The following is a 60,948-nucleotide window of genomic DNA, read 5'->3' as shown; positions in this document are numbered from 1 at the left end:
ACAGTCATTGGATATCAATTTTACAGCAGGCCAGCGGACTACAGGCCCCAGAAATTCTGCATTCAGCGTACATAAAAGAACAAGTAAGTATGTGGCTAGAGGTCTATTAGACAGTCAATGGATATCAATTTTACTCAAGACCAGTACAAAAAGAGGTCAAATACATATGTTTAAAAGAACTAAAAATATAAAATTGTATTAAAAGCATGGCTAACGAAATCCCCCCTCTTGAAAAAAAAACCCTAATGATAATAGTGGTCGTCACAGGTGTTGAATTCTTCCGAGGCCCAAAAAATTAGGCATTCAACGGACAAAAAAGGCCTTTTATGCCGCTGTATTTACCTAAGACAGGGACCAATATTTGTTCTGGGTGGTGGCGGATATTTGTGGGCTGGCATGAGTAAATTCAATTAAACGTGGTCGTCACAGGTGTTGAATTCCTCCGAGATCCGTGCGCTTATCAGTCACGATTCCCCCTGCTGCGCTGAACGTGGCAAGCCAACAGTTACATGGCAATTTGTGCCAGCTCTGGCCACAGGTCAAGTCTGCACACCCCTGTGCCAAGGTGCCCCCACAGTAATAGTGCTCCCAAAAGTCCCACCAATAGGAATAATTCTCTGCTAGAGCACACATGGTAGTAATAGTGCTCCTACAGTGCCCCCAACATGTCCCCACTTTGCCTAATTGGCGGTGCGGCCCTGCTAGCGCCCCCTGGAATTTTGCGCCCGGGGAAACGCCCCCCCAACGCTACGCCACTGGCCAGCGGGCTCAAGGGGCAGCTGCCTTGGGCCCTCCAGGAGCAACTAGGCCCGGGGCAGCTGCCTCTTTTGCCCTGCGTAAAGACTTATTCACACAGTCAGTTTTTGTTCAGTGATTTCTGTCATTGATTGTGAGCCAAAATTAGGTTCGGCTTTAAACACAGAACAGGTGCATATTTTTCCCTTAGGGCTCATGCACACGAACATGTGCTGTCCGTTGCCGTATTGCTGACCGCATTTGCGGTTCCGCAATACATGGGCACCGTTCTGCAATACATGGGCACCGTTACAGATGCGGACCCATTCACTTCAATAGGTCCACAAATCCAGAGATGCGGAACGGAATCACGGAACGGCACACTATGGAAGCACTACGGAGTGCTTCTGTGGTATTCTGTTCCGTACTTCCGTTCCGCAAAAAGATAGAACTTGCTCTATCTTTTTGCGGAACGGACGAATGCAGACCCATTCAAGTTAAATGGGTCTGGATTCATTCAGAGGCCGTACAAAGGTTGCCCATGCATTGGGGACCGCAAATTGCCGTCCCAAATGCACGGAACGGCCCACCTACGGCCGTGTCAATGAGCCCTTATACCTTATCTCTGTGAAGGCTCCAATCCAGAGTTTTGGCTCACAATCACTGATGGAAATCACTGACCAAACACTGACGTGTGGATAAGGCCTTAGGCCCCTTTCACACGGGCGAGTATTCCAAGCGCTTGCGATGCGTGAGTTGAACGCATTGCACCCGCACTGAATCCAGACCCATTTATTTCTATGGGGCTGTGCACACGAGAGGTGATTTTCACGCATCACTTGTGCGTTGCGTGAAAATCGCAGCATGCTCCTCTTTGTGAGTTTTTCACGTAACGCAGGCCCCATAGAAATGAATAGGGTTGCGTGAAAATCGCAAGCATCCGCAAGCAAGTGCGGATGCGGTGCGATTTTGACACACGGTTGCTAGGTGACGATCGGGATGGGGACCCGATCATTATTATTTCCCCTTATAACATGGTTATAAGGGAAAATAATAGCATTCTGAATACAGAATGCATAGTACAATAGGGCTGGAGGGGTTAAAAAAAATAAAAAAATAATTTAACTCACCTTAATCCACTTGTTCGTGCAGCGCGGCATCTCTTCTGTCTGAATCTGCGAGCAATAGGACTTTTGATGACGTCACTACGCTCATCATATGATCCATCACCATGGTGATGGATCATGTGATGGACCATGTGATGAACGCAGTGACATCATCAAAGGTCTTATTGCTCACAGATGAAGACAGAAGAGAAGCCGGGCTGCGCGAACAAGTGGATTAAGGTGAGTTAAATAATTTTTATTTATTTTTTTAACCCCTCCAGCCCTATTGTACTATGCATTCTGTATTCAGAATGCTATTATTTTCCTTTATAACCATGTTATGAGGGGAAATAATACAATCTACACTACAACTAACCCAAACCTGAACTTCTGTAAAGAAGTTCGGGTCTGGGTACCACAGTTGGTTTTTTATCACGTGCGTGCAAAACACATTGCACCCGCGCGATAAAAACTGAACATCGGAACGCAATCGCAGTCAAAACTGACTGCAATTGCGTTCCTACTCGCGCGGGTTTGCCGCAATGCACCGGGACGCATCCGGACCTAAGGGGCCTTAGGGTGGGTTCACATACAGGATCGTAATGATGTTTTTCTGCACTTTTACAGTTTTAGTGGTGTTTTTTGTACCAGTAATTTTTAGTGCATCTGTTCCAGATGTTTTTTGAGAGTCTTTGGGAAATATGAAGCACAAGTGTTTTTTTGCTACTGGTGTATTTGTTAATTAGCTATTTTCCTTCCACAAATACCAGATAGGAACGGCCATGGTAGCTAAAGACGGCCAACATACCTTGACACCCGGTGTTAGTCCTGTGTGTCTCCGCAATATGCATAATGGCAGTAGGTATTACTACAGACAGAAGCTGCTTTCATCACTGAACACTATTGTTTTCCATTGATGGTCACATCAGAGCTTGCAGGAAGAATGGAGTGTGCCTACCGCCATCATGCATAGTGTGGAGACATACAGGGCCAACATCAGGTGTCCTGGTCATTAGCTACCATGCCTGTTCCTAAATGTTATTCGTAGAGGAAAGATTGACCAGTCTTTTGTATATCTAGGACATCGTGGAACCAGTCCTACTGCCCTTTTTGACTCATGAGATGTGTTCCAAGAAGATAACACCCACCCACACACTGCCCATGCTACACAGCATGCTCTTCAGGGTATCCAGCAGCTTCCCCGAAGAGCTCAATCACCAGATCTCTCCACCATCGAGAATGTCTGGGACTGGATGAACAGACAGATCTCCCATGCAGAGCAACCAACAACCGCCTTGGATGAACTGAAGGTCCTGGTTGATAGAGCTTGGAATGACCTACCACAGGAAGAGACCCAGAGTCCTTAAAGGATGTGGTCCGGGACCTGTGGACAGAATTGAGAGAACTTCGGCTGAAAGTGTCCCAGATGAAGGAAAAATCTCCCCGGCCTCCGTAAAAGACCCCAGCACCCTGCGCAACTCCACCCAGGATAACAATCTGCAGTTACCCCCTGCTCTGGGGTACATCATAGGAAGATCTTTTCTTAGAATGTTTTTGTTATGTTCCTCTTTTATTCATCCTTAAAATGTATAAATAAATGCAGAACTAGATTTTATCATTCCCTTTGACAATAGGGTGTGTCCTCAATGGCTAGCACTAACTGAATAGTGTCAGTTGTTATTGTAGGTAATGGAGGAATTACACTTGTACCATCAGTTTTTGGAAGCTTCTTCAAATGGTCACAACAAAAAAGCCAAGCCAGTAACTGACATGGCAGATCCACCTATCTACCTAACGTGCTGCTGTAAAGCAAAGGGATCTCTTTGGCTCTTTTCAGATGGAAGATATTTCCATGCAGCTGCCATCTGAGTTTAGAACTGTAGTCCGCCCCCCTCGGCAAAAACAAAAGATTAAGCCCTAATTAATAAGGCCAAGCTAGGCGATAACCAAATCCAGATTCAGATGCATGGCAGTTCGCCTAATCAAACGGAACAGGGCATTACGGTTTTTATTTTTTTTATTTCTTTATATGATACCAAATAATACAATTTCCAAATATACATATATTTAGAATTTTGCTTACATACCTTTCTTATATCAGGTTGTTGACCCCTATCTGCACAGCAGAATAGTATAGCCCTTTAATCCATGGCCTAATGGAAACATGGCATTGGTCATGTGACACTCTTCACATCATACAATCTCTGACATTCTGTAAGCAACAGTGTTAAATGACATGCATGTGCCGGGTCAGCACACAGGACACTTCCACGGGATATCTAAAAAGGCTAGTACAACTACTACACTGTGTGTGTATTTACATGGCTGCCTGTCTCTAGGTGATGTTGTCATACTTTTAATAAAGTTAAAGGGGTTATCCAACCCCTATAATGCCCCCCCCAATGCCCGGGCCCCTCACACAGATTGTATTTACCTTGCGCCCAGCACCCGTATCGCTTCTGATGCCTGCGCGGCCACCACAGTGGGTATTTTTTTGGGGTTAGCCAACAGCAGGCCACGATGGGGAAGAGTGAATGCACGGTCGTGTGAATGCACCCTTGAAGAGAGGCCATTGTGCAGATATTTGATATCTTAACCGCTTCCTGATGAAGTCATTTTCCATTTTTGCATTTTCATTTTTTTTCCTCCCTCCCATCCTAGAGCCATAACTTTTGTTTTCTCGTTCATATAGCCATATGAGGGCATGTTTTTTGCAGGACAAGTTGCAATGGCACCATTTAATATTACATAGTGGGGAAAAAATTCCAAATGGGGTGGAATTGGAAAAAAAAACGTAATATCGTCACAGTTTTATGAGTTTTGTTTTTACTTGTTCACTATATGGTAAAACTGACTTGTGCTCTTCATTCTCCAGGTCAATACGATTACTGCCATACCACATATGTATAGTTTTTCTTGTGTTTTAATACAAAAAAAATGTACGGTAAACATTTATAAAAAAAATAACTTTTCATCTTCATATTCTGACCCCCATCACTTTGTTTTTTATAGTTATTCCTATGGAGATAATGTATGAGGGCTCTTTTTTGTGGGACAATCTGTAGTTTTAAGTAGTGTTAATACCATTTTGGGATGTGTATAACTTTTTGATCACATTTTATTCAATTTCTTTTGGGAGGTAAAGTGATGAAAAAACTGCGAATCGTTCATTTTTATTTTTTCCGTTATGCTAATCACCATATGGGATCTGTTTAAAAAGAAATTTGATTAAAGGGGTTCTGCACTTTGTTTAAACTGATGATCTATCCTCTGGATAGATCATCAGCATCTGATCGGCACGGGTCCGACACCCTGGAACCCCGCCGATCAGCTGTTTGAGAAGGCAGCGGCGCGGCCTTCTCACTGTTTACCGCAGGCCCAGTGACGTCACGACTAATGTTGATCACGAATATTCGCGAATCGCGAATATCGGCAATTCGAGAATATTTAGAATATCGGAAAATACATTCGTAATCGCGAATATTCGATTTTTTTTTATATAATACCAGTTCATGCGAATTCTTTAGGCAAATTTTATGCGAATTTTCGCAAACAAGAAAATAATGCCTAGAGATCATGAATTCGCGAATTCTCGAATATATGGCGAATATTCGCCCAAATATTCACGAAATATCGCGAATTCGAATATTGCCTCTGCCGCCCATCACTAGTCACGACTAGTCCCGGGCGTCTGCTGTATGAAACGGCAGGCACCTAGTAGTTATGGTACTTGCTCCACACTGGAGTAGGTGCCATCTTTAAAGGTCTGCAAGCAAAATTTTAAATACAAGTATATTAGAAAATTGTATACCTGCCTATTCTCTGAGCAAATAAATGTAATCGATAAAACCGGAATTTCTCTTTATTAACTAGGTGAACATGATGCAACAGGGAAATCATTGTTCCTCATAACACTTTTCACCAAAACAGCATGGCCTAGATGACTCTTGAGGGCTCCATAGCATATAACGCATGCACTATAAGTGGACACTAATTTGGAGGAGTTAAATAGTACGTAGTAATGTCATGATGGAAGAAGATGTGTGTGAGAGGTGCAGCATCCAACCTTCTACTGTTGGATGCTGCACGTCTTTCATCCAAGGTTGGAGCACTCAATTCCTATTAGGGAAAGGGAAGTAGCACCAGACCCATTGTCACTTTTATAACCTTCAAGCTTTTATTAATTTTTTTTATTCTAATCTTACAAATATTTTTTGGTGGTGTTGCTATTTCAGAAGGGGCTTTTCATTTGCTTGGTCTTTAGACTCCGTGAAATGTAGAAAACCAAGTATCATCTATTACTCTCGCCTTAATCGGAAATAAATCTTTTCTACGTACATTGAAGTTGTTGTAAGCATAGTAGTATTGATTTTCTAGCAGTAGCAGGAAAGAGAAAAATGAAGCATGCAGAGAAATCTTATGTTATAAAGCAAGCTACTAAATTGAGTGTTATTTTCTAATTCCATCACTAGGGGGCAGCATTTTATTAAATATCCAGAATCTGCTTGTCTCATTATTATCCCAGATTTCAAGGTGTCATTTTAAAACGGCTCAAAAAAATCACCGGCTTGCAGTGCAGATTTATCCCCACGCGTGAACCCATTATTTTGATGAATATATCTGATCGTTGTCGAATTTATTCTTTTACTTCGTGTTGTGACTATAGCCCATGTAAGAGTTAAGTCACTGAGACCGATCTGTCTGGAGAATGTGAGCTTGTGAACGATGCAGTCCTTTTGAAGACAGATTACTGCCGGCTTGCATAAGTAAGCGCAGGACATTAAATTGTGTAGGTTGTAGTGAGTGCAATGATTGTATGGATCTGTCAATGGATTCTTCATGTCTAAGAAGACTCGCTAATTATATTTCAGCTATGCGGGCGGCAAGGAGGCAAATAATTACAAAATCAGAGATAGAAAGCGAGAAAATAAAATGGTCGTTATGAACATAGCCTTGTTATGGGTGTCACTGACCAAGGCGCCCATGCCAGGCAAGCAGAAGGTGAGGGCAGTAACTGACGAGAGGTTTTATATTTACTTAATCAATGGTTTCTTCAGTGTAAATCGGGAAGAGATGACTCGGAGACGTAGGCTGGAGTCATACAAGCTGCATTATATGGATTCTTAATACAGTCCTGATCAAAAGTTTAAGACCACTTGAAAAATGGCAAAAAATCCTATTTAGCATGGCTGGATCTTAACAAGGTTCCAAGTAGAGCTTCAACATGCAACAAGAAGAAATGAGTGACACAAAACATTTTTTGAGCATTCAATTTAATGAAAACAACGAATAAACTGAAACAGGCTGTTTTTCAGCTGATCAAAAGTTTAGGACCACACCTCCAAAAAAAACGAAACCCCCCAATACAGAAATCCAACTTCCAAACATGAACTCAGTAATGAGTAGCTCCGCCGTTATTGTTTATCACTTCCAAAATTTGTTTCGGCATGCTTGATGCAAGCGTTTCCATGAGGTGAGTGGGAACATTTCTCCAAGTGGTGAAGACGGCCGCACGAAGGCCATCTACTGTCTGGAACTGTTGTCCATTTTTGTAAACTTCCCTTGCCATCCATCCCCAAAGGTTCTCAATTGGATTTAGATCAGTGGAACACGCAGGATGGGCCAAAAGAGTGATGTTATTCTCCTGGAAGAAGTCCCTTGTCCTGCGGGCATTGTGTACTGTAGCGTCGTCCTGTTGAAAAACCCAGTCGTTACCACACAGACGAGGGCCCTCAGTCATGAGGAATGCTCTCTGCCACATCTGGACATAGCCAGCGGCCGTTTGACGCCCCTGCACTTCCTGAAGCTCCATTGTTCCACTGAAGGAAAAAGCACCCCAGACCATTATGGCGCCCCCTCCACTGTGGCGCGTAGAAAACATCTCAGGTGGGATCTGCTGGTCATGCCAGTAACGTTGGAAACCATTAGGACCATCAAGGTTACATTTTTTCTCATCAGAGAATAAAACTTTCTTCCACCTTTGAATGTCCCATGTTTGGTGCTCTCTTGCAAGTCCAAACGAGCAGTTCTGTGGCGTTCAAGGAGACGAGGTCTTTGAAGAGGTTTTTTGTTTTTGAAGCCCTTCAGTCTCAGATGCCGTCTGATGGTTATGGGGCTGCAGTCAGCACCAGTAAGGGCCTTAATTTGGGTCGAGGATCGTCCAGGGTCTTGACGGACAGCCAATTGAATCCTCCGGCTCAGTGCTGATGAAATTTTTTTGGGGTCTTTTACTTGACTTTTTTGTTCCATAATCCTCAGGATCATTTAAGAATTTCCAAATGACTGTCTTACTGCGTCCCACCTCAGCAGCGATGGCGCGCTGTGAGAGACCCTGCTTATGCAGTTCAACAACCCGACCACGTTCAAAAAGGGAGAGTTTTTTTGCCTTTGCCATCACAACGTGTGACTACCTGACAGAAAATGACAATGAATCCACATCTTTGCACAGATTTGGCCTTTTAAAGGCATGTGGTCCTAAAATTTGGATCAGCTGAAAAACAGCCTTTTTCAGTTTATTCGTTGTTTTCATTAAATTGAATGCTCAAAAAATGTTTTGTCTCACTCCCATTTCTTCTTGTTGCATGTTGAAGCTCTACTTGTAACCTTGTTAAGATCCAGCCATGCTAAATAGGATTTTCTGCCATTTTTCAAGTGGTCTTAATCTTTTGATCAGGACTGTATGTCAGCAGGAAATGTCAAGCGGCAGAGCCGTCTTTAATATTTATTGCACCCTGGGCAAGAATTTACTTGGGCCCCCTGGATCCCGCCTTCCCACACCCTAGCATTAGGGTTGAGAGAATCCGAACTGTAAAGTTCCAGTTCGTACCGAACTTTAGGATTTTTGGACCCCGAGTTCGGTGTTCGGCGATTTAATGGCACTTTTTGAAAGGCAGCAGGGCAGCTAATCAACAAGCGTTTAACTCGTGTGCCACATAGAAGCCATCACAGCCATGCCTACTAATGGCATGGCTGTGATTGGCCAGTGCAGCATGTGACCCAGCCTCTATATAAGCTGGAGTCACGTAGCGCTCTTACAAGTGTAGGGATAGGATGCTGCTGCTGTGAGGGAGAAAATAGGAAAGAATCTATTTGTTATCAGAAGTTGTTGTTAACTCTGCGATCTACAGCGATTTTGTTTTGTGGGTGCAGTGCAACATTTTTTTACCCTGCCCTGAGCCCAGTGACACAGAAAAATAAGTTTTATCTGTCTGTTAGTTAGGTGGCCATTTTTTGCAAGTTCAGTGCCAGGGACAATAATTTAACCCAGTTCTTTTAGTTCAGTGGGCAACATACAGGGAGTGCAGAATTATTAGGCAATTTGTATTTTTGAGGATTAATTTTATTATTGAACAACAACCATGTTCTCAATGAACCCAAAAAACTCATTAATATCAAAGCTGAATATTTTTGGAAGTAGTTTTTAGTTTGTTTTTAGTTTTAGCTATTTTAGGGGGATATCTGTGTGTGCAGGTAACTATTACTGTGCATAATTATTAGGCAACTTAACAAAAAACAAATATATACCCATTTCAATTATTTATTTTTACCAGTGAAACCAATATAACATCTCAACATTCACAAATATACATTTCTGACATTCAAAAACAAAACAAAAACAAATCAGTGACCAATATAGCCACCTTTCTTTGCAAGGACACTCAAAAGCCTGCCATCCATGGATTCTGTCAGTGTTTTGATCTGTTCACCATCAACATTGCGTGCAGCAGCAACCACAGCCTCCCAGACACTGTTCAGAGAGGTGTACTGTTTTCCCTCCTTGTAAATCTCACATTTGATGATGGACCACAGGTTCTCAATGGGGTTCAGATCAGGTGAACAAGGAGGCCATGTCATTAGATTTTCTTCTTTTATACCCTTTCTTGCCAGCCACGCTGTGGAGTACTTGGACGCGTGTGATGGAGCATTGTCCTGCATGAAAATCATGTTTTTCTTGAAGGATGCAGACTTCTTCCTGTACTACTGCTTGAAGAAGGTGTCTTCCAGAAACTGGCAGTAGGACTGGGAGTTGAGCTTGACTCCATCCTCAACCCGAAAAGGCCCCACAAGCTCATCTTTGATGATACCAGCCCAAGTCGGACTGGAGCTCTCTGCCCTTTACCAATCCAGCCACGGGCCCATCCATCTGGCCCATCAAGACTCACTCTCATTTTATCAGTCCATAAAACCTTAGAAAAATCAGTCTTGAGATATTTCTTGGCCCAGTCTTGACGTTTCAGCTTGTGTGTCTTGTTCAGTGGTGGTCGTCTTTCAGCCTTTCTTACCTTGGCCATGTCTCTGAGTATTGCACACCTTGTGCTTTTGGGCACTCCAGTGATGTTGCAGCTCTGAAATATGGCCAAACTGGTGGCAAGTGGCATCTTGGCAGCTGCACGCTTGACTTTTCTCAGTTCATGGGCAGTTATTTTGCGCCTTGGTTTTTCCACACGCTTCTTGCGACCCTGTTGACTATTTTGAATGAAACGCTTGATTGTTCGATGATCACGCTTCAGAAGCTTTGCAATTTTAAGAGTGCTGCATCCCTCTGCAAGATATCTCACTATTTTTGACTTTATTGAGCCTGTCAAGTCCTTCTTTTGACCCATTTTGCCAAAGGAAAGGAAGTTGCCTAATAATTATGCACACCTAATATAGGGTGTTGATGTCATTAGACCACACCCCTTCTCATTACAGAGATGCACATCACCTAATATGCTTAATTGGTAGTAGGCTTTCGAGCCTATACAGCTTGGAGTAAGACAACATGCATAAAGAGGATGATGTGGTCAAAATACTCATTTGCCTAATAATTCTGCACGCAGTGTATACCCATTTTTTAAGTGCACCTGCACTGCATATGTGCCAGGGGAAGGCAAAATAATATAGGGAATCGGTCTGTGAGTTCAGGGACCCAGGGGTGACATATTCACATTTTTTTCTGCAAAGTACAATCCAAGTAAATCCATCTGTTAGATTCTGTGGGGACAAATTATAATTTTTTTGCTAAAAAGTACATTTGCGCCCTGTACTGCATTTGTGACAGTCCAATACAAGTGTTAAATACTGCTGTTATATTCTGGTTTAAAAAAAAATACCCATTTTGTGTAAGACACTACATTTGGGGCCTTTGCTGCATTTGTGACAGTCCAATACAAGCTTTAACCCCTTAAGGACCCATAACTTTAAAACTAAATTGTGGCGAGGGTTAATAGGAACAGGATGTCCGCTGAAATCATTCAGCGGGCATCCTGTCACAACGCCGGGGGGGGGGGGGTCCCGTGACTCCCCCGTGTCGGCGATCGCCACAAACCGCAGGTCAATTTAGACCTGCGGTTTGCGGCTTTACCTGCGGTTTGCGGCGGCGTGTGGCGGTGCCATCAGGTGCCTATGCGGCTGTAGGGGGGACCCCTATCGACCGGCTCTATAAACATTTTACATGACCTAACCCCTCAGATGAACACCGTAAAAAATAAAAAATAAAAACTGTGCTAAATAAACCATTTTTTTGTCACCTTACATCACAAAAAGTACAACAGCAAGCGATCAAAAAGGCGTTTGCCCACCAAAATAGTACTAATCTAACCGTCACCTCATCCCGCAAAAATCATACCCTACCCAAGATAATGGCCCAAAAACTGAAAACACTATGGCTCTAAGAATATGGAGACACTAAAACATGATTTTATTTTTTTTCAAAAATGATATTACTGTGTAAAACTTACATAAATAAAAAAACGTATACATATACAGGAGGATTGAATTGCCCATGCGCAGGATCGGGACTGGAGAGAGTTCTAGCCGCCGCCCAGCGAAGTGAATATTGATGAGCTGGGCGGGGCTTCAGACGGCAGTTGGGAACGGCTGGCTGGGCGCATTTTCACATGAAACGCCGCCCCTTGGGCAGATTGGTGACCGAACAAGCAGGTTATAAAACTTTATATTTCGCTCTTTATAAGGTGGACAGGGGGGATACTTATATGCTTTTAAAAGACTGTATAAGACCTGTAATGTCATATATCTAACTATATATGCTGATTTGGCCTGTCAGTGTCCCTTTAAGGGTTTAAATACTGCATTTATATTCTGGTTTTAAAAAAACACCCATTTTGTTCTATATACTACATTTGAGGCCTTTGCTGCATTTGTGACAGTCCAATACAAGCGTTAAATACCACTGTTATATTCTGGTTTTAAAAAAAACACCCATTTTGTGCAAGACACTACATTTGGGGCCTTTGCTGCATTTGTGACAGTCTGTCATGCCCTGCTCAGGTTATGTGCGGAGGTCTGCCAGGTTAGCAGCACGTGTGTAGCCTTTTGTTTTGGAGTGAGCTGCATCCGCCTCCCTTCAGGTGCACTGGGTGGGGTCGTTGGTATCAGTTTAAATTACGCCCACTCCCAGTGTCCTGTGCGGGTTATAGCTTCTGTCTTGCTGAGAGGAAGGAAGGAAGGATTGATTTGCTGTTCCTGCTCACTAACAAGATAAGTTGGTTTTGTGTTTCTTGTTATTGTCTGTCTGGTCTGTTAGAGAGACACCTTCCCCCTCCAGGTCCTGAGGGAGCAGGCTGCCTCTTTCCCCATCTTAGGGATTTTAGGGTATCTTCAGCCCAGGCACGGGGACACGTTCATTCCCACCTTCAGGGTCTGAACGTGGGCATAGAAGTCTAGGGAGAGCTGGTAGGGATTTGTCAGGAGGTGACCTTTATCCCCAGCTTCTTGCCTAGACACTGGTTTGGTTGTTTTCTGTGTGTCTTATATCCTGTCCAGCGTGACATTATAACCCGCCAATACTTTGACTGCCATTTCTCAACTGTTTTGAGATGGAGTCAATTGATCCGCTAGTTGATCGCATGAAGGGATTATCCCTAGAGGTTGCTGATCTGCGTAATTCGGTCACACGGTGTCAGAATGCTCTGGCATCAGGTACTATAGGAGGAAGTCAAATTTATGGGGAGCCTAAGGTCGCTCTCTCTGATAGATTTGCGGGGGTGTGGATGACTTTATCCGCTTTAAAGAGTCATGCAAGCTGTATTTTCGGCTGCGTCCATCTTCGTCTGGTGATGAGAGTCAGAGGGTAGGGATAATCATATCCCTGCTTAAAGGGGACGCGCAATCCTGGGCCTTTTCTCTGCCGTCCGGTTCTCTGGCCCTCCTGTCGGTGGAAGAATTTTTTAAAGTCTTGGGATTAATTTATGATGATTCAGATCGGGTCTCGATGGCGGAATCTAAATTGCGTAATTTATTACAAGGTGAACTTACTGCAGAGACTTACTGTGTTGAGTTTAGGAGATGGGCTACTGAGTCAGAGTGGAATGACCCCGCGTTACGTAGTCAGTTTTGTCAGGGGTTATCTGAGAGATTGAAAGATGCCCTTGCTTTTCATGAGTACCCGGATACATTGGAGAATGCTATGTCTTTGGCAGTACGGTTAGATAGACGTATTAGAGAGAGGTGTAAGGTTCCCTCCGCGCAAGGGATCCCTTCTGTGAGTGGTTTCATCTCACCTGCTCCCCAGGGTGATATGACAGGTTGGTATGAGGTTGCATAAACTATGGTATTACTGTGGGAAAAGTGGTCATTTTATTTTTGCTTGTCCTTTTGTTAAACCGCATGTTGATGAGAAAGAATCACAAAGAGGTTTACTTAAAGAAAAAAAAAACATCCCTGACTCTTGAATGGGGTGGTGGAGCAAGCAGGTATGCAAGATCCCTGTAATACTTGTTTTTTCCTTCCAGCTATGGTGGCGCTAGACTCAAGAATTTTTTGTTGTTGAAGTAATCATTGACTGTGGTGCTGGGGTAAACCTTATGGATTTTCTTTTTCTTCAAAATCTGGGTCTAAGTACTTGCACTTTAGAAAGAGAGATCCCGGTTTTCGCAATTGATTCTTCTCCTCTTTCTCAAAGGAGTCTCACTCATATTGCTCATGGTATTCAGTTAAGGGTGGGTGATTCACATGTTAAGATCATGTCTTGTTTTGTCATGAAGGACTTGCCCGCTCCCAGGGCCGGACAGGCCATAGGGCAGACCAGGCCGGCTGGTGGGTCAGACCGAACACAATCAGCCGGGCCGCCGGCTGAGTTTTTTTTTATTTTTTATTAATGTGGCAGCAGCCGGGCAGGAGTGGAGATGAGCGCTTCCATTGTGGAAGCGCTCATCTCCATATTCATCTGTATCGCCGTCCTCAGGACAGCGATACAGATGAATGGAGCAGGGGAGAGGCGTCTAGCCTGTAGCCTATCAGAGGCCGGTGCAGGCGGAGCGATGACATCATCGCGCGCGCCGCCCGAGCCGTACAGCGCGGGACACAGGCCGGAAGAGGCCTGCATTGCATTGCTGACAGCAGCATGGAGGTAAGTATATAAGTTTATTGTTTTTATTATTTAATTTTATACTATACTGTGGCAAGAAGGGGGGTGGGGGCCCTATATACTGGCACAATATAGGGGGGGGGGGGCACTATGGAGAAGAGGGGAAGCACTATGGGGCCATATATACTGGCACAATATGGGAGGGGCTATATACTGGCACAACATGGGGGGGCACTATGGAGAAGAGGGGAAGCACTATGGGGCCATATATACTGGCACAATATGGGGGGGCTATATACTGGCACAACATGGGGGGGCACTATGGAGAAGAGGGGAAGCACTATGGGGCCCTATATACTGGCACAACATGGGGGGGCACTATGGAGAAGAGGGGAAGCACTATGGGGCCATATATACTGGCACAATATGGGGGGGCTATATACTGGCACAACATGGGAGGGCACTATGTAGAAGAGGGGAAGCACTATAGGGCCCTATATACTGGCACAACATGGGGGGCACTATGGAGAAGAGGGGAAGCACTATGGGGCCATATATACTGGCACAATATGGGGGGGCTATATACTGGCACAACATGGGGGGGCACTATGGAGAAGTGGGGCAGCCCTATGGGGCCCTATATACTGGCACAACATGGGGGGGGGCACTATGGAGAAGAGGGGAAGCACTATGGGGCCCTATATACTGGCACAATATGGGGGGGGCACTATGGGGCCCTATATACTGGCACAATATGGGGGGGACACTATGCAGAAGAGGGGAAGCACTATGGGGCCCTATATACTGGCACAATATGGGGGGGCTATATACTGGCACAACATGGGGGGGGCACTATGGAGAAGAGGGGAAGCACTATGGGGCCCTATATACTGGCACAACATGGGGGGGCACTATGGAGAAGAGGGGAAGCACTATGGGGCCATATATACTGGCACAATATGGGGGGGCTATATACTGCCACAACATGGGGGGGCACTATGTAGAAGAGGGGAAGCACTATGGGGCCCTATATACTGGCACAACATGGGGGGGGGCACTATGGAGAAGAGGGGAAGCACTATGGGGCCCTATATACTGGCACAATATGGGGGGAACACTATGGGGCCCTATATACTGGCACAATATGGGGGGGACACTATGCAGAAGAGGGGAAGCACTATGGGGCCCTATATACTGGCACAATATGGGGGGGTCGGCACTATGGAGAAGAGGGGAAGCACTATGGGGCCATATATACTGGCACAATATGGGGGGGCTATATACTGGCACAACATGGGGGGGCACTATGGAGAAGAGGGGAAGCACTATGGGGCCCTATATACTGGCACAACATGGGGGGACACTATGGAGAAGAGGGGAAGCACTATGGGGCCATATATACTGGCACAATATGGGGGGGCTATATACTGGCACAACATGGGGGGGCACTATGGAGAAGAGGGGAAGCACTATGGGGCCCTATATACTGGCACAACATGGGGGGGCACTATGGAGAAGAGGGGAAGCACTATGGGGCCATATATACTGGCACAATATGGGGGGGCTATATACTGGCACAACATGGGGGGGCACTATGGAGAAGTGGGGCAGCACTATGGGGCCCTATATACTGGCACAACATGGGGGGCACTATGGAGAAGAGGGGAAGCACTATGGGGCCCTATATACTGGCACAATATGGGGGGACACTATGGGGCCCTATATACTGGCACAATATGGGGGGGACACTATGCAGAAGAGGGGAAGCACTATGGGGCCCTATATACTGGCACAATATGGGGGGGTCGGCACTATGGAGAAGAGGGGAAGCACTATGGGGCCATATATACTGGCACAATATGGGGGGGCTATATACTGGCACAATACGGGGGCACTATGGAGAAGAGGGGAAGCACTATGGGGGCCACTATGGAGAAGAGGGAAGGAGCACTATGGGGGCATCTACTGGGGGCCCTATATACTGGCACGCATTATAGGTGGGCACTATGGAGAAGTGGGGGACAAGAGCACTATGAGGGCATTATATAGGGGCATTTAATACTGGCACCCATTTTGATGCCACTATGGGGAAGGGAGGAAAGGAGCATTATGGGGGTATCTATGTGGGGCAGTCTATAGGGGCATTTTATAGTGCCACATTATGGAGGGCACTATGGAGACGGGGAAGGAGCACTATGGGGGCATCTTCTGGGGGGACTATATAGGAGTATTTTATACTGGCACAAATTATAAGGTCACTATGGGCACCTAAGCTCAACTGTTTTTTGTAGTGGCACACAGTATGGGTCATTGGAACACATGAGGGCACTCTGGGGACATTGGCTCTACTGGGGGCACTAAGAGGATGTATTTCTTTTTTTACTGCCACACAACGGGGCATTTTTTGTACTGGTGCACATTATAAGGGAGGGGGGGATTCTACTGTCACACATTATAAAGAGAATTATTACTATCGGGGCATTATGGTGGGCTTTATTACAACTGGGGGACTATGGGAGCATTATTACTTGTGGGACACAATTACTGTTGGGGGCACTGTAGGAGCACTATTACTACTAAATGCACTCTGGCAAAGAAATAATTACTATTGTTGGGACTTTTGGAGCACCATTACTTTGGGGGCACCCTGGCACAGCATCAGCTTAGCACAGTTCTTTTTGCAGTATAGTTTTGGGAGCACAGCCTCTCAGTATTGGGGTGCATGATGGGATGTTAATTGGAGGATGATGGAAAAGAAGGAAACTAAGATGTCTGTCAAACTCTGCAGAGACGAGAGATGGCTGAAAGAAATTATCACGGTGGATTAGGCTACTTTCACATCTGCGTTAGTGATCCTGGCAGGCTGTTCCAGTTGAGAATTCCCTGGATCCGGCACTGCTGGATGCAGACAGAATGCCCGCCAGCCCCATTAACTATAATGGGGTACGGCAGAGATCCGGCCACAATCTGGGAAAAATGCAAAGAATCTGCTGGACATAAACCGCTGCATGCTGTGCTTTGTGTCCAGTCGATTCCTTGCATTTTCTGCCGGATTAGGTGGCCGGATCGTACTAAGACCCCTAATGTCACCTGGGGACCCCCAAAGAAGCTTGTGTGTTGGCTGAAGCCTTCCTATCTTACTGGTGGCTGGCCCTGCCTCTCAATTGTGCTTCCGGTTTTGTCTCCGCCCCTAGACTGCAAGGGGGTGGGGCCTGTTGGGGTCATGTGATTGGGCTGCCTATTTTGTGTCCCAGTCCGGCCCTGCCCGCTCCTATAGTCTTAGGTTTACCGTGGTTGACAAAACATAACCCAATTATAGATTGGCAAGCAAGACAGATCATTGGTTGGAGTGAATTTTGTTCGGACAATTGTCTTGGCACATCTATCTCTGGTGTGTCTACTATGGCTCTACCTCAGTATCTCTCAGATTTTGCGGATGTCTTTTTAACTCATCTTGCTTATGCTTAGTGCAATTGTCTGTATTATGTATGTATACCCCTTTTCATATGTACAGCGCTATGGAATGAATGGCGCTTTAATAATAAATAATAATAATAATAAGTAATGTTGTGAACTTGACATTGCTTCCTTCTCATTGGCCTACAAGCAAGAAGCAGAGAGGAATCGTGTGTTAAGATGGAAAAAATATGCAATATGCAGGAATAATCTGTGGGCTATATTATTTTAGATGCTAACGCACTAGGATAAGAGAGATATGTGAGCAGAATTTAAAATAAAAGAAATGAAATATCCCTTTCATTGATTAAGATGTCCAAGAATGCTGAATAGTTTAGTATCATTTGTGGTTGGTTGAGTCTGGATATGCTTATATTTTACAGGAGAGTGCGTCATATACAGTAACTTCAGTAGGCATACTATTCATGGGAGAGACCAGAATACCTGTTGTATGAGGCGGCCAGATTTGCACATGCTCTTCATGATGGTTCGTTGTAGACTTTGCTTTTTAGACCACCCAGTGATGATGAAGATCACGTAGGTACACAGTAATTCTAGTAAGAGAGTTAGGCCCCACACTTGATTCCATTGCTGGGTAAATGGTTGTGATAATTTTATTGAAATCCTTTTACTACTTAGCAAACTGCTATGATCATATGCTGACATTAACATTCAGTTACAGTACATGCCAATGAATAGGAAATGTCTAGCTAATTGCTGAAGAGCAACTGATAGGGTTTTAAAGGAAGCCTTAACCTGGTTTAGGCCTCTTTCACACTTTTGCATTCCGTATACAGTTCAATTCAATTCAATGGTTCCGCAAAAAAATTTAATGTACTCTGCATGCATTCCGTTTCCGTATTTCCGTTTTTCCATTCCGTTGAAAGATAGAACATGTCCTATTATTGCCCGCAAATCACGTTCCGTGGCTCCATTCAAGTCAATGGGTCCGCAAAAAAAACGGAACACATACGGAAATGCATCCGTATGTCTTCCCGAATCCGTTCCGTTTTTGCGGAACCATCTATTGAAAATGTTGTGCCCAGCCCAATTTTTTCTATGTAATTACTGTATACTGTATATACCATACAGAAAAACGGAATGGAAAAACGGAAACGGAAACACAACGGAAACCAAAAAACGGAACAAAGGATCCGTGAAAAACGGACCGCAAAACACTGAAATAGCCATACGGTAGTGTGAAAGAGGACTGAGGGTCACTAAACCACCAGCATGCCATTATACAGCTGAGGGTTTAGAGTCCCATACCTGCCCATAGCAAACCCATCCATCTCTGCAAAGGATATGTGAATAAATGGAAAGCAAACTTACAGGGAAACAAGTCTAGGGCTCATCTCCAGCAGCGGCACTGGGCTCATGCACACTGACCTTGCTTCACTGCGCATGTTCCTGATAAATAGTGCATCGGCAGTGCATGCACATTGATGTGAGGTGTGCTATCCTCAGCTTCATTGGAGCAGTGTGCTGCTGGACTCCTCTCCCATTAATTTAGATATTAATTTACTATTCTTTGTGTGTATATCAACATGCTGGTGGTTTAGTGGTCCCAAACCAGGTGACTGGTTTCTTTTAAATGGAGTAAGTAATCGTGATTTTGGATATTTTATCAGCAGTAATACAGGAGTAGTATTACAGATAAGGAGTTCAGATCGCTGATTTTTATTTTCCTACTGTCCCCCGTTCCCCCACTGTCCGCACTCAGAGCTGCATTGTCAGGACTGCTATGCATCCACACATGAGACCTCTCCATTATGTTAGCACATCACAGCACTCCAGACTGTGTATGTCAGTGCAGATTTCAATGCCAACAGAGGAGGACGAGGTCGGGAGGGAGGGGGGCAGTAGGAAAATAAAAAATTGTGATCTGGACTCGTTATGTGCAGAACTACTCATGTGATATTACAGACAATAGTCAAGAATTGTGGTGACAGCTTTCCTTTAAATGTAAGTGGATGAAACAATAAATTGCTAGTTTGTTAGTATGTCGTGGGTCATATTTATGCCTGATTAAATAGTCCTTTAGGTAAAGCTAATGTAGACTCCAGGAATATTGTTAATCTTATGCAAATTATGCCATTTATTGTGGAAAACTATTATATATAAGGTTGTATCCCAACCTAATCATTTAGGTGATGACAATTTGGGCTCAATAAATGTCTTTTAAAAGAATACTCCAGCCAAAATTGATTTCCTTGTCGTGGATGCTCAACCTGCGGCCCTCCAGCTGTTGCAAAACTACAACTCCCAGCATGCCCTAATAGCTGTAGGTTGTCCAGGCATGCTGGGAGTTGTAGTTTTGCAACAGCTGGAGGGCCGCAGGTTGAGCATCCCTGTTTCTATGTTATGCCTAGTGCAGGGCTTGAGGAAGCCAATCTCTTTGGTCATGCACTGCCCCTTCAGGCCTTGCACTAGGCATAACTCATTGACCCATATTTATTCATATGTTTGTGTCTAGAATGTGGCCTTAAATTCTTCCAAATTTAGAGCTTTTGTTTGCAAAAAAATGTTGCATCAAGTTTTTGACATCTTTAGGCCTCAAGCACACAACCGTATCTATTTTGCGGTCCGCAAAAAATGGATCCGCAAAAAATACGGATGACATCCGTGTGCATTCCATATTTTGCGGAATGGAACAGCTGACCCCTAATAGAACAGTACTATCCTTGTCCATAATGCGGACAATAATAGGACATGTTCTATATTTTTGCGGAACGGAAATACGGTAACAGAATGCACACGGAGTACCTTCAGTTTTTTTTGCGGACCCATTTAAATGAATGGTTCGCATGGTCCGCAAAAAAAAAGGAACGGAAACTGAATGAAAATATGGTCATGTGCAAGAGGCGTTATGAAGCAAATATGCGCAACTTTGAAGAAAGGGGGAATTTCCTGAGATGCTGAAATCTGCATAAAAATGGAGGAAAGATTTTGGCCCCGAAAATATGGCAGTCTACATTTTAGGCATAATTTGTAAATATGCCCTGGTGTATCAGACATTTCTCACGTATTCCATTAATGAATCTCAGTTTAGGCCTGTGCAGAATAGGACATGATTAACCACGTGACTGCCACCATTTTGGTCTCCATGAACGTGGTGGACATGATGGTGGCACATCTACATAGCTGGGGGCCGGGCAGCTGAGTCCCTTGTGACAACTAGCTAAGGTGAGCTGAAAGGTACATGTTTGATTACTGTGGCCCCGGATGGACTGGCGTGTCCATTCAGCCTGTATTCTTTTGAAGTGGTGGAGAATTGTTAAAACCCATGCAGGAAAAAGTGACCAATCAGAGTGCTGCTTTTGTTTTCCGAAGAACTGACAAATGAGAGATGGAATCTCTGACAACTCTTCTCCCTATGAGTTTAATAGCTACAATTTCAATGTGGCATGCGCTATAACATATTCCAAGCATTTCATCTAGGGGAGAATACAGTGCTATACGAGGCTCTATATGTGATACTCGGAATGCCTATGGCTACGGAATATGAAACAGTAGGGATTTCATATTGTATACACAGCTTATGAGACCCATCCTTACCAACAGTGTTGGACTGAAGTCTCTTGGTCCCATGAGAGGAAATGATTCTGAGGGCCCATCCTCCTCTATATGTAGGACATTAAGGGCACTGTTTTATTATAGGTCCTTTTTTGTCATATTTTGGGCCCACATGATGGTACTCTGTTAAGCCAGTTCGACCCTGCTTACCAACATTTCTGATGGTAGATTTGGGGCATTTAAGGCCCACCCTGGACATGCCCCCAAACCAGCCCAGAGCACCCACTTTTGATTATGGCTTACAAAATCCCATTTTTAATCTGGGACAAGCTAAATTTACCGGGTTTGTCTCTGAAAATTTGGGACTGCTGGCAACTATAGAGGCCTTAAAATTGTACTAATTATTAGTTAAGAAGTGTTTCACTACTTTATTGGAAATTGAATACTTTTACAGTAAAACCCCTTTTAAAAGGTTGTCCAGTTTTTATTAAGTGATGACCTATCCTCAGGATAGGCCATCCCTAGCTGATCAGTGGGGGTCTGACACCCGACACCCATGCCGATCAGCTGTTAGGGTGTAGCTCCAATGCCAGGGCTAGACAGGACTGTCAAGCTTGTAGTGGAGGGAGCTTGTTACCATTGACTTCAGTGCTGTACTAATGAGTTCCCTTCACTACATAGTTGATGGTGCTGTGTACTTTTGGCACTGACTTCCGATTATGGAGCTACACTCAAACAGCTGATTGGTGGGGATGCAGGGTGTGGAACACCAGCCTATCCTGAGGATTGAATGCGTGACAACACGTTTAAGGGTGCCCTTAATAAATCCAGAAACCACACTAAAATGAGGTAACCCAACAAAAATATAAACTGATAATGAAGGCAGTCAAACAGAGGCTTTAGTTTCTGGGATGTTATTGCCCTTTATTGCATTTTGTTACGCTTTGTTCCAGCACGGAGATCCAGGAGGCAGGGACCAGAGGTGGAGTATAAAACGGGAGCAATAAATAAATTGGTGTCCAAAGAGGGGAAAGGCTTTGCTAAAATTACTACAGAGCTTCTCTTGCTTAGGATTCCGCCACCAAGTTTACGAACTCTGTGAACACAGACAAGAGCATGTCAGTCTGAGGAAAGGAACTCAATGCAAGCATTGATGCTATCAATTATGTTCATCTACTATTGTCTTATGTCTTCTTTATAGTCCTGATCCAAGGTAAAGCAATCATAAAATACATGAATATTAACTAAATCTATCTGATGAACCTCAACATGTAGCTACTAATGATGTCACACTCTTGGAACACACTACCATCAGATGTGGATGGTACCATTCTTTCTTAAGTATCACCCCTATTTTACCACTATGCTGACTGAATTTGGAGTTCCTTCACTGATGTCGTTTAGGAGAAATAGCAACCTGAGAGACAGACTCGTTAAGACTGACATTGGGAGTGTACGAAGTGAGGGAAAAACGTTTCTAAAAAAAAGGGCAATTTCCGATGTCTGGGATGCTGCAATTGTGGCAACATGATTAAAGGTGACACTTTTTTACACCCATATACAGGATTTGTGTACAGAGTTGATGGATACTATACATGTAGATCCAAGGACGTGGTCTACATGATACAGTGTCCATGTAGTTTGACATACATTGGAGAGACAAGTCAACTATGGAAATTAGAGAAAGAATCAATAAACAGAAAAGTACGATTCGGAAAAGAATGCTTGATAAACCAGTTTCTAGACATTTTGTGGAAAGAGGCCACTCAGTCAACCAGTTGAGATTTTGGGTGATTGACTCAGTGGGTAAATTGAGAAGAGGGGGTGACAGAGAGATGATTTTAAGAAAGAAGGAATTGAAGTGGATCTATACTTTGAGAACATTATAACACCATGGTTTGAATATTTAATTTAATATGAGTGGCATAGATTAATTTGTCATTACCAGTATAAAGCCAATCCAGTAACTATTAAGTTGCTTTTAACCGTTTTGTAATTTTTCTTCTTTTTTAGATCAGGGGTGAAGCACTCAGAAGGCCAGCCATGCATACACGAAAGTTTTCAGCGCAAATTTTTATAGCACAGTTTTTGTACATCACCAAATACTTGCAGATACATGCCCCTTAATTGTAATGTTTGACTACACAAGTTTGATCTACCGATGATTTCGGTATAGATCCCTTGTAGATATTTTTGTTAGCTTCTATGGTAATGGAGACGTTTTTTGTGGCCACATAAGTGTGGATAACAACACGTGACCCGGTCTCCATGGTGAGTCAGACACACTTTGCAGGCATGTGTGCGGAGAAGTTAGGTGATGCGGTCATATGTCCGGTCAGGTGATCGCTCCTTTGATGATGCGGTTGGTCAGGTGACCACTGACTGAACACGTGACCGTTAGGTATCACTACACTAATAGGAGGAAGATCTGGGTGTAATGACCGGCTTCACACAAAGGGAGGGAAATGGGAAGGCCCTGTCCAAGGGAGAGGGAAAGGTGGTGACCCCTGACTCACCTTGCGGCTGGCACCTGACTGCCCTGACGTCCCTAGACGGGTTCCTCACCCGTACGCCGATCACGTGCCTAAACCCTGGCTTTCCCTAAGATGAGCCCTGTGTAGTGAACAGGGCGGTGGGATCACTAGTTCGCACCACTGACACTAAAGGAAAACACCAAGCAGAGGACAGACAATACAGACAAACATATAATCCCAGGTGGGCGAAAACAGCAGACCACCAAGGCCCAACAGGGATCCGGAGGGTAACGTTCTGGGACAACAACCAGGGATCTCAGCTACTCAGCTCCAGTGGGTCAGTATAGAAGTCCAGGCAGGAAGCTCTATATCTGGCAACCAGAGAAGTGGGAGATGGGAATATAAGGAGGTTGGGATTGCTGGACAAGAAACAGCTGAGGAGGAGAAGCTACGGATCTCTGAGTGAGCCAAAAAGGATTGCAAGGCAAACCCAGAAAGCTACCATTACGAAACAGCACTGTCTTTGTACATCGAACGCGCAGCCACCCGCTGCGACTTCCTGACCCCGGGTATAACGGAGTCAGACGTGGCTCTTGACACCCTCGTGACACTGGGCATGTGCGTTTGAAAAAGAGGGACGCTAATGGCGGTATGCATGATGCGGGCGTTCCGGAGGCTACCACCCCCTCTTAGGTAATCAATCGTGGTCTTTTTTTCATTGGGCTATTGAGGGGATATGCACATGAATTATACACCTTATTGGTGGATGTTAATGAACAGGTGTTTGTCTTTATAATATTTGATCACCATAGGTTGAAGCCGCCTAGGGGCGGTACTTTGTATGGCATTTATATTCTTTTAAGTTACTCTGTATGTATGCTTGACAAAGGCTACTTGCTAGCCGAAACATTGCAGCACTTTATTGGTGATTTTTGCACATATGGACCTACTTTGAAAAAATTATGTTTCTGGAGATGCTGCCGTCAACTTGTTCTTCTTCACTGTTCAGATGACCAAAGTGGATTTGAGGTTGTGATGGGCTGATGCATTCCAGCGTATGTCTTCACGGTATCGAGTGCTGGTTTGAACACTGTTATCACTATCCTCTGGATAGGTCATTAGTATCTGATCGGTCAGGGTCCAACACCCAGGACCCCCGACGATCAGCTGTTTGAGAAGGCACCGGCGCTCGCAGTAGCACCACAGCCTTCTCCAGCTTTTCCAAGGTCATGTAACGTCACGTACATTGGTCACATAGTCTGCGTTCAGCTCAGCCCCATTGAAACGCTGTGCTTAGTAAGCAGAGAAAAGGCTGCGGCAGTGGACATTCTAAATTTTTAATTACATACAGTTACATGAAGTATTCAGATTCTGGTTTAAAAAAATATTCTATATTTTTTTGTGGGACAGCCCCTTCAATGACCAGACACTTTTTTGTGATTTAGCGCACTTGGTGGTTTAACGGTCCTAACTTTTTATTTGTTGGACAAACAAAATAATTTTTCTGACCTTTTTTTAAAAATTTTTTTTAGAGACCTTGCTTTCTCTTTTAGTTTTATTTTGTGAAAACTGCATAATATGTACCTCAGGAGGTCATTAAAATACCTGACATTTTTGTAGTAGCACTTTTCCACTGTAAAAGGAGCATCCAAATGTGCCCAAGTTACAGAGGAAATCAAATTGCATAGGCAGAGCTGATCAGGGTCCACTAAGACCCTGCAGCTCTTCTATGCCTAAGAAAATCTGGGCACAATAGAAGAAGTGGCACTTCATAGCATTTATTGAGTGCTGTGCATCAAGAAAAGGAGAAGCCAGAGGCAGTAATAAACTGCTTCTGTCTTCTCCTTGGGATTCCCGGCTGTCACTGAAAGTGGGGGACTAGAACTGCTTTTGCTAAAGTGCAGAAATCCCCATGGAGATGAGGTGAGATGATAGATAGTTCTGGTTCTTCTTACCTTGTGGTTCACCATAGAATCAGGAAAATTTAAAATTCTCACATTCATTTTCTCCAGCCTTCTAGCAGAAGTCTAGGAGACTCCATTGACCTTAGTTGAGAGACTCCATACAAATCGGCTGGACATACACAAAATGGCTAACTTGTAGGGGTATTCGCATCATAGAGATGTATGACATATCCACAGGATATTCAATAAATGTCTGATAGATGCGACTCTTCCCTCTGATACCTGCATCCACACCTGCAGAAGAAGGTCCCCTGACCCCCATCCTTTCTGGTTGTGAGGCCACTGCAAGTGAAGATGTGGCATAAGCTATCAGAAAGCAAGTATGGATATCAGCATGGATAAGCCATAATTGTCTATGATAGGAATACCCATTTATGTGTAGAGTAAATAAGCATTGTAAAGATTTGGATATTTTTGCCATAACTTGTATCACCTTAGTGAGATGCTGGATACTGGACCACATCGAGAGAGCAGTTGTGATATTGAGTAGATACAAAGATACCTCATATACCCTATAGACACTTTCTTATTTTATCAGACACTTACCATCTATGCCGATTTTACCATCTTTATCTTTGTCACCGGCATCAAGAAGTTCCTTAGTTTCTTTGGCCGTGAGAACTCTGGCTTTAGGGTCAAAGTCTTTCAATATAAGACTGGAGAATGGGGAAATCATTAACACAAAAGTAATTTTATGGTTTTTTTTTTACATTCTGAACATATGTAAATGTTATTATTACATTATTAGTACATAATTTATCAGTTATGATATGGCTGCATTTAGAGTAGGTACAGTTACAAGCAATATGTGTCAATGCATAGTGATACCCCAACATGATTACACCCCATTACCCAAAACTCAAACTCCATTATTTTATTGCTAAAATTGTTATGTGGAGAAACTAGTTGGTAATGCTTTTTTATGTGCATGAAGTGGCCATTAGATGAATGTCGGCTGAACCCTGTGATTACGGTGGAACCTACCAACCATCTAAAAGTGTTTTTTGGGGTCCTGACTCTTCCAGATGATTGATGTTTCTGGCAGTGGCTAACTCACCTATTACTACTGAGAACACATGACTGCTCGGCTGAGTAAAGTGTTCATGTCAATGGGGGTTGGGAGGAATAGCTTTCACCCAAATCAGCTCTTGGTCAATAGCTAAAGTGTATGGCCGGCTTAAGGATTCTTCTTTTAGAATGTTTTGGAATAGTTAGTCTGTGAGAATTATAAATTTTTGGGCGGTTGTATAGTAATGTGGCATATAGTGTATCTAAATCTTCCAATATATAGGAACATGACATTGGGTGAATTCAATGTGGATTAGAGGGGTTTTCCTGGGGTGCAACATTGAAGACCTATCTTCAGGCTAGGTCATCAATATTAGATCACATTGGCAGCTGCAAACAGATGATCATTGGGTGTGCAGGGAGTCGGCTCCCCACTGATCTGATATTAAAGACCTCTTCCGTCGGATTGGTTGTCAATATTGTATTTCTGGAAAGACCCTTTCATTTAGCCTGAGTACATAATAAGACATCATGTACAGTAACTCAAGGTAAGTACTCATGAAGAGTACAGCAAAGTGTTTTGAATACTTATATACTGATATATTATCAAGTCAGTAGTCAGTATTTCTAGATGTGAATTCAAAACTGTTGCTCACAGTTGAGAATACATTTTAGAGGTGTATATCTCTGATAGTCCCCCAACTGTCTAAAGAGTGGGGATAGCATAACCCCCATTGCCCTATTGCACTTGGGTACAAGAGACAGTAGATTCTACTGCCTCTTGTAGCCAAGTGCAACAGTGCAATGGGGACTACGCTACCCCCTTCTATTAAGTAAAGGGGGGGGGGGGGATTGGACTCTTGCCTTTAGCTCTGTCCATTGTAGTTGATTGATATGTAGATAGCAACCTATTTGACTGGCTTTGAGAAAGATAGTAAGGTTAGTGGCAAAAAAGAATAGATCATTTATGAAAAAACTTTTAGATTTTAGGCACGTGCTTTGTTTGTTCATAAGATATATATATATATATATATATATATATATATATATATATATATTTCCTGGACGTCCTACGGCAGCACAATAACAAATGGGATGTTAGTCCCCTAGATACAACCGAAGAGACAGATTTATTAGCAATAACACTTAATTAGTCAATTACTCAATTATACCTCTTATAAATGTCAGACTCAGTGAACCACACATTGTATTTAGTTTTTCTCTCTAGGTACTGAAGAGACAAGGACTCTGGGTGCTTGCATCCGATTTGATTTTCAAAAGTTTCCCAGGTTGTATACATGGGGAGTTCCCTGTCCCTCGACCTGAAGGTGTACTTAGTGGTTGTTTTGCACCCTGGTCACATAATATAGCTGGGCCTGTGGTTATATTCCAGTTTACTGGTAAAATACCGGCCTGTAAACAGCTTGTACAAGTGCTGCAAGGAGAAGGTGGGACGGATCAGCTGGACCTCTGCTCGCGATCCGACGCACGTGCATTACGGCCAGAAGAGCTGGAGCCGTGCGCAGAGAGACGCCACACGCCACTGGGTTTTCCCAGGCTATAAACCTCCTGCACGCTGTACCCCTAGCACGCTCTGCCAGCCTGCCATTCTCTCTGCTTACTGAGGTAAGTAAGGTGCATTACTGTGATGTGTGTTTTCTGCCACAAGTGCTGTGTTTTCTTGCACAGATGTCTTCTCCTAATGAAGCCAGCAGGAAAAGAAAGAGTAAAAACAGACACAGACTATGTTTAAAGTGCCAGCAACCCCTGCCTGTTAATAACTCATCTGATTTATGTACTAATTGTTAAAGCCAATCATCATCTATACAGTCTCAAGCTGGAGATTTTCTCACCTGGTTTCAAGGCCAATTAGCTGACATTTTTGAACAAGCTAAATGTACACATAAATCTAAAGAACCTAGAAAAAAAGGCTTCTGTGTCTGATATCCTTCATCGGTCTCTGAAGGGGAAATAGTTTCAGAGGATTCTGATTGTGATGAGGGATATTATTTATTGCATAAAGAGAAAGTTAATGCTCTATTAAAAGCTGTTAAAAAGACTGTAGAATCAGACAAAAATGTTGATAATAAGGCAAAAAGAGAAAAACTCTTTTATTGTCCACACTGCAGTAACAAGGTTTTCCCTAGTCACCCTGTGCTGAAGGAATGGCTCCAGCAAGATTGGGATAGGCATGAAAAGAAATCTGACACAGGCGCCAGATTTAAAAATGTGTATAAATTGGATGAGAAATTCACAGAGGATTGGGCTAAAACCCCTAAAGTAGACCTTAGAGTTTCAAGGCTTTCAAAAAAAGTGTTTTTTCCTTCTGAAGAAGCATCTTTATTAAAAGATCCTATGGATAGAAAGGCAGAGTCCATGTTGAAAAAAACTTAAGCTTCCTCAGCCGTCAGTTGTAAAGCAGCATTAGCTTCTATCCCCGTGGCCAGAGCACTTCGTATCTGGATCAGTCAGCTTAATCTTGATTTGGAGGAAGGGGTTTCAAGAGAAAAGATTTTAGCAAATATTCCATTAATCAAATCAGCCTCTGAGTTCCTGTGTGATACGCCGTTAGATGTGTCAAAATTTGCCTCAAGATCTATGGCCTTGTCTAAATGGGCAGAAGGCCCTTATGGATAAAACAGTGGCCTGGGGATGTCCTGTCCAAAAATCACTTCTGCAATCTACCTTTACAGTCCGGTTCATTGTTTGGACCTCAGCTGGAAAAATATTGGAATCTCTAAACAAAGGGAAAGGTGTTAAATTTCCAGAGTACAACTCTGTTGTAGAAGTTTAAACATTTTAGATCCTTTCGTAATAAAAGGAGAAGATCCCTGAGATTCAGAAGAAATAGAGAGGCTTATCATCAGAGAAGATCCAGAGGAAGAGATCAAGGAACCTTCTTCAAAAAGAAGGGTGCTGACCAGAAACCTACTTTCCTATGATGCCAGAAAAAAACAGTACGAGTAGGCGCAAGACTACAACATTTTTTTCCACAGTGGTCAAAAACCTCATCAGACGGCTGGGTAACTTCAATCATACAGAGAAGATATTCTCTAGAATTCAGAAAGTTTCCTCCAGATCGTTTTTTCCTTAACAGGACACAAGATTCTGTTATTCCTATATTAATTCAAGAATTTGTAAAAAAGGGGGCACTGAAAGACGTTCCCAGTTGGCAAAAAGGAAAAGGAGTCTACTCAAAAGTATTTGCAGTTTTGAAGCCAGGAAATGGCGGTTAGTCATAGATCTGACCTTTCTCAACAAATACCTTGTGAAACGGAAGTTCAAGATGGAGACGATCCGGACAGTAATAGACCTCCTACAAAAAGACGGCTACCTAGCAAAGATAGAACTGACAGACGCCTACCTACATGTACCTACACTCCCCAAGCATCGGAAGTATCTGAGAGTAGCATAATGTTCACCCAAAAGGACAAGACACCTTCAGATTACATGTCTCCCCTTTGGGATATCATCGGCACCTCGTGCCTTTACAAAGATTACAGTAGTCCTGTCAGCAGCCCTCAGACTGAGGGGAATCTCAGTAGTACCATATCTAGACGACTGGCTAATAAGAGCATCCTCCAGAGATCAGCTGAGGAAAGACCTGAAAGCAACCACTTCTCTGATGCAACAGCATGGGTTCCGGATAAATCACAAAAAGTCCCACCTGGAGCCGACTCAAACAATAACTTTTTTGGGGTTTGTGATAGATTCTTGCAAGATGAACTTTAGATTGTCCACACACCAAGAATACAAAAGATTATCCAGTAAATTTGTCTTCTCATTACTCATCCAAAGATGTCTGTCAGGAATGCCTTGAGAATTTTGGGTCTCTTGACCTCATCAATAGACGCTGTTCCTTGGGCCAAAGCTCATATCAGGTCCCTACAAAACAATATCTTGTCAGTATGGAACAAGTCACAAAACACTCTGGACAAAGCTCTACTCATCTCTCCAGCCACTCGACAAGATCTAAAGTGGTGGCTCATGCCATCTCGCCTAACCAGTGGGAAGAGTCTGATTCCTCAAGTGCGGAAGATCCTCACCACGAATGCCTCCTCTTGGGGTTGGGGTGCCCATGTAGAGGACATATGGATTCAAAAGAGATGGAATCCAGAGGACATGCCATTGTCATCCAATATGAAGGAAATGAGAGCTGTCAGACTAGCTCTCTTACATTTCCAAGATCACCTAAGCAGTTGTCACATTCAAGTCCAGTCAGAAAACCTGACGACCATCTATTATATCAACAAAGAAGGCGGTAACAGGAGTCCCCAGTTAACGGCAGAGTGCAGACAATTGATGAATTGGGCAGACTCATACAGCAGGCATATCAGCCATACACATCAAAGGGACTCTAAACATAATGGCAGATTGTCTCAGCAGAGGGAAACTCCACCCGGGCAAGTGGAGTCTGAAAACCAAGGTTTTCACACAAGTGGTGAAGCAGATGGGTCAGTCGACCCTGGATGCTATGGCAACACAACACAATGCCAAGGTAAAAAGGTTCTTTGCCCTCTACCAATCTCACCAGTCGGTGGGAATAGATGGTCTCTCAGTCAACTGGAAACAAGAGCTGGTCTATGTTTTTCCTCCATTCACGATGATAATGAAAGTGCTGAAAAAGACGATCCAGGACCAGGCGGAAGTTATAGCAGTTCTTCCATTTTGGCCTCGCAGAGCTTGGTTCTCTCTAGCCATGACCCTCTTAGGGGGAAGATTGTGGAAACTACCGTTACTGCCAAACCTTCTAACTCAGCAGGGGATGACACATCCCAATCTGCAAACATTACATCTTACGACCTAGAGGCTGAGCGGCAAAAACTATTCGACTTAGGCCTCCCCACAGAGGTGATCTATACAATCTTATTAGCTAAAAAGCCTAATACAGTAAAGGTTATAATAAATGGTGTTTAGTCAATTCAGCAGACACAGAAACTATCAACAGTGTCCTTCAGTTCCTACAGGATGGTGTGAAAAAAGGTCTCAAACTAAACACCTTAAAGGTACATTTTACTGCTATTAATGCGCAACTGCAAGGAAGATTCTCTGATCACAGTCTAATTAGATCTTTCTTCAGAGCCTTGAACATCCTAAATCCTACAGTCCAAACTCCTCTTCCATCCTGGGACTTATCTGTAGTGGTTACAGCATTGACCAAACCCCCATTTGAACCTTTGCAAGAGGCCCAAATACACTGGCTCTCTCTAAAAACTTTCTTTTTAGTAGCTATCACCACAGCCAGGAGAATTAGTGAGCTACATGCATTATCTTACAAAGAGCCTTATTTGAGAGATCAAAGGGACTGTCTGGTACTTCTTACAATGCCAGGTTTTATTCCGAAGGTGGAATCCAGTGCCAACCTTAACCAGGAAATCGCTCTACCTGTTCTATATCCTGATCCTCAGGACATGGAGCAAGACACTCTGCACACACTGGATGTTAGGAGAGCAGTTCTGACGTATGTGGAAAGAACTAAGCCCTTCAGATCCACAGAGAGTCTGTTTGTTCAGCATCAAGGCCCAAACAAGGGGCGCAAAGCTAGCAAAGCAACCTTAGCACGATGGATACGATCCACCATTCAAAAATTTTATGCTCTCAGTGATCTTATGTGTCCTCTACAAATAAAGCCACACTCTACTCACTCAACCGCCACATCCTGGGCGGAATTGGGCCAAGTATCTATCCAGCAAATCTGCTCAGCAGCTACCTGGTCTTCAAGTTCAACATTCATGAAGCACTACAGACTGGATATGCTACAAGCAGAAGGGGCTTTTTTTGGCAAAAGAGTGTTAGAGCTGGCGTCTTCTCTCCCTCCCTGATCTCATTGCTGAACAAATCCCATTTGTTATTGTGCTGCCGTAGGACGTCCAGGAAAACAAAAATGTACTTACCAAAATTTTAATTTCCTGTAATCCGTAGGCACGTACAGCTTTCCTATCCTTAATAAACCTTTATTGCTGCATACAAATACAATGTGTGGTTCACTGAGTCTGACCTTTATAGGAGGTATAATTGAATAATTGACTAATTAAGTGTTATTGCTAATAAATCTGTCTCTTCGGTTGTATCTAGGGGACTAATATCCCATTTGTTATTGTGCTTCCTACGGACTACAGGAAATGAACATTTCGGTGAGTAAATTTTTGTTATATAGTCCTGCCTGGACAAAGGTTATTTGCGTCGTAATCTATAATTTTTACCCACACACGACAGGTCTAAAAAAGGGAATGTGACATGGACAGTGAATTTTCTGCACCTCTTTTAGGCATAGAAAATGGTCTAAATTTAAGCTAGCAAGGACGCTGGCTTACATTTAGACTGGTGGTGGATGCTCCGAACATGTGTAGAGGCCAGTGTCTCTACATAACTTCAATGGATCCAAAACCAGTGCAAAGGGTTTTTAAGACCAGCATCTAAAATGCTTTAATAAATCTTAATAAAAGACCCCCTATGTGTTTGCGCTGCTACTTGGACCAGTAGAGCAGTCAAGAGATTGTTAGGGCAGGCCTTGTCAATGAAGAGGCTGGAGAGTGTCCTGAGCTTCTGCAACACCCCGTCGCGGATGCAGAACTCTGCTTGATGAGATGAATCTATTCACTCATCTCTAGTCTGTAGACATTGCTAGGTCCACTCCTGTGAAACTAATGGTTTTTAAAATCAGACAAAGGGGGAAACTAACTCTTCTTAGGTAGAGAGCACCTTAATCAGTGTGAGGAGACTTATAGGCCATACATGCTTCTCTGGAATTCTGGGAGGGAAGGGATGTAAATGAGCTCTTAACAAGCTCTACATCTAATGCCACCAGATGTAAGGCAGATATCCTATAAGTCAATGTCCAGCTCTTAAAATAAGCCTTGTGACATGACTTGGATATTAAATAAGCCAGCACCTCATCTGCAGACAGCTGTTTCAGGGGGATTGCCCCTCATCAGTGCAGAACAGAGAGTACTGGCTTAACTGGGTGAGAGGGCTGTGTCCGAGCAAGGGGGGAACTAACTCTCCTTAGGGAGAGAGCACATTAATCAGTGTGAGGAGACTTATAGGCCTTACATGCTGCTCTGGAATTCTGAGAGGAAAGGGATGCAAATGAGCTCTTAACAAGCTCTGCCTCTAATGCAACCAGATGTAAGGCAGCTATCCTATAAGTCAATGTTCAGCTCATTTGCATCCCTTCCCTCCCAGAATTCCAGAGGAGCATGTATGGCCTATAAGTCTCCTCAAACTGATTATGGTGCTCTCTCCCTAAGGAGAGTTAGTTCCCCCCTTGCTCGGACACAGGCCTCTCACCCAGTTAAGCCAGTATTCTTTGCTCTGTGGGGCAATCATCCTGAAACAGCTGCCTGCAGATGAGGTTCTGGCTTATTTAATATCCAAGTCATGTCTCAAGGCTTATTTAAAGAGCTGAACATTGACTTATAGGATAGCTGCCTTACATCTGGTGGCATTAGAGGCAGAGCTTGTTAAGAGCTCATTTGCATCCCTTTTCTCCCAGAATTCCAGAGTAGCATGTATGGCCTATAAGTCTCCTCACACTGATTAGGATGCTCTCTCCCTGAGGCCTCCTGCACACAACCATTTTTTCCCCCCATTTACTGGCCGTTTTTTGCGGTCCGTATACGGAACCATTCATTTCAATGGTTCCGCAAAAAAAACGGAATGTACTCCGTATGCATTCCGTTTCCGTATTTCCGTCTTTCCGTTCCGTTTAAAGATAGAACATGTCCTATTATTGCCTGCAAATCACGTTCCGTGGCTCCATTTAAGTCAATGGGTCCGCAAAAAAACGGAACACATACGGAAATGCATCCGTATGTCTTCCGTTTCCGTTCCGTTTTTTGCTGAACCATCTATTGAAAATGTTATGCCCAGCCCAATTTTATCTATGTAATTACTGTATACTGTATATGCCATACGGAAAAACGGAAAGAAAAAACGGAACCGAAACGGAAACAAAAAACGGAACAGCGGATCCGTGAAAAACGGACCGCAAAACACTGAAAAAGCCATACGGTCGTGTGCAATAGGCCTAAGGAGAGTTAGATCCCCCCTTGCTCGGACACAGGCCTCTTACCCAGTTAAGCCAGTACTCTCTGCTCTGCACTGATGAGGAGCAATCACCCTGAAACAGCTGTCTGCAGTGAGGTGCTGGCTTATTTAATTTCCAAGTCATGTCTCAAGGCTTATTTTAAAAGCTGAACATTGACTTATAGGATAGCTGCCTTACATCTGGTGGCATTAGAGGCAGAGCTTGTTAAGAGCTCATTTAAATCAGACAGACACATGTTCAATTACTCACCAAAGTTCTTCCTGCTCTATGTATCCACTGTTATCTTGATCAATCACTTTGAATGCTTTTATCAGGATTTCTTTACTCTTGCCCTTTAGGCCAACCATCTCAAAGAATTGCTTGTGCTTAAATGAATCAGCAGCTGGATTGAAATATGAAAAAAAGAACTGCTAATGTGATCCTTTTGATTAATTTGCTGAAAGTGCACCTGAGTTTATTAAAAGAAAGTTTGCATAATGGCTGTGATTCATTGTGAAATCATAACTGTGAAGGAATAGGTCTTTTTTGGGCCTCCCTAATGTCTTTGTGTCATATTATTCCCTGTTTCACTTGCACAACTAGATACATTTCTCTCACAAGCAGGGATGTCTCCCATCTGTTGAATCTTTGAGTACTGTGTGCAATTACCTCACCTCCCTTACTTCCCACTATGTTGGAGGGAGAGATCAGACTTACAGACATACAGGAGCTTCTCTGCTCTTCAGAAGCAGTTCTATCAGGCTCAGGAGCTCAGCTAGCTCTGACAAGCCCCCATTTCCTGTGAAGCATCTTCTGTGTGTCTGTTACCTGAGCAGGATCTAGTGTAACAACAGACAGTGGACTGTAAGTTAGGTGGAAGTAAGACCCATAGTGGCCATGGCTTTACAGCTTTGTTTAGGTGGATTTAGGCAGATTTTTTTTTTAATGAAATGATTTAGAAATTTGCTAATTAACCATTCTCAATGGTGAAATTAAATTGTGTGAAAGTACAGTGACTAACGTCCTTTTCTCAATTGTAAGATATGTCAGTTATATATTTATGAATAGCATAATGAGAAATGTTCTCTGTAGTTATTTATGTATCTTGATTCACAGAGCTTTATCTTGCAGGTCAGCAATCTATATACAGTTTCCATATTACCATAGATTTCAATGAGAGCCATTTCATGTACAAAATAGTTAAAGACAAGCATGAGACATTTAAATCTCCATTTATTTCTAAGTGTCTTATCTGGTGTGATAGGGCATGAATAGGTTAGCACATATGCCGTAAATGTGAGAGTATACATATATATATATATACATATATACACACACACACACACAGTATATTCCCATTGCATGCTTTGGAGAAAAGCATAGCTATGAATAATCAATGTTATAAATCACTTGTTGGGATCCTTTTGTGATCATATCGTATGTTAGATCATCACTTGTTTCAATTGCCCTTCAATAAAGATTCCCATATACAGGTTGATCATTGAATTATGGAAATTGAAACATAAGGGTGCTGCCACACATTCAGGTTTCCTGATGCAGTTTTTAAAGCCAAAAAAAGGAGTGGATTAAAAAAAGTTGAAAGATTGTATCTGCCCTTTATACTTTCTCTCCTGTTATGAACCACACCTGAGTTTGGCTTCAAAAAATGCATTCAAAAGCATGAACTAGTGGCAGCACCAGAAAGAAAGAGTTTTTTGAAATTGCACATTTCCTACTACTGAGATCATTGGGATTGCTGAAATCACCTTTCTTACAGGGGTAGTGCAATGAGCATGCTCTAGAAAGAAATTTCCATGGGTGTCTATTGATTTCAGTGCCTGCAGCAAGAGAAACACATAATATGGCTCTGTATAATAGAAGATCAGAGAAGCCACTGTATTACGTGATTCTGCAGTAACAGGACAATGAAAAAGGGGACTGCCCCTTTAACTGGACTCCAATAAAATGTGCAGTGAATTTCCCTTTACCCATGTATTATATTTCTTCATAGTAATTCCATTTTCTGCCTATGGGACGATTGCCAGATGTACTTATTTATGTAGATCTTTTAAATGTCATGCGCTAGATTACACGAGGAGGAACAGTATTTTAGATGAGACAATTTACAGCATATCATAATCCGGGCCGGTTATGACGCTAGCATCATTTTATCTCTAATTGCTTTCAAGGAACAATACAGTTTGGTGTCCCTCAGGCTGCAATTCTCTGTGATATAAAGATGTTAATCAGATGTTCCTTTAGAGTGAAGACGCTCTAACGTCTCACTTTTTGCAGATTTATATGGACATAACCAGTCGTGAAGGACAGATGGAGAGATCGTCATAAAAGAAAAAGGGAAGAGACGTCAGGTCGGGGGCTCAGATGCACAAGTCAGCAGAAAAGAGCACAGAGCAGAAAGGAGATAAGATGGAAAGACTGAGGAGGGGAGGGAACCATGCGCTTGGGCAATAAAGATTTGAGCTTTAGAGGGGTTGAAAAAGGTCACTCCTCTTCTAAAAGGAATATTGTCATTTTTGAAACAAAAGCTAGAAGTTATAAGTATTATACAAAAGCCATGCAAAGTATTTAAAATCAAGTGCAAATTTCGATAATACTAACAATAGGAAACAATTTCCAAATCTCAGCAGTGCCAGGTGGCCATTAAAGGCCTTTTTTTGAACTTTGCTGTAGGAGAGGTAGTTGTCATATTAAAACAGGACATTAAACGCTCCTGTAAATTCTCCGATTTACGCAGATTTTATGGGAAAAATATGGTTTAATTCCTCCCAGGCATTCACACACAGCATAACTTCTCCTACCTGAACAGGCCCCCACAGCCTTTGAGATGTCTTCAGCTTTGAGTATTTCAGTCATAGACATTGCGGCTCTGAATCTGCAAGAGAATGGGACAGACTGAGATGCAGGCTATGTTCTGCTGGACTCATCACTTCCAAGGGGCAGCCGACCTGACTGCAGCTATTTGCAGGCACGCAAACTCCAAGTAAGGGAGGGGGTGACTTGCTGAGGGTGAAACTGCTGGCTAAAAGCCACGGGGCAATACGCCAGTCACCTGAGAATTTACCAATGTCACATTATCCTCATCCTCTACATATAAAGCTCAGGTGCTTGATATAGCAGGGAAGGTTCCCCAATATATTGTCATTCTACGGATGGCACAAGAGGGTTAAATGCTATCTTAGCCTCCTATAGTTTATACTGATAAGCTTTGTATTCTCTTAGCATAAATCATTTTCTTCCTGCAGCTACATCAAAGCACAGCAGAGATTTTTCTTTTCATTGATTAGTCTTACTTGGTTCTTAATTTTGCAGTAAAGGCTCTACTGACTATATGTTATCATACTGCTTATAATCCACCCCTGGCAGAGCCTTTTTCTATTTTGCTGGTATTCCTCCTAAACACTGCATAGCCACCGCAAGACACGTGTCTCTTAGATATTAACTCATGAAGCATGCTAGGCTTTAATATTAGAAAAATATCTTTAAGAGAGAGTTTTAAAGGGTTAACACCCTTGGTCAAGTAAATCATTCCTTCACCCTACCCTGCACTCAGCTAATTGTTGTAGATCAGAATTATAAAGGATAGCATATGGTTTAGTATAGCCATACCTGCATTGCAGTTCAATGACTTATGCCAGGTAATGTGAATACCCCTGCAGCCATAGCTGCATCCAGTAACTATGTGGCATCGGACTTCCCTGAGTGCAGTCTGACATGCCACAATACCAGTGTCATGTAAAGTGCTAATAAACAAAAATATGTGCATTTTATACATTTTCTGAGGCAAAATGGCCTAACCCTGTCATTAACTGCTCTAGTTATTCTAAGGCTAGTCCATTGTTTCCAGCATTCGGCTGGGCATACTCGTAAACTGTTGCAAACACAGTTTTTTGTCCAGCTGAATCCCGGCTCTAATGCCGGAAACAGGACAGATCCCTGCTGGGTCCAGGGGTGGATTGGCCATAGACCCTACAGGGACATTTCCCAGTGGGCCAATGCCCCAGGGGGCCACCCAAGTCCTCCTCTCTGCCACTGGCCCGGTACATAATGAGCTCTAAACAGTAATTAATGAGAATTAGGTACTCATGTACCCAGCTAGAGACAAAACATGCCCTCCTGAATTCAACAGCTGTGGCCTGCACCTCACCTCCTAATCCCCCTGCTCCATAGACAACTGGAGGAGGAGGACAGAAGATGCTACAGTAGTTATTGATGGCCACCACAGAGGGCCAACTTTTGTGGCAGTAATTTAAGTTACACTGGGTCACATTATAGTCAGTGGGGCCTGGTGGTGCTCCGGGCCCTTTCAGCCTATGCCAGATATGATGAATTCCGGCAGGCTGTTCCTCGGCCAGAACATCTTCCTGGACGATTTTAATGCTAGTGTGAAACCACCCTTATTCTTGCCAGGACATTGTCCAGATCCTGTACCCTAAACCATATACTGTATGCTTTCCATCGTTCATGCATAGAAACAATTTTGACGGAGGACAAATTTCATTTAAGGGGCTGTCCAAGGGGGAAGAATATGGAGAAGGCCTAAAAGTAGGATAAAAAAAATAATAGAAGGAATACTCACACTTACTCACCAATGTCACTTGCATACTGATGCTTACTGGGTCCATGATGGTCTTTGCAGGAATTGCCTAGAGATGCCCGCTCAATCACTGGCTAAGACTGGTCACCGCTGAAGTCAGTGATTTGCTGAGCAGATGCAATTTATACGTATTGAGATGCGACCAAGAACCAGTGACAAATGGGGACCCAGTAGGCATCAGAACGGCAGCACTGAGGGAATTAGCAAGAATGAAAATGGCTTACTATACAGAAATTTTGGGTATCTTTAATAATGACTTACCAAGATCGGAAGTGACATAGTGGAATCCGTCATGAAATGGATATATGTGATGAAATCAAGGAGCTGATCTACAACCCTTTGATTACAGTTTCTTTGAGATGTGCAAGGCTACCCAGTCTATAGTGATTGAGGCAACAAAGTCTAACTGCATTATTGGGCTAAGGTATTTTGAGGCAACCCAGGTTGCAATGCAGCCATGTAGAACCTTTTCCTTCTATCGTCTGGACTCTATCAATTGATATACTGATAAGTAGTGTTGGGCGCAAATATTCGAATTGCGAATATTTATGGTGAATATCGGCAGTTTGAGAATTCGTGAATATTTAGAATATAGTGATCTATATTAGTAATTTCGATCTAGATTTTTTTTTCATCAGTAACCTCCCTTCTTGCTTGTGGGCCAATGAGAAGGCTGCAATTTCTTTGTCTGAACTTCGCAACATCCCTAGCAACCAATAAGAAAGTTGCCTACCCCTTACTATATAATAACCTCCCCAGCAGCCATTTCTACAGTTTTTTAAAGTTCTGAAAGAGACAGAAGTGATATTGCTGTGCTCTGTGCTTTCCACACTACATTAGATAGATAGTTAGATAGCTTATATATATAATACAGATAGTTATTGGGAGATAAACAGTGTAGGTTATATCCTGATATAGTGTAGCTGTTGCAGTGTAGTGTGTTAGGTAGTGTAATAGGTTCTGCTGTCCAGACCTGCTAAAATGTGAAGTTTAACGTATTGCGCCAAAATATTCGCATCATTAGTGCCGATTAGCGCAATCGTGAATATATTGGAGCGCTCTAACTGCATATAAAGCCATTGTAATGTTCTGCCATGCCAACCATTTTCTCCAGTCTCAGGAAATGTCACGACCATGGTTATGGTCGTGACTCCTGATCCGCATGCAGTTGCCTGCGGTTTTGTTTTTGTCAATCACATGGTGAGGGCGGCTGGATTGTGGCCTCACATGTGGTTGCCGCTGGCAACATGTTTGTGCTTGGCAGCTTGCTGCAATCTGCATGCGGTTACACCTGGCAACCTGTCTTTTTAGGAGTGCCGTTTTATATGTTTGGTGTGCACGAAGTTTGGGTGTATGCACTGTGATAGTTTCCCTTCACTTGTGGCTGCCCGAGGTAACGTGTTGTATTCTTTACATGTGGTGGCAGTGTCTCGGCCTTCTGGCTGACTCCCAGGACACGGTTGCCATGCATGTCGTCTCCTGCGGTAACAGCTGCAGTGTGATAAGGGTTTGTACACTCCACCTGTATGTGGCTGTTTTCCCTTGCCAGGTCTAGGAAGGGTTAACTCCCTTCTGTGTGTGTGAACACTGGGTGTGTCTGCGTGGGAGTGGCTACTTGGGCCTATATAGCCTCTGCTGAGAGCAGTAGTCAGAGGGGTACTTCAGCCATGGTCTGCTGGAGTCATCCTTATACCTTATACCATCTGCCAGTGAGGGCCACCCTTGTGGTCATAAACAAATGTTGTTATGTGATGTTAAGTTTATGTTTGTGTGGTGTCTGTTATTAGTGCAGCTATGGTTCTGGCTTCCTGTGTGTTTATGTGTGCTGTGTCCTTTTATGTCTGTGTGTGGACTTCAGCACTTGTGTCTGTGGCAGGTAGGGGTGGAAGTCTTTCACTCTCCTGCCATATCCATAGTCTGTTTATGTTTATATCCCCTTGCAGCTCGGCCAGTTTAGACTCCTGTTTTTTCGCATCCAGGAGGAACAGGTGGTCTACCCAGCTCCTAGTTCAGGGATCAGCGGAGGGGGAGTAGGGATCCGAGGTTCCTGAGCATGAGCCCTCCTACCTTCAAGGTCGGCTCATGCAGCTAGGAGTCAGGGTCAGATTAGGGATGCGTTAGGAGGTGACCTGCTCCCTAATTCTGTGGTCCTGGCCGAGCAGCGACTAACATCTCGTGGCATCGCACGGCTGAGGGTTTTCCCCATCCTCATCCGTGACAGGAAACTTTTAGCAGCTTGGAAAATGTAGCAAAAGTGACCCACGCCTGTATTTTGCGCACATGCCACAAATATTACATTGCCGATTTTTTGCAATCAAGAAAATTATCTCAAATTTGTGAATTTGTGAATACATGACGAATATTCACCCAAATATTTGTGAAATATCGCGAATTCGAATATAGCCTCTGCCGATCATCACTACTGATAAGGATCAACTGCATGTACCCTCCTGTTCCTTAAGTCAGTGGTTGCCCAATTCTGCTGGCAGCACAGTGCAGTAGTATAGTTCAACATTACATTAATATGATGCAATGCAGTTATGAAAAAGGTTTTCTAGCCTGGGTGTAAGAGGATAGCTCTGAAGTCGTTTAGTAAGACCATTCCATGGATGCAGCAGTCTAACCCTGGGCACTGTACCACATTGGGAATACCAAAGTATACTTGTGGCATTCACATCTCTAATATTTCTAAGCAAAAGGGTTTCCATGGTTTGACTGTGTCCTTTTGAGAAGCAAAAATTGCTCTTGGTCAAGGGGAGCTTTCGTTTCCTAAATATTCCATGATGTGCAAATTACTCCTTCAAGATGGGAAATAAGTGATGAAGAAGCAAAGCACAGTATATAGAGAAAAAAACTCATTACAGCTATAGTGACATTTCCCTGACTAGTAGAGACACTGATCAGATTACTAAGTAACGAACATGGTGGGAAATGCATTGACGCTTCGTTATAATGTCAGGATTGTCCATGAAATACACAAGTGCTGACCATCTCCTGGGTTAGCAGAGAGCCATTCCTCTGTGGCCAAGTATGATTCACACTAGGGAGGGATACTGAGGATCTCATCGTATCTGCCAAGATGAATTTTCTTCTTCAACAACTTGCTGACAGTGCAGGACACTGGCTGCATCCAGCCTCACCCGTAACTGAATCCTCCTACCCCCTCCCATATTCTGTGTTGTCATCACTCTTTCTCTGGCTGAGACCACTAGCACCTGGGACGTGAGCTGTGTATTTATGGAGTATTAGCAGCAATATAGACCTCGTCTAACCTCTCCACTCTATCTCATATATCCTATTATGTCTAAAATCTGTAACGGGAAATACTTGGCAAAATTTGAAGGAACCATGTTTTCGAACCCTCCTGATTTTATTTCATATAGTCACATGTCAAGTGCAGGAATACATATCCTTAAACTCCTCGTCCTTTCTCTTAAAGGGAACCTGTTACCACGAAAATGTGGTTTCATCTACGAACAGCCTATGTTAGAGCAGGAGGAGCAGATTGCTATATAGTTTTATGGGAAAAGCAAAACTTGTAATTTATTCACTTAAATCTCTCTTCTTTCTATGCTTAGGAGTCCAGTAGGTGGTCATATCAGTGACCGACAGCCGGTCCTACATGACTACACATACAAAGAGGGCAGTCAGTCAGTGATTAGGGCCACCCACTGGACTTCGGAACATAGAAAGTCATTATTACTGTCCATGCCATTTAAACGCTATCCATAAACGCTAGCCGGACTTGACCCATGTACCCAATGGAGTCTTGGTCTCCCACATGCATTATAGTTTTGGAGAGGACTTTTTGCCTACATATAAAGATAATGAAAAATTGTGAATTGTGAAATATGAATTCAATTCAGGTGGGAAATCATATAACACTTGTTTATTTACTAGCCCGTTGACTTGCCTCTACCGAAACAACCACTTGTCTTAGCTATGTCATACCTCAAACTAGTCTTCTGCACAGTTAATCCATAAGAGCTTGAATACGAGACTTGCACAAGATGTCGTTCTATAAGTAATTCATCAGCACACTGTGCTGCTTTGACATTTATGAAAAGGCTTAATACACCCAACCTGAGAACACCCTGCACCTATAAAAATATTTTCATTAAGACATGGGTATTATGGATGTAAAATAAAATTCATTATATTCTCGCCCACTATTCTCACACCCTCACTTTATGTCAGGGGCACATGAACCCTTAGATTTGCACCACGGGATACTTTCTATTTGAGACCATCTGCAAGTTACCAGATCGAAAGGCAGGCTTTGCCAGTTTTTGTGGTAGAGGGTTAAACAGTAATGACTAGCATCCCACTTTAAATACATTTCTTTAAATGAAAATAAAATATATATAGAGAATTTAATAAATAAAATTGCCTTCACAGTTATAAATATATATATATATATATATATCACATCTATGTGGATGCCGCAGAGCATTGTATCTGGTGCAGCATTTGGCAGGACTAATAGCGATGGTATGTAATGTACAATGCAGTGATCATTAATCCTGTTGATAAATAGATGGATTTGACAGTTATTACGCTTTAGCGTCTGTCTCCCTCATACAATCCTTCCCAGCCTCTTCTCGTACATTGTTCATTGGCCTATGCTTATACGGAGCTGAGGCACAAGATTTTATTAGGAAGTTTGGGCCATTGTTGTACATTTTCAACTAATTCATTGGCATTTGACTATTGCAGCTTGAGGGCAAATCCACCCATGAATTATCTTTCTGAGTTATGGAATAATAGTCAAAATGCCACATCACTTCTGCATGGCAAGTAAATTGGAATGACCCCTTTTTCCACGGCGCTCATGTTTTAATAAGATATAATTTCCTTCCTTTCAATAATAATTCTGCTTTAAAGTTATGCAAAATTTGTTATTTTTTACTATCTTGCTCCTACATACCAAAAAGTTTGGTGGATCCTTCTGTGGTGCTTTTCTATAGAATCCTAACAGTGGATTATTTCCCACCCCATTGCCTGGGAAAACATTTCCTTTACTTATCAGAATGATGGAGGATTAGAACAAATTGCCTCCTTAAAGGGGTTGTCTTATCTGAAACATTGGTGGCATATCAGTAGGATATGCCCCCACTGTCAGATAGGTGCCAGAAGGGGCCCTTAAAAATGAAGGAGAGTGCACCGCGTATGCTCGGCATGCTCTACATTAATTTCTATAAGAGTTCTGAAAATAGCCGAGAATGGCCATCACTCTATTCACTTCTACGGGACTGCCGGAGATAAGTGAGCCAGTGTTTGGCTTTTTTCGGTTGTCCCATAGAAATGAATAGAGTGTGGCTTCTCATGCATGGCTGCTCTCTGCTTACTTCGAGGTTGCTGTTCTGGAGATAGGTGCAGGGACCTAGCAATATGCCACCAATATCTCAGATGAGACATCCCCTTTAAAGCCCCTTTTTGCTTTGGCCGATGATTGGGAATGACATTTTGGAGCAAAGTATATTGTCTAAACACCCTAAAAATCAGCTGACAAACAAGTGAAACCTCATTTGTCAACTGATCAGATCTTCCATGCAACCGTGAAAATCATTGTTTGTCCTGTGTAAACAGGGGATGTGTTGCTGAAAATAGGTAAACTGTATGAGGGGACAAACAATCGTATTAATGATCATTCATCCCCCCCCATGCAGTTTGCATCAGCCTGTGTAAAGGCCCTTTAAACGAGCACCAATCGATTTGTGTTAAAGGACTCCATCTCTGTTACGTCAAGCTCTTGTCAGTGAAGATTTTTTTTTTTCCAATGACCACCTTATTCTCGCTATCTTAGTTCTGCAGGTCATTTCCCCAGTGTACAGATCTACACATATCATAGCTTCCTGGAGCCATAGAAATAAGACTTGGGGGAAAGGTGGGGTTTAAGGTTAACTGTATTCAAATCTCAATGACCAGGTTTTGAGTGGAATTAGGTGTTAATAAAACTATTGCTTAGAATTTGTATATATGTATACGGAATCCTTAGAGAACACCTAAAATTAGATGTAATCGGCGAATGTTATATGAATACCAAATGCAACAAAAAAGCAAAAAATTGTGGATGATTTTCAGTTAACCTTTAATAATAATGAATTATAGTAACTGATGATAAAACAGGATGGACATTGCCTGAAGCCAAGTGATGCTTGAGGTCAACTGCTGCTCTGCTTTATTAGGTTTATCTTAGCTTGATTAGGTTTATCAACAATTACATAACTGGAGGGTCCTTCCCAATGTTGAGAAATACTAAATACTTCTAAATACCACTAAACTAGATCAGTAAGAATAAATTCCACCATATACTCTACTCTTGACACAGCATGTATCTTGTGAAATGACTCTAATCTTTAGAATCACTTCTATGAAGATCTCCTTGACTAATGCTCAAAAAATCTGGTGGTGACAGAAGACTACACAAGGTCAGGACATTAGTGATTACTATATTATTGATGATCTGTAGAGGTCAATGGTGGTCACATACATATTAGGTATGTTGACTTCAGGTTCTCTGAAGTTGGTTTCTTGGTAGCAATGGAGGCAATCGAGCCAATTCAATGTTCCTCTTATAACACTTGTGCTCAGTTTTTGGCAGCCCCAAAACTTCTTGAATTTCAAAAACGCTAAGACTGCCAGCTATACAGTCTGTATTTTTTGTCCATATTTAGACCAGACTTATGGCTCTCTTAGCAGATCCTTGCTTACACTCAAGTGTTCCCCATCCATCTCTTTGATTGACACCCCCTCATAAATCTGTCTCTGTCATTTACTGCTGATAGTTTCAGCCAATGTCCTGTTATCATTCTGCATCAAACAACACTAGCAGGCATGTAATCTTATTACGAATCATCTGTAGGAGCTAGTTAAAGCTTCTAGTCATTATTTAAATACATTTGCTGAGCCTACACATTTCCGCCCCATAGGGATCCATTGACCTGACTTGACAGAATGGAGCATGTTGACATTTATTAACATGAACACGCATACTGACTGTATTTACTTATGTAATATTACTTTGTCTACGATCAGCTTTCCATGCTGGCTTCCAGAGATTATGCATTAGATACCTTTTAGAATTAAATGCTTAAGTACCTTAATGCTACTTTCAGAAGTAGACTATTTATGCATAAAGACGTTTGTAGTATCACTTAAGCATTTGCAATTGGTTCTATCTAATTAATAGCAGATTTGCATAATGTTTAGTAAAATGCAGCCACAGAAAAATCTGTGTAGCCTTTAATTTATTATGCAGCAAAGAAATATATTAATTTTTATTGTCTGCCATATTGAAAGACAATTAATACTCCTCGTATCTTTTTTACTGTTCATTTATGCCATATTGAAAGATACAGTAATTCATACTCCTTGTATCTTTTTACTGTTCGTGTATGCATTGTTGACTAAAGGACCTTTTGTACATCCGATATAAAGGATCAGCCCTAACATTAAAAACACAGCCCCATACGTACCTTTCTCTTGTAGCCAACCATTCCATCAGTCTGTGCTACAGTAGCTCCTCTGTGGGATCGACCCATAAGGACTATTCTTCAATCTCCACTCAGTGAGCCTTGACAACCCTTCCTTGGACCACTTACATTAGATACCAAGCACTGCATATCGGAAATACCCCACAAGCCCTGCTGTTTTGAAGATGCTTTGACCTAGTTGTGTAGCCATCACAGTTTGTCCCTTGTCAAAGTTGTTCAGATAGATACCTATGGCAGCCCATTTTTCCTGTTTTAACTACAAGAATTGACTCTTGACTTAGTGTCTAATATATTCCACCCTTAACACGGGCCATTGTCAGAACATGTATATACTAAAGCCAGTCATGCATTTTGACATGGGTCACTCATACCGAACCTATGATCAGTGAAATATCTCATGGAGCATAGGACCCCTAGCATGCTGGTGGCACCATCAGTACAGCTGTGAGCTGACTCTTCAATTTCCCATGAGAACATCGCGCAGCAGGTTTATATCATAAAAACTTTATGGTTTTTCTGACCATCAAACCATGTATGTTCCGATTAAATGCACAATGGCTGAATTGGGCCAAAAGTTTCTGAATTGATCTACTTTGAAATAGCAAATATTAGGCTGCAAAAGTCATTACAAACATTTACTTAAAGGTAATACATTCCCAATTCACAATTAAATGTGATTCTACTACATATTAGTTCCACCAATGACAATAGATTCAAGCTAGTCCTGACAAATGTACTGTACAGCCAGTCTCTTCTACCCATAGCCACCTCCCCTTGTACTCACTTGGGGATGGATCAGGATCCGTGGGAAGGGCTGAGATAAGGCAACGGTGAGGTGTCTCTTAGATAGGATTCCCTCTTAAATACTTTCTCCATCTGTTCTATTTTAGGAAGTTCCATCCCCTCCTCCTCAGCATGTAGGACCCTTGGTGTCAGATACCCTGAGACAGCAGGAAAGGGATCATGTTTATTGACAAGTAACTCATCAAGAAACTCTATTAATACGCCTGGCAGGAGCTCAGATCCTGGACTTGGACTTTGAGGCCAAAGGAGGAAGGAGGACTGGTAAAGAGACAATTTATCTGAAATCTAAAGAGTGGGGGTAGGGGTGCCCTATATATATATATATGAATGTGCACCCCGAAATTGAATACATTCACTGACTTCCGGTTGTTGCTGCTTCAGCTACCTTTACAAGTCTTTTCTGCCAGACTTGGAAAAAGTCAGAAGATTGAGGGCTCTTATCCAAGTAAAATCAAGATGCCTGGTAAGTGTGCCAGCAAATAGGTCAGATGTCTACAGGATCCAAGAAAGGTGGAGGAAATATGGGCCTTGTTGATGTCTGAACAAACGGACTGTATAATGTATAAGCAGAAATCTGCTCAAATCTATATTTATCTAATTACTTTTTTGGATGATGGGATGCTGCAGTGCCAAAATTAATGTGCATAATGAGAGTATGCCCTGGAAGAGAAAAACGATATATACTCATAAAGGGAATCTATTCGCATTTTCATCTTTGGATGACTAGTGAAGATGCTAAGACTGGGACGTCTGCAGTGCGAAAACAATCCATTACCGGATTAAATATTTTCTCCAAGTATTTGGCTTCTATGTGTTCTTCGCTCATTTTATTTATGGATATAGCCACTTCCAATCTGGATCCTGTATTATTGTGGACTGCATTCCAAAGAGTGGTCTCCAAATTTACTGCAGTTTGGATTAAGCCTCTGGTTGCACAGGGGGAAGCACTCCAGGAATGGGAATGCCATGGATTAGCCACAAGTCACTCTACCTCCCTCTTGTTATTTGCAGTGTGCCAGGACTACTGAATGAATAAACTTGGACACATGCTCATAGCTTGTTATAGCTGCAGGTATGAAATACAGAGCCAAGAGTCAAAGGAATTCTGTTTGTGTCTTTTGTACGTATGAACTCAGCCAGAGGTTACTGAGATTCTAGTAAGAGCTCACCATTCATAATGAATAACCACAAAGTGTTCAACCTCCACCAAAGTATGGCCTGCAGAGGTCCCTACTCAATAGAATAATTATTAGTAATACCTAAAATGAGTCAATTATATGGAATGAGTTGCTTCATATAGATCATGTTTTTGGGGGTTTTATCAAAGTAAAGGTTTAGTATCCTATGTCTACTTTCACACTGGCGTTTTGGCTTTCCATTTGTGAGATCCGTTCTGGGCTCTCACAAGCGGTCCAAAATGTATCAGTTTTCATTCTGAATGGAAAAGGATCCCCTTAGAATGCATCAGTTCCTTCTCCATTCCGCTTTGGAGACAGACAAGCAGCGTTTTGGTGTCTGTCGGATGAAACTGAGCCAAACGGATCCGTCCTGGTACACAATGTAAGTCAATGGGGACAGATCCGTTTTCACTGACACAATCTGGCACAATAGAAAACGGATTCGTCCTCCATTGACTTTCAATGGTGTTCAAGACGGATCCTTCTTGGCTATGTTACAGATAATACAAATGGATCCGTTCTGAACGGATGAAGACGGTTGTATTATCTGAACGGATCCGTCCATGACAGATCCGCACAAAACATGAGTGTGAAGGTAGCCTAGGAGTTACAGATTATACCATGCTCAGGGTAGACCTACTAGGACATGTGTTGAACCGCCATCAGCATTTGTACTTGGACTATAAAAGGTTCCCTGACCAATTCCTTGTGACTGCCATTTGATTTATGCTACTGTCTACTGCCTTGTGCAGCCTTATCATTGTATTGTAATTGTATTTTCATAGTAGACTTGCACTGGTTTGCACAGTGCTATGAGTTTCCTCATGTAGCCTAGTACTTGGCAGTACACTGCTGTGTTAATCTAATATTTCTTGCTGCTCTTGGATGCTGAGGCTATGTTCACATCAGTGTTTTGAAATCTGGCAGGTTGTTCTGGCTAATGCAAGGAACCGCTGCAGCGTCCCACTCATGTACGTGGGTACTGCATAGTTGTTGTATTGTATGTTATATCATGCTGTATTCCAACATTTTGTAAAATCCCTGTTAACAGGCTGTTAGGTACACTACACATGTTCCACCACTAGATGGGGATAGCACTAATATATATATATATATATATATATATATATATATACAGACCAAAAGTTTGGACACACCTTCTCATTCAAAGAGTTTTCTTTACTTTCATGACTATGAAGGCATCAAAACTATGAATTAACACATGTGGAATTATATACATAACAAACAAGTGTGAAACAACTGAAAATATGTCATATTCTAGGTTCTTCAAGGTAGCCACCTTTTGCTTTGATTACTGCTTTGCACACTCTTGGCATTCTCTTGATGAGCTTCAAGAGGTAGTCCCCTGAAATGGACTTCCAACAGTCTTGAAGGAGTTCCCAGAGATGCTTAGCACTTGTTGGCCCTTTTGCTTTCACTCTGCTGTCCAGCTCACCCCAAACCATCTCGATTGGGTTCAGGTTCGGTGACTGTGGAGGCCAGGTCATCTGGCGCAGCACCCCATCACTCTCCTTCATGGTCAAATAGCCCTTACTTTCAAAGTTTTCCCAATTTTTCGGCTGACTGACTGACCTTCATTTCTTAAAGTAATGATGGCCACTCGTTTTTCTTTACTTAGCTGCTTTTTTCTTGCCATAATACAAATTCTAACAGTCTATTAAGTAGGACTATCAGCTGTGTATCCACCTGACTTCTCCTCAACGCAACTGATAGTCCCAACCCCATTTATAAGGCAAGAAATCCCACTTATTAAACCTGACAGGGCACACCTGTGAAGTCAAAACCATTTCAGGGGACTACCTCTTGAAGCTCATCAAGAGAGTGCCAAGAGTGTGCAAAGCAGTAATCAAAGCAAAAGGTGGCTACTTTGAAGAACCTAGAATATGACATATTTTCAGTTGTTTCACACTTGTTTGTTATGTATATAATTCCACATGTGTTAATTCATAGTTTTGAAATTAAAGAAAACTCTTTGAATGAGTAGGTGTGTCCAAACTTTTGGTCTGTACTGTATATACAGTGGATATAAAAAGTCTACACACCCCTGTTAAAATGTCAGATTTCTGTGATGTAAAAAAAAGAGACAAAGATAAATCATTTCAGAACTTTTTACACCTTGAATGTGACCTATAAACTGTACCACTCAATTGAAAAACAAACTGAAATCTTTTAGGTAGAGGAAAGAAAAAATATAAAAATAAAATAATATGGTTGCATAACTGTGCACAGCCTTAAACTAATACTTTGTTGAAGCACCTTTTGATTTTATTACAGCACTCAGTCTTTTTGGGTATGAGTCTATCAGCATGGCACATTTTGACTTGGCAATATTTGCCCACTCTTCTTTGCAAAAACAGTCCAAATCTGTCAGATTGCGAGGGCATCTCCTGTGCACAGCCCTCTTCAGATCACCCCACAGATTTTCAATCAGATTAAGGTCTGGGCTCGGGCTGGGCCATTCCAAAACTTTATTCTTCTTCTGGTGAAGCCATTCCTTTGTTGATTTGGATGTATGTTTTGGGTCGTTGTCATGCTGAAAGATGAAGTTCCTCTTCATGTTCCGCTTTCTAGCAGAAGCCTGAAGGTTTTGTGCCAATATTGACTGGTATTTGGAACTGTTCATAATTCCCTCTAGCTTAACTAAGGCCCCAGTTCCAGCTAAAGAAAAGCTTGCCATGGAGTTGCAACATTTAAAAAATTTAAAAAAGCCACAAACGATAAATCAGACATTAAAGTGATCTACACAACAAACTTGGCCTGAATTCCACTTTTGAAAGTGGAGCAGGTTGGTGCAGGAGGCCAAAAGTTTAAAAATGTTGGGCAACTAAAAACGTGAGCCAACAGATGCAACAATTATACTGGCATAACACATTTGATAAATGTGCTTTAGATTTGCATATGCTATAATACATATACGATCCATATAACAGCTGAAGTGATATGTGTATTGGCTGTTTTATGGAACTAAGTACACGTATTAATCATAGAAACATAGAAACATAGAATGTGTCGGCAGATAAGAACCATTTGGCCCATCTAGTCTGCCCAATATATCATAGATATAAGCTGGCTAGCTAAGACCTGTCCTACATAGGTTGCTAATATGGCTTATATGTGTATACAGCTAGACCTGCCAATAACCTTAATACAGTTCCTATGTTTATATGTTAAAGACAAAATCTGAGTTATTTTCTGTGACTTCATGTTTTTAGATGTCATGTAAGAGTTATATATTGTGTTCACCAAAGCAGAAAAGATAATATGCCTTTTAGATTCATTATAGGAATGTAAGGTAAGCTCAATGACACAGCAGACACAACAGAAAGCATATAGTTAAACTGTTGTTACTGAGCAGGAGGAAAGACCAATCAGAGCCAGCCTCACACTGAGCAGGAGTCTTGGCCAATCACAGCCAATCTTACACTCAGCCTGTGTGGAAAATCCCCCTGCTAGAATCATTACACCAGAGGAGAGGAGCTGAACAGACATTTACTCCACTAAGAGCTGTGTTTTATGGGAACAAGAGGCCAAAATAGGTATTTAGAACAGTTATATAATGTTTCTATTGTTAATGTAGTGATTAGAACTGTATATTGAACCAGTTATGTATGTTTACTTACAGTTCCACCATAAAAACTGCAAACTGCTCATACCAGATCATAAGCAATTGTATAGAGAAAACTGCAAACCAAGTTGAGCAAGTAGAACTATTGGTTAACCTCAGATATACCTCTCAGAGAGATCATAAAGTGCTTAAATAACTTAAAGTGAGAGTACAGATACTGAAGAGAGAAATAAATCCACAATTTTATGTTGAATGACAAGATTGAACAGTTGAACCACCATCTTATGCATACCACCATTTTGTGATACTTTATTTAACACATGTTTTGTACATGGACTATCTGCTGCGGAGGCGGCAGTTTTATATATGAAGAAAAGTTGAAGTTAATAAAGAAGTTATTTCAAGCATTTGGTGTGCTCTTTAAACTTACTGTTTCCATAGAATGGCGCTAGAGGAATTACAGAGTAATAAACAGTCTGGTTAGACTAAAAAGTCAGAGATATCAAAATTCTTCTAATGCCACAGTGCAAAAGGCACTTCATAGTGCTGCGCCTGCCACAATAATATCCATAATATCCATAATATCAATATTAAGAAAATATTCCTCCAAAGCATAATAAATTGCATTCAAATATCTGTTTTTATTTTCTGATTATAGATTTTATGTTATCTATTTCCTGAACATGATTTTTTTGGGGCCATCTTGCCTGAGCTGTTCTTAACAACATTTACACAGCAAAAAAAAAAAATTGCGGCAGCCCCACGGGCCATAGACATAATGGCCAGGAGGGGACCCTACTGACTTCTATGAGGAAGTTTTCGAGGCATGCTCTGTGACCTGTGCAGGGGTCATTATTCAAGGAAAGAAGAGATAATCTTTGACAGTCACCTATTGTGAATGGTGGATCCTGTCTTATTTATACACAGAGGTGATATCATTACAGACAGGATTAGAATGACAGATAAGAAGGTAACTGCAGTAAAGTAATCTTTACAGTTCAAGAAGTGGCGCCTATTATTAGGCTTAGTGGTCAGTGCGAAAAACTGTAGGATTTTATGTTTTTTGTTTAATTATAGATATTGACATGGACAGTTAAAAATAACACCATCAATAATAAAAAAAAAATACAATGTTAAACATAAAAACGTGATTTAAACAACAGGTCATTTTCTGATGACACATTCCCTTTAACCCCTTCATGCCCAGCGCCATGTGACTTGCCACCCAGCGCAGTACTATTACGATGCGCTGATCGGGCGGGTGCAGGAGGAGCTGCGCCCGCCCGATCAGTGGCAGGGTCCAGCAGTCACTGATAGCCGGACCCCTGCTGTATGCGCCGGCATCAGTGCCGGCACATTAACCCTTGATGTGCCACGGTCAGCGCTGACCGTGGCACGTGCGATGTGTGGAGAGGGGGAGAACTTCTATCGGGTCCCCGCGCTGCTGTGACCGGGACCCGATGGCAGCCCGATGCCTTACTTAGGCATCGTGGCTGCCTTCCGTGACAGCCTGTGAGATCCAGTCCCCAAGCAGACTGTAAGTGTAAAGAGGATAAGACCCCCAAAAGTTGAAGTCCCAGAGTGGGACAAAACATGAAGTGAAAAAAAGTGAAAAAAAAAGTTTTACAAAAAAAATGCGTCCTTTCCATTTAAAAAGAAATAGGGGAAAAAAAAAGTAGACATATTAGGTATCGCCGTGTCCATATCGACAAGCTCTATAAATATATCACATGACCTAACCCCTCAGGTGAACACCATAAAAAAATGAAAACTGCTAAAAAAAATAATTTTTAGTCTCCTTACATCACTAAAAGTGCAACACCAAGCGATCAAAAAGGCGTATGCCCCCCCAAAATAGTGCCAATTAAACCGTCATCTCATCCCGCAAAAATGATACCCTACCGAAGACAATGGCCTAAAAATTTAAAAAAAACTATGGCTCTCAGACTATAGAGACACTAAAACATGATTTTTTTTGTTTAAAAAATTATATTATTGTGTAAAACTTAAATAAATAAAAAAAAGTAGACATATTAGGTATTGCCACGTCTATTATGACCTGCTCTATAAAAATATCACATGACCTAACCCCTAAAACGGTGTGAAAAAGCCATTTTCTTGTCACCTAACATAACAAAAAGTGTAATAGCAAGCGATCAAAAAGTCATACGGACCCTAAAATCATACTAATCAAACCGTCATCACATCCTGCAAAAAATGAGCCCCTGACTAAGACAATTGCCCAAAAAAATAAAAAACTATGGCTCTCAGACTATGGAGACACTAAAACATGATTTTTTTGTTTCAAAAATGCTTTTATTGTGTTAAATGTAAAAAAGTATACATATTAGGTATCGCCGCGTCCGTAACAGACTGCTCTATAAAATTACCACATGACCTAACCCCTCAGGTGAACAACGTAAAAAATATTTTAAAAGAAAACGGTGTCAAAAAAGCTATTTTTGTCACCTTACCTCACAAAAAGTGTAATAGAAAGCGATCAAAAAATCATATGCACCCTAAAATAATACCAATCAAACTGTTATCTTATACAGAAAAAAATGAGCCCCTACATAAGAAAGTCACCCAAAATTTAAAAAAACTATGGCTTTCAGAATATGGAGACACTAAAAAATCTTTTTTTTCAAAAATGCTTTATTATGTAGTATTGAATCAAATAACCAATATTTGGTATTGTCACGTCCGTGACAACCTGCTCTATAAAAATACCACATGATCTAACTTGTCAGATGAACATTGTAAATAACTGTAAAATTAAAACGGTGCCAAAACAGCTATTTTTTCTTACCTTGCTTCACAAAAAGTGTAATATAGAGCAACCAAAAATCATATGTACCCTAAAATGGTACCAAAACTGCCACCTTATCCCGTAGTTTCCAAAATGGGGTCATTTTTTTGGAGTTTCTACTCTAGGGGTGCATCAGGGGGTCTTCAAATGTGACATGGCAGCTTAAAATTATCCCAATGAAATCTGCCTTCCAAAAACCATATTGCATTCCTTTCCTTCTGCGCCCTGCCGTGTGCCCGTACAGCAGTTTACGACCACATATGGGGTGTTTCTGAAAACTACAGAATCAGACCAATACATTTTGAGTTTTGGTTGGCTGTTAACCCTTGCTTTGTTAGTTGAAAAAAATTGATTAAAATGGAAAATCTGCCAAAAAAGTAAAATTCTGAAATTTCATCTCCATTTTCCATTAATTCTTGTGGAACACCTAAAGGATTAACAAAGTTTGTAAAATCAGTTTTGAATACCTTGAGGGGTGTAGTTTTTAAAATGTGGTTTCTATTATGTAAGCCTCATAAAGTGACTTCAGACCTGAACTGGTCCTTAACAAGTGGGTTTTGGAAATTTTCTGAAAAATTTCAAGAGTTGCTTCTAAACTTCTAAGCCTTCTAACGTCACCCAAAAATTTTATGGCATTCACAAAATGATCCAAAAATGAAGTAGACAAATGGGGAATGTAAAGTAATAACTATTTTTCGAGTTATTACTATCTATTATAAAAGTAGAGAAATTGAAATTTGGAAATTTTCTAATTTTTCAAAATTTTTGGTAAATTTGGTATTTTTTTTATAAATAAAAATGAAATTCTTTGACTCAATTTTACCACTGTCATGAAGTACAATATGTGACGAAAAAACTATCTCAGAATGGCCTGGATAAGTAAAAGCGTTTTAAAGTTATTACCACATAAAGTGACACATGTCGGATTTGCAAAAAATGGACTAGGCAGGAAGGTGAAAACTGGCCCGGGGTAGAAAGAGTTAATATAGTGGCAGAGACAAAATAAACTGGAAAACCTACTTCCACCGGAGCTTGGGCCTCTCCTCTTCCACCAGTCCTCCCCATGACACATTCTAGAGGTGAAGCTGTTGGTTGGAGTCATTAAGTAAATAATATCAAAGCAGATCTGACAAAATTTTGTGTTACAACCACACCATTTGTAAAGACTGAGGATGCTGCCATATCTAAAAGGACTGTAACAGACCCTTGACTCCACTTGCTTAATTCAGATCTCCGACAGCAGATCGGGCAGGCTGCTCCAGGAGAGAGTTCCAGCATAAATGCCAGGTTTCGGCTGGACATAAATCGTTGCATACAATGGTTTTTGGTCTGGCCGAAAGCAGGCATTTGTGCTGGATTAGGCATCTGGATCATCTTGCTGCAGATGCGAATGCAGCCTTATTGGCCTCAGAATCAAGGGGCTATAGGTAAGAATGACTATATAGCCTGTTTGTATTTAAAGCTAGAGATACATAATAAGAATGTAAGATGCATCAACAGCAGCTAGTGTAAAAGTGACAAGAAAAGAGGGTAAAAAGCAAGTATACATCATGTACAATGATGCTAGAATGACATTTCTGGGCATTATCACTAATATCACTTGGAGAACATACAGATAACTATTCGGTAGATAATACTGTGTCACTCAGGGATGATACTCAGTGTGTTCATTCAGAAATCCTTTTACTATAAGAGAAATTTCTGATTTGCTCACTTAAAGGCCATGATTAATGTAAGAAATGAAAACCAGACATCATATAGTACATGATCATCTCTTTCTAACAAAGCTAGAACCAGCCCTGTAACTCACATGGATTCAGAGCTCTCCACATTCATTGCTCTGCTAGATTGATATCAGGCTGAAAGCTCAAAGGGAGTGTCTTTTCTGTTGCAGCTAAGGGGGCATGTCCATGCTCTCCCTATCACAGCTCAAGAGGCAGTTGTGGGATGAAACTGAGCATGTGCAACTTTCTGTCACGGATGTAGTAGGGGAGAACACCAAAAGACAACAGGAAGGAAGGGAAAAAACACTAGGCCTCACCGCTAGAGAAGGGAAAGGGTTACCATCTATAAAACCCTGCTTCTGGCCCTAACTCCTATCCATATGGGCACCTCTCGATGGTAGCGATGCCCATACACAAGATCCTAGAAAACCTTGGTGACCATCGGATGCCCTAAAGGTAATGATGACAGGGCAGAGACCACCCATTCCTTCCCTGGTGAAGGAACCAGGGTCTCGCTGATGCCTAGTAAACAACCAGGGGGGGGGGAATACAAAACACAACAAGCGGAACACCTAACTTCTGAGGATGATGGATGAACAGGACTTCAACAAGAACCACACTCCAGCTCTTCCAAAACCAAAAGAAGCTGTCAGATCACTCATGTGCAGCCAGTCTTTCAGACCTTCTAACACCTGTCACAGGTGTGACAGTACCCCCCCTTCTACGGGTGACCTCCGGGCACCCAGGACCGACCTTATCAGGATGAGCTCTGTGGAATGCTCTCACCAAACGACTAGCATTAACATCGGTCGCTGGAACCCACATCCTCTCCTCTGGTCTGTACCCTCTCCAATGAACGAGATACTGGAGGGATCTCTGGAGAACTCAGGAGTCCACAATCCTGCTGATCTGAAATTCTAAATTGCCGTCCACCACGACAGGAGCTGGAGGTAAGGAGGACGGCTCAACAGGTTCGACACATTTCTTTAAAGAGGACCTTTCACTAGAATAAAACATCTAAACTAACTATACAGACATGGAGAGCGGCGCCCACGGATCTCCCTGCACTTACTGTTATACCTGGGCGCCGCTCCGTTCTCCCGTTATAGCCTCCGGTATCTTCATAGTTAGGCTCCACCCAGGGGAACCTGCCGGCGTCTCATTCTCCCATGCTGTAGTGCTGGCCAATCGCAGCGCTCAGCTCATAGCCTGAGAGGCTTTTTTTTCTCTCAGGCTATGAGCTGAGCGCTGCGATTGGCCAGCGCTACAGCATGGGAGAAGGAGACCCCGGCAGGTTCCCCTGGGTGGAGCCTAACTATGAAGATACCGGAGCCTATACCGGGAGAACGGAGCGCCGCCCAGGTATAACAGTAAGTGCAGGGAGATCCCTGGGCGCCGCTCTCCATGTCTGTATAGTTAGTTTAGATGTTTTATTCTAGTGAAAGGTCCTCTTTAACAACGATTTATGAAATATGTTATGGATTTTTAAAGTCTGAGGAAGTTCAAGACAGAAGGCTACAGGGTTAACATTGGCAGTGATCGTATATGGATCAATAAATCTTTGGCTCAACTTCCAAGAAGGTACCTTAAGTTTAATGTTTATTGTTAACAAACTACCAGAATCACCCACACTCAGGTCCGTACCACTCATACGTCTTCTGTCAGCCGCACGTTTACACCTGTTGCCCATCTTTTTCAGGTTATTTTGGATTTTCCGCCAAATATAAGACAAGGAAGAGGAAAATCGCTCCTCCTCAGGAATGGCAGAATATTGAGCACCAGAAAATGTACCAAACTGTGGATGGAACCCATATGACCCAAAAAACAGCCACTTATCAGTGGATTCCTGTCTATGGTTATTTATAGAAAACTCAGCTAACGACAAAAATGAAGACCACTCTTCCTGATTCTCTAAAAAAATATCTCAAGTAAGTCTCCAGATTCTGATTAGTGCGCTCTGTCTGTCTGTTCGACTGAGGATGAAAGCCGAAGAGAAGGACAATTGTACACCCAGACGAGTACAGAACGCTTTCCAGAATCTGAAAACAGAGTCCCTCTATCGGACACCACATCAGAGGGAATGCCATGTAGTTTCACGATGTTTCGACAAACACCTGTGCAAGAGTTTTAGCATTGGGAATATTAGGTAATGCAATAAAGTGTGCCATTTTACTAAAATGATCGACAAGCACCAGAATCGCGTTTTTTCCCGAAGGATTTGGTAAATCTGTGATCAAATCCATGAACAAATGAGTCCAAGGTCTGGACGGGATAGGCAATGGGAGCAGAGCTGCGGAAGGCCGAGTATGTGTCACCTTAGCACGTGCAGAGGTACCACAGGCTGACACATAGTCATCAACACACTTACGCAACCCGGCCCCTAGAATCTGTAAGAGATGAGATCGACAGTCGATCTGCTCACAGGGTGCCCAGCAAGCACTGTACAGTGATGTTCCTCGAACATCTTGTGATGTAATTCGAAGGGAACAAACAATTTTCCCGGAGGACAAGAGTCCGGAGCCTTCTCCTGTGCCTCCAACACCCTGGCCTTGAGATCAGGATAAAGAGCGAATATTACTACCCCTTTTAGATAAAATGGGACTAGGGTCATTAGGCCCCTCCCCGCTGGAAAGCTAAGCGACAAAGCATCCGCCTTGACGTTCTTAACCCCAGGGCGGTAAGTGACGATGAAGTTGACTATCTGACCTGCCTTGGGTTCAGTCGCTTAGCCGACTCCAGGTAGGCCAAACTCTTGTGATCCGTAATTACCGTAATAGGATTAATTGCTCCTTCCAACCAATGCCGCCATTTCTCGAACGCCAACTTAATGGCCAGCAATTCCCTATTCCCCACATCATAATTCCTTTCAGCAATCGAGAGTTTTTTAGAGAAAAATGCACATGGGCGCCATTTACTGTGTGAAGGACCCTGCGACAAGATTGCTGCTACCCCTACCTCTGACGCGTCAACCTCAACAATAAAGGGCTGAGACACGTCCGGTTGCACCAGAATAGGGGCCGAAGCAAAACATTCTTTCACAGCAGAAATGGCCTGTAATGCTGCATCAGACAAGATAAAAATATATGCACCCTTCCTAGTCATGTCTGTTAAAGGTTTAACTACCGATTAATAGTTCAAGATAATTTTACGGTAGTAGTTGGTAAACCCCAAAAACCGCATAATCGCTTTCAGATTTTTGGGTTGATCCCAGTCCAACACGGCACGGACCTTCTCGGGATCCATACGAAAACCTGGGGATGAGAGCAGGTAACCCAGAAATTGCACTTCATGTACAGCAAATACACACTTTTCCATCTTAGCATACAACTTATTCTTGTGATCTGCAACACCTGTCTCACATGATCCTGATGGGTCTCCATATTAGGTGAAAAAATTAGTATGTCATCAAGGTATACAACGACAAACCTCCCCACCAGATGACGAAAGATTTCATTGACAAAGTGTTGAAAAACTGTAGGAGCATTGGTTAACCCAAAGGGCATGACCAGGTTTTCAAAATGACCCTCAGGGGTATTAAATGCGGTCTTCCACTCATCCCCCTCCTTGATCCTTACTAGAATTTATGCCCCTCTCAGATCTAATTTAGAGAATCTGTCTCGCTTGCCAGTTGATGTTAGGGTTATGTTTGCTTAACCATGGTAGACCTAACACCAACGGAGCAGGCAGACCCTCCAACACATAACAGGAGATAGATTCCTGATGAAAATCACCCACTCTTAGATGAATGTCATTCACTACCTGCGACAGGCATTTTTGGGTGAGAGGTGCTGAGTCAATTGCAAAGACAGAAATACTTTTCTCTAATGCATTAGTAGTCAACCCATGAATGCGAACAAACTATCCATCAATCAAGTTAACTCCTGCCCCACTGTCGATAAATGCTTCAATTTTCACAGTTTTTGACTCTAGCTCCACCTCGGCAGACAGGAGAAAACGAGTACTACCAGTAAAAGACAAAAGTAGGTTTTCTTGCTCCCCACCCACACCACCAATATTAATTTGGGGATTAAACATCTTTTTCTTTTTGTTTACACCTTGATGCTGCAAGTACGGACAAATATTCACAAAATGTCCCTTCTTGCCACAACAAAAACAGACTCCTTTCACATGACCAGTAGTT

At 42.4% G+C, this 60,948-nt stretch overlaps 1 protein-coding gene across 1 annotated transcript; it reads right to left on the bottom strand.

Annotated features, from left to right (window-relative positions):
- Positions 1–22,018: 22,018 nt before the first annotated feature.
- On the bottom strand, positions 22,019–47,576 carry PVALB (parvalbumin). Its single transcript, XM_040406943.1, has 5 exons — positions 47,491–47,576; positions 37,415–37,488; positions 34,866–34,998; positions 26,105–26,214; positions 22,019–22,216 (listed from the first exon to the last, which is right to left on the bottom strand). The coding sequence occupies exons 2-5, from the start codon at positions 37,473–37,475 to the stop codon at positions 22,188–22,190; spliced, it is 333 nt and encodes a 110-aa protein (XP_040262877.1). The 5' UTR covers positions 37,476–37,488; positions 47,491–47,576; the 3' UTR covers positions 22,019–22,187.
- Positions 47,577–60,948: the final 13,372 nt, after the last annotated feature.

This window comes from Bufo bufo, chromosome 9 (assembly GCF_905171765.1).
Source record: "Bufo bufo chromosome 9, aBufBuf1.1, whole genome shotgun sequence".
Lineage (NCBI taxonomy): Eukaryota > Metazoa > Chordata > Amphibia > Anura > Bufonidae > Bufo > Bufo bufo.
This window is presented reverse-complemented; position numbering and strand designations above follow the sequence as displayed.

Coding starts and splice junctions, on each gene's coding strand:
- PVALB (XM_040406943.1), bottom strand. CDS start 37,475: ATGTCTATGACTGAAATACTCAAAGCTGAAGACATCTCAAAGGCTGTG. Junction 34,999..37,414: donor GGCTGTGGGGGCCTGTTCAG/GTAGGAGAAGTT, acceptor ATTTCAATCCAG/CTGCTGATTCATTTAAGCAC. Junction 26,215..34,865: donor ATAGAGCAGGAAGAACTTTG/GTGAGTAATTGA, acceptor CCCATTCTCCAG/TCTTATATTGAAAGACTTTG.